The sequence below is a fragment of the Gossypium raimondii genome, chromosome 3 (genome assembly GCF_025698545.1).
Source record: "Gossypium raimondii isolate GPD5lz chromosome 3, ASM2569854v1, whole genome shotgun sequence".
Classification (NCBI taxonomy): domain Eukaryota; kingdom Viridiplantae; phylum Streptophyta; class Magnoliopsida; order Malvales; family Malvaceae; genus Gossypium; species Gossypium raimondii.
The window spans coordinates 35035086-35106909 of NC_068567.1; the positions used below are offsets into that span (position 1 = coordinate 35035086).

General features: G+C 33.7%; 5 protein-coding genes across 27 annotated transcripts; 4 read left to right on the forward strand and 1 right to left on the reverse strand.

Moving 5' to 3' along the window:
* The first annotated feature begins 6272 nt into the window (after window positions 1-6272).
* Window positions 6273-14349, forward strand: LOC105794145 (DNA repair protein RAD16). Of its 3 annotated transcripts, none has more exons than XM_052628297.1 (16): window positions 6273-6525; window positions 6785-6839; window positions 6979-8069; window positions 8363-8485; window positions 8567-8640; window positions 9923-9986; window positions 10077-10223; window positions 10359-10444; window positions 11029-11098; window positions 11991-12122; window positions 12351-12578; window positions 13196-13300; window positions 13393-13545; window positions 13788-13876; window positions 13970-14050; window positions 14132-14349. In XM_052628297.1, the coding sequence occupies exons 1-16, from the start codon at window positions 6313-6315 to the stop codon at window positions 14199-14201; spliced, it is 2781 nt and encodes a 926-aa protein (XP_052484257.1). In that variant the 5' UTR covers window positions 6273-6312; the 3' UTR covers window positions 14202-14349. The 3 variants fall into 3 exon arrangements, with proteins under 3 accessions (XP_052484257.1, XP_012478612.1, XP_012478613.1); XM_012623158.2 differs by having other exon boundaries at window positions 6343-6525; window positions 6741-6839; XM_012623159.2 differs by having other exon boundaries at window positions 6343-6525; window positions 6744-6839.
* Window positions 14350-16013: 1664 nt separating this feature from the next.
* On the forward strand, window positions 16014-19424 carry LOC105794146 (calcineurin B-like protein 6). 19 transcript variants are annotated; one of them, XM_052628300.1, is made up of 6 exons: window positions 16014-16423; window positions 17463-17525; window positions 17919-18024; window positions 18783-18865; window positions 19014-19073; window positions 19219-19424. In XM_052628300.1, exons 3-6 carry the CDS (start codon window positions 17997-17999, stop codon window positions 19384-19386), a joined length of 339 nt encoding a protein of 112 aa, XP_052484260.1. In that variant the 5' UTR covers window positions 16014-16423; window positions 17463-17525; window positions 17919-17996; the 3' UTR covers window positions 19387-19424. The 19 variants fall into 19 exon arrangements, 6 of the variants coding, with proteins under 6 accessions (XP_052484260.1, XP_052484258.1, XP_052484259.1 ...); XM_012623161.2 differs by having other exon boundaries at window positions 16016-16996; XM_052628298.1 differs by having other exon boundaries at window positions 16015-16423; window positions 16856-18024.
* Window positions 19425-55375: 35951 nt separating this feature from the next.
* Window positions 55376-61010, forward strand: LOC105794147 (sialyltransferase-like protein 1). The gene is made up of 11 exons (XM_012623166.2): window positions 55376-55747; window positions 55844-55956; window positions 56791-56877; window positions 56988-57065; window positions 57147-57238; window positions 57369-57570; window positions 57924-58014; window positions 58793-58851; window positions 59171-59319; window positions 59779-59860; window positions 59968-61010. Exons 1-11 carry the CDS (start codon window positions 55633-55635, stop codon window positions 60349-60351), a joined length of 1452 nt encoding a protein of 483 aa, XP_012478620.1. The 5' UTR covers window positions 55376-55632; the 3' UTR covers window positions 60352-61010.
* Window positions 61011-63301: 2291 nt separating this feature from the next.
* Window positions 63302-67749, forward strand: LOC105794148 (protein decapping 5). 2 transcript variants are annotated; one of them, XM_012623167.2, is made up of 8 exons: window positions 63302-63574; window positions 63881-63981; window positions 64150-64221; window positions 64294-65202; window positions 66505-66570; window positions 66857-67051; window positions 67144-67254; window positions 67342-67749. In XM_012623167.2, exons 1-8 carry the CDS (start codon window positions 63424-63426, stop codon window positions 67465-67467), a joined length of 1731 nt encoding a protein of 576 aa, XP_012478621.1. In that variant the 5' UTR covers window positions 63302-63423; the 3' UTR covers window positions 67468-67749. The 2 variants fall into 2 exon arrangements, with proteins under 2 accessions (XP_012478621.1, XP_052484261.1); XM_052628301.1 differs by lacking the exon at window positions 63302-63574 and having other exon boundaries at window positions 64150-64228.
* A 630-nt stretch (window positions 67750-68379) lies between these two features.
* On the reverse strand, window positions 68380-70654 carry LOC105794149 (uncharacterized protein At1g26090, chloroplastic). 2 transcript variants are annotated; one of them, XM_012623171.2, is made up of 7 exons: window positions 70266-70654; window positions 69978-70121; window positions 69814-69888; window positions 69530-69723; window positions 69281-69452; window positions 68802-69203; window positions 68380-68644 (listed from the first exon to the last, which is right to left on the reverse strand). In XM_012623171.2, exons 1-7 carry the CDS (start codon window positions 70479-70481, stop codon window positions 68555-68557), a joined length of 1293 nt encoding a protein of 430 aa, XP_012478625.1. In that variant the 5' UTR covers window positions 70482-70654; the 3' UTR covers window positions 68380-68554. The 2 variants fall into 2 exon arrangements, with proteins under 2 accessions (XP_012478625.1, XP_012478624.1); XM_012623170.2 differs by having other exon boundaries at window positions 68380-68639; window positions 70266-70652.
* Window positions 70655-71824: the final 1170 nt, after the last annotated feature.

The following is a 71824-nucleotide window of genomic DNA, read 5'->3' on the forward strand; positions in this document are numbered from 1 at the left end:
TTGGTAGAGACTTAATTACACATTTTAGAGATTGTAGTCGGGCATTGTGGAACTCCCGAGAATTAGTTTGATTTTGGTTGTAATTGGACTTTGGATATTAGACGTTTATTTTGGATAGTTTTATATTAATTTTGAGGCATGTTTGAGTTTAATTATTAATTGATTTACGGTGTATTGTTGCTTAATAAGACAGTGATTGATAACATGGAGTGTGAAGCATGAAATTTATACTAACGATTGTTTAAATGAAGCTTCCATAGAGTGGTTTACTAGCGACTAAGGTACGTCGCTTGTTTGATATATTCGATGTTTGATGTGCATGAAATAAATTGTTTAATTCTATTTAATTGAGGTTTAATTGATGTTAATAAATTTAATTGAAGTAGTGTGTATAGATATGTTAATTAATTGTAGTTAAATCGGGTTTAATTGGTCGTTAAAATATGAAAAATCGAGTTTTAAAACGAGTTTTTCACAAAAATAGGTGCAGTGGCTTTCACACGGACGTGTGAGGGGTTGCACACGGGCGTGCAGGTATGTGACATGGGCTTGTGGAAACTAGAGCTATCACATACAGCCGTGTACGATCTGTCAAAAAATTTTTCATGACACGTACACGGGCATTTAATGACACACGGGCTGGGGGACACGGCCATGTGAGTTTTTGGGGGTTTGAATTTTTGTCTTTTTAAATTGGCATTTTAATTTGTTAAAGTTACTATTTAGTTCTGAAAATTGATTAGTCTAATTAGAGCTCTAGATGATAAGGAAACTTGGTAAAATTTTAGGATTAATCTCGTAATGGGTAAAATTCGTTAGAAACACATTTAATTTGTAATTTGGAATAGATTCTGATAGATTGTATGTGTTACAATTTAGTCCATAATAGTAAAACTTGAATTAGACATAGCGAACGAACTCAGTTTAAGTTGATTTTTTTAGGCTTGCATAATTCTAATTAAAAGAAGGTCGGGAAACATGTAGACCTAAGATCGAGTTAGTTTTACCATAGGTTGTAAAATAACAAAAATGCCCTTAGGTTAAATTACCTAGGAAAAGTTTAAAATTGGCTCATAAGTTGCTTCCGCCTTAATAAATAACTAATATTTAGATAAGATTGAGGTGTTTTAAGGTCGGGGTGTGTCTTGGGTGGTCGTTAGTCGAAAAGTCACTTAGGTGGCTAATGTAACACTTCGAATTTGGGTCGGTCCGTCTCGATTGGGTTTGAGGTGTCACAGCCATGACAAAAGGTTGGATGGATTGCCAACACAAATGCCATGGCAATTCCAGGAAAATGCTGACGCAACAGTCAGTCCTCGTCACTCTCAGCCAGCTGGAGGTGTACTAGATAAATTCACCTAAAAAAAGGGAGAAAAGTGTGTGCTGAGAGAGGGGGACCTACCCTATAAAATAAGAAAGAGAAAAGAAAAAAGACACGAGGATTTTGGGAAGGGGATTTGGAGAATAGTTTTCTCTCTGGAGAAACTCGTGAAAAATTCTAGAGAAAAGGGAAAGGACAACAGCTTAAGAGGAGAGAAGAGAGGCACGAAAAGGGACGAACAATCATCCTTGGGTCCTACACAATTCAGCAGCGTCGAAGTGAAAGTTGGATTGGCGAAAGCTTCCTACAGTTTTACCTTTATTCTATTAATTAATTTCTGTGATTTCTAAACTGTTAATGATGATGTTGAATGTTATTCTGATTTTGGATTTTAAATCCCAACCCATGAGCTAATTTCATTTGGGTTGGAATTACTAGATTTATCTTGATATATTTAATGATCATAGTGATATTTTAAGTAGATCTACTATTTTATTCGGTATGGATTATTTTAAATATATGCATGCAAGCTCTAGACATAGATGAATGCATGGTATATCCTTAGACTTGATTTAATTCTAAAAAGGTTAAAAAGTTAGATCGTAATCGAATGATACGAGCGAGTACTCGAGTGAATACTCATAGCACTCTAGACATAAAGTTGTGATCTGTACAGAGTAAGGAAGAATATTGTTAGGTATTGTTCTTGAGACTTGTAGACATACAAAGACTTAGAATGATAACTTTAATTCTAGCTCCCGAAAGAAGCAGAATGCAGTAGTTATACTCTAAATGGTAATTTGGTCAAGATTTTGCCATGACTTTATTATATTATTAAGATATAATCCAAGTAATTCCAACCTTCCCATTCAACAGGATCAATCCTCTCAACTTTGTCTCGTAAAATTGCCACAACATTTTATTCATTATTTTATTTTTATATTTTATACATTAATACTTCACTTCAAATCATTATTATGTTTACTTTGCCATAAGCCTAATTAGTATAGTTTATAGTAGTAATAACTTAACCATATTTTTACCTATTCCGGTCACTGTGGAGACGATCTCACTTATCACTTTATTATTCAACATGCATGCTTGTACATTCACACTTCAATGAACCAAAAGCCATCTAAATCTCAAGGCATTCACAAGTGACCAAAACACGTACATATTTACATTTATAATCCAACAACAAGGCATATAAGCAAACGAACTTAAATCACATCACATTGGTAAATAACATAGAAACTCTTATTACATGCCATTTATAACTGTTAGCCAAAACTACCAATATGGCGAACGAATACTATGATTGTGCTCCTACGCGATTCCAACCAATCGAGCTTTCCAATGATCTATAGGAAAAGAAAACAACTAACGTAAGAAATAATGCTTAGTAAGCTTGTATAACTCTTAAATGTAAACTTACCGAATAGGCTCAATTTATGTAATTCATAAATAATTCCTTTGACATGCTTAAGAGATTATCCATTTCTTATTACAACACCAACATTACAAGTTAAAGAGTTCAATAATGAAAGATTTAACATTCATCCAAATCAAAGAACATGTATTGGAAGCAAATCCATATACATAACATTCATCACATCTCTAATATGTAACATTCATACCTTCAAAGATCTTATGTCAAAACTTTCCATTCCATCTATTATAATTTCATAACATTTTATATAATTGTGTTCATTCATTTAAACATTTATTACCTATTGAACCAAATGAAATAATGTCAGATACATGGGAACCATGCTCACACAAAGTGTGCCTATACATGTGACTGAAACCTTTTCTGTAATGCTCACACGAGCTGTGGGTCGGGATGTTAAGCTACACGATGTTGCTCACACGAGCTGTGGAGAATTCGCAACAAATGTAGGAACTCAGCCATTGGTAGGACATCTAAGATCAACACTCGAAACCGTAGAACCCCTAATGACATGTCATTTGTATCCTAGGTATTCACAAGGTTCAAACGGGGCACATTACATCCTTTGATTCCTTTTTCGATATAACATTTCACATACATATTCATGAAATTTACATTTTCCACATTTCTACAATTGATCACCATAATCATTTAATCTCATTAAGCATATAACACATAATAATCATTTAAGATATAACTAACATAATTATTCATTAACATTTTAAAAAATCTACAAATAATGAATTAATCATTATACGAACTTACCTTGACTACAACTGTTGTAAAAGTAAAGTCGATCATTAATCCAAGCCCTTAGCTTTTCCTCTATTCAAGTCCGGTTGATTCGTTTTTTGATCCAGATAATAATTTTCATTTAATTAAACCATTCAAATAACTTAATATAATTAATTCAACTTATAACCCTTATTAATTAAAAATTTACAAAATTACCCCTAATGTTTTACCTTTTATACAATTTAGTCCTTAAACTCAAAACTTGCAATTTAACCACTTTTAATTAAAATTCATGCTAGCTGATTTTCCCTTAGTCTTATAACAACCCATATTTTTCCTCATTTCACACAATTTACATTGAATTTTACTATTTCAACAAGTTAATCCCTAAACATCAAAATCATCAAAAATAACTTAACAAAATACTTATATTTAACTACCAACTTTAATAATCTATCAATTAAAATAAATAAAAAGCTCTAAATCATTCATGGTAAGTCCTCATAATTTTAACAATTTTACGAATTGACCCCTAAGTTAGCTAAATTTAGCTAAAACGATCACAAAAACATAAAAATCATTAAAAAATGATCAAAATCATACCATGCAAGCTAACAATGCTTGACAGAATGCCTCCTTCTTCTCTAATGGTTTTCAGTTGTGAATTTTTTTTTGAAGAAGAAGATGACAACATTTGTTTTGGTTTTGTTTATGTTATTAATTTATTTAATTATCATTTTGTCCTTTAATAACTAATAAATTTCATGAAATTTGCCATCAAAATCATCCACTACAATGCTAAATGGTACATTTTCCATTTAAGTCCCCTTATTAATCCTTACCTAGCTATTTGACACCATTATCTAATAGTAACTTATTTTTGTAACTTTTACGATTTAGTCCTTTTCGCTTAATTAACTATTTAAACATTAAAATTTCTTAACCAAAATTTTAATATGACCCTATTAATACTCCATAAATATTTTAAAAAAATATTTACGGGCTCAGTTTGTAGAAACGAGGTCCCGATACCTCATTTTCTAAAACCACTTAACTTTAGGGACATACCACTTGAACCTAATTATTCTTTCAATTAACAAAAATCATTAAATCAAATTTCAACATAATTCTATATTTGACTCGTAAATATTAAATAATAATATTTATGAACTCACTCGTCAGATTTGTGGCCCTAAAACCATCGTTTTCAACAAACTGAAAAATGAGCTGTTACAACTACCAAATATTCACTTTCTCACTTGTACTTAATTGTAACAATTTTATAATTTCAATTTATTATCAAAACTAACCTCAAATACAATTGAATCAAATCATAGTAGCACAATTTAAAACACACACACATATATATTTATTTATACTATGAACTTACCTAGTATATTCGGCTACTTAGTAGATTTGTAGGGACTAATCTGTGATTTTCTATTTTTCTCGATTATCCTTCGTATAGTTCAATTCTTGATCTATATAATGATTAAATTCACTTAATCAATTTCAAATGCACTATCAAATTCATTTCTATGCACATGACCTATAAATTTCATTTTACAATTTTTCCTAAACTTTTACACATTATTCAATTTAGTCCTTGAATCAAAACTATTAAAAACTTCACAATTAACCCCAATATATCCAAATCGAATTCAATATCATCCCAAATCAGCTTTCAAACACTTGAAAATTGTCTAAATTTACATGCTAAATTTTACTTATTTTCATATTAGTCTCTAAGCTCAAAACTAATAAAAATCTCTTTACAAAATTGTCACAAACAACAACCAAGTTCACAAATTCATCATTTAATCAAAAAAACACCTAGAATTTATTAATGGCAAGTTTCAAAGTCTTTAACAATTTTACGAAATAGTCCCTAGGTTAGCTAGATTAAACTACAACGATCTCAAAAATATAAAAATTACTAAAAAAGAATAAAAAAAATACATATCATGCAAAGCAACGAAGATGACCAAAAGCTTGAGTGTCCTTCATTGGTGTTTCGGTTTTAAAAGGTGAAGAAGAAAGTTGAAAAAATGGTCTGTGTTATAATTTTTTTAAATTTATCATTATTATTAACATATAATTAACATATAAAATTAGTTAAAATACATAACTAACTGTCCACTATATATACATTAAGCTATTATTCCTTCCACTTATTTTAATTAAGCCCTTTAATCAATAAAATTTAATAGTGATTAAGGTTTACATCTTTTACGATTTAATTTTTTCCTTAATTAACTAATCAAATATTAAAATTTTCGAACCGAACCTTAACATATAAGTATAATAGCTCCGTAAATATTTAATAAAAATATCTATGAGTTCGATTTACAAAAACGAGATCCTGAAACTTTATTTTCTAAAATCAGTTGACTTTAAGAGTAAACCACTCAAACTTAACTATTCGTTTAATTAACAAAAATATTAAATCTAACCTTCAATATAAAATTATATTTGACTCGTATGAATTAATAATACTAATTACAGACTCATTGGTATGATTTGTGGTTTCAAAACCACTGTTCCCAATACCACTAAAAATTGGTTGTTACATGAGGAGTAAATACGCGTTATACTTTTTTTTCTTAACTAAATTTTTGTCGCATTAAATTTTTCTATAAGATTTTTCATAATGTTTTTTCATACATTTTTATCTTAAGAAGGTGGAGAGTTATCAATCTCATTATTAGAACAGAAATTCAGATATTAACAAAGCAAAATTTTCATTTGCTTAACAATCGAAGTTGGGACAGAGTGAAAAGGTTACAGGCTGACTAGGTATAAGTCTATGCTGAGAACTTTCCCGCCGTTTGGGTGGCGTGTCAAGTCAACAATTACAACACCCCACATTCCCGCCGCCCAATCGCTTATTTCTTTCTCTCTCACTGATCATTCGTCTTCATTCCATCGGGAACTAAACGTCAAATTCACTCCACTTACATCCTCCCTTCCCAAATGCAGCTTCGATCGCGTAAAAGGACCTCCAACTTCTCTGCCAATGGTAAAACAATTGCGCTATCCTACTTTTCTTTTTCCTTTCTTAGGGTTATCTGCCCCTTTCCTACTTTACTCTTTTTCTTCTGTAAACGGGGGTGACCTTTAAACTTCCCTCACTTGGATTTTTTAGGGTTTCCCCGTTTATGTAACTTTCCTCTGGGTATAACTTTTTTTTTAATTTTAATTTTATTATTTGGAATTATGTTAATTTGGAAACAGAAGAACACAGCGATAGTTCTGACCAAGCCGATAATTTTATCCAGTTGGATGATCTCTCCGATTCAGAAACCTATGTCCCTTCCTCCGATTCTGATCTAGGTACTTTCCTCCCATAATCAGATTAGAGTTCTTTTTCCCCATTTTGGTTGTTTTTGCGTTGCTTTGTAATTTTGGTATACAATAAAATGAGTGTGTTTTTATGGGGGGCTAAATCAATAAAATGAGTACATGGTTGCAGGGGAAGAGGAGATTCTGGACTTAAACCATAAAGCAGTGAAACCTGCTCCTATCACCATTTCTGATTTTACTGAGCCTCCAACAAACAGAGGCAATGGTGAACAGATACTATCTGAGCAAAATGAAAGCCAGTTTGACTTTAATGTGTCAACCGCAAAGAAGAGAAACAATACAAAAAGGAAAAAGAAGGCTAGGTCTGGGCAACCGTTAATGTGGGAAGTTTGGGAACAAGAGCATGAGAAATGGATTGATGAGAATTTGACAGTAGATGTTGATCTTGATCAACAGAATGCGGTAATAACTGAGACTTCTGACGCATCATCCGACTTAATTATTCCTTTGTTGAGGTACCAAAAGGAATGGTTGGCCTGGGCTCTGAAACAGGAAGACTCAAATACCAAAGGGGGAATCCTTGCAGATGAGATGGGAATGGGGAAGACAATTCAAGCGATAGCCCTTGTCCTTGCCAAACGTCAAGTACTCCATACAATTGGTGAACCCAATGTTTCGTCACAGACTGCAGGTTCATCAACAGATTTGCCCAGGATAAGATGCACACTTGTTATTTGTCCGGTTGTTGCGGTGAGTCAGTGGGTAAGTGAGATTGATCGGTTTACTTCAAGGGGAAGCACAAAGGTGTTGGTTTACCATGGTGCCAATAGAGGGAAGAATGTGAAACAGTTCTCAGAATATGATTTTGTAATAACAACATATTCGATTGTTGAGGCTGAATATAGGAAATTCATGATGCCACCAAAGGAGAAATGCCCTTACTGTGGGAAATCATTTCACCAAAAGAAGCTCTCTGTTCACTTGAAATATTATTGTGGCCCTGATGCTATTAAAACAGAAAACCAATCTAAGCAAGAGAGAAAGAAACCAAAGTCTATGTTCAAGTCAGGCAAAAAACATGCTAGTAATTATGAAGCTGATTCCAGAAAGAGGGGTAGCAAGAAGAAAGCAAAGCATAATAGGGAAGACAAAGACAGAGACTTTGAGTTTGATGAAACTTCTGCAGGCAAAGAACATAACTTGCCTGAGGGAAAATCACTTCTACACTCTGTGAAGTGGGAGCGCATCATCTTGGATGAGGTGAATCATAGCATAATTATTATCTATTGAAAAATTAGGAATATACTCGATCTTTTACTTCATTTATTCACTAGATTTTGTTTTAACACTTTGAAAATCAAATAATGGGAGTTTCATCTCAAGATTTACTATCTACAAGAATTCCTGACATACTAGAATTTGTCTAACACTCATAATATGGGTTAAACCTTTTCCTCAACAGTTGATGTCAATTGCAGCTTCCAGTGGAGGGAAGGACTTAATTTTAGCATGTATATTGTTAATTAATTACCATTTTTTATTTTTCTACACAGGCTCATTTTGTGAAAGATAGACGTTGTAATACTGCAAAGGCTGTCCTTTCTTTGGAATCCTTATACAAATGGGCTTTGAGTGGCACTCCACTACAGAATCGTGTTGGAGAACTGTACTCTTTGGTTAGTAACATTTTATAGAAATTGAATTGCAATTCCAAGTTTCTGTTTTGTACCTTATTTGTTTTCTATTGCATTCCACAGGTTCGCTTCTTGCAAATAGTTCCATACTCCTATTACTTGTGCAAAGATTGTGACTGCAGAACTCTTGATTATAGGTATGGGTTGATATTGAATTCTGAACGCATTCTTGCCCTGCTTGATCCTGATTTAATTTCACTACAAGTCACCACATGTAGCCAATTCCCATTTGGGCCATAGAGTTTTAATTTGTAGTATTGTCCAACTTGAAAATTGTAGCATAACTAGTAACACTGTCAATGACGGCTGCCATTTCCATTTGTATCAGGTTGAAACCTTCTTTCATTTGTGTTCTTTAGTTCTCTTAACATGTTAACCTTCTCTTTTTAGAGTTCTTTATTTTATTTTAGGATTTACTTTCTTTTTTCGTCTTCCTGGTTTCATCATAGCTACTTTTAAATAAATGTTCAATACAGTAAATATTCAAAATTACGGAAAAAGAAAGAAACTACAGAAGAAAGAGAAATCAATGCAAAAGAAAAGGAGAAAGCTTTACTTCAAATTGTAGTAATAATACAATGTACATTTTATAGTGCTAAATATAAAATTTTGCTATCATTATGCAACTTTCTATAGATTGAATTGATATTAAATTTGCAATATATTTGTATATTGTAATTCATAATTTAATCATATCATTGATTGTTTAACAGAAAGATGTTAGTTAATATATTACTTCGAAGGCTTAAAAAATGATAAAACTAATTTAAATGTGTAAAATTAAGTGAATCTGCTTCAACAGAGGAGTTTGCATTGATTTATTGAGGAAGCTCTCAACATCATATTTATAATAATTATTTTATTTCTCAAATGCATCACCAAAAATTGACAAATTTTTATTTTATTAGCACCACTTGTATTAAAATTCACAAAGGAACACAAAATAAAACAAATAAACATTGTGAAGATTTTAAAATTTTAAATTAAGAAAGAAGAACCTCAACATCGCGTGGGCTTATTTCTGGTTGACTATAAGTTTGGTGACATGCTGCAAAAATCACTTGATCCTTGTCTAGCTTATAATATGGGGTGTGTTTAAATGACTGAATTGGTTATATTTAACATGGTTTTCTTTTGGACATTCTGAAATGATTAGAGTGAAGAAAATTTCGGCTAAATGTGTAGGCTTAATTATCCCTTCTATGGCATTTTACATTCACATCCAGTTTAGGTACCTTCAGAGGTAAGCTAACATAAGTGATTCTCCTGTACAACGTCTTCTTGTTGATGCATCTTGGATAGTAGTTCTGCTTTGTTTGGTTTGTATATTTTCCCTTATGCAATTGTAGCTTTGTTACTGGAACCCTTTTCTTTTGATTGTTATTTACTATTTCTGTGAATCTGATTATATTTGTACAGTTCATCAACACAATGCCCAAACTGCCCCCATAATTCTGTGAGGCATTTTTGTTGGTGGAATAAGGTGAGTTTTGCAATCCTTTAGATTTCCTTTAGTGTTGGTCCTGATAATATGTTAAAAGGCATTTTTTTCTGAATTATCTTTATATCTTAGTACGTGGCTACGCCAATACAACATTATGGAAATGGTGAGATCGGGAAAAGAGCTATGATATTGCTAAAACACAAAATTTTGAAGAACATCGTCCTAAGACGTACCAAGAAAGGCAGGGCTGCTGATCTTGCTCTTCCTCCTAGAATTGTAAGTGCTTTTGATACGTACATATTCTCAGACATGGGTTTGCACAAATGCAAACACAATCTCTAGTAAATGATGGAGTTCTGTTAATTCTTAATATACCTATGTGCTTCTGTTGCCAATGCACCCATTCTGCAGATTTCCTTGAGACGGGACACCATGGACATTAAAGAAACCGACTATTATGAATCTTTGTACAGTGAAAGTCAGGCACAATTTAACACGTAAGTTACCATATAGCTCTTTAGCTTTTGATGGTTGAATTGATTGAGCACTTACCGTGCAACTCTTGGTTGACAAAGATATTTATTCTCAGAATACTTGCATGCTGTTCAAATGAAAAGATTAAGAAATCCTAGTTAGCTAGGTATAGATTGTTAATATCTCCACTGACCACTTGGCATTGTCTACTGGTATCTCTTTCTCTTAGCAAGGTTTTGACATCCTAATTAGGATGTGTTAGCTTATTAATTTTAATGAGCTAGTAACGAGCTAGCTGGTTACTGGACCATTGTATTTTTGTTTAACATCATAGTGTACCTTATTTTTCATAGGCGTCTTTTGCTCTATGTTTGATTTCACTTGAATCTTCACTATTATGTTGTGGTACCGTCTATCCATCAAGGATATAGGCCATTCCCCATCACATCGAAATGGGGATTGTTCTTATATTTATTAGTGATATGAAAAATCTAGTTCAAGCTACGCTCGATGTTTTCTTAGATACATGATCATTAAACCATGGTTTTTCCTTTTATGGTATTAAGCTTTATTCTTTTCTTTTTTTAATTTTCTGCTCTTCTTACAGATATGTTCAAGCAGGAACTGTAATGAACAATTATGCTCACATTTTTGACCTCCTCACACGCTTGCGGCAGGTGAGTATATCTTTATTTCTTCAATGGATGAAACATTCTTCTACCCTGTATTCTTTTATTCTTTTCCTATGTGGGTTAATGAAACAGTTAGGCATATCGAATAATTTATTCTTCTACTCTGTATTAATGATGGCCTACAAGATATAATATTGGATCTGATAGTCTTACAAAATGATATGATAGGGTTATACTCGTATAGGTTCAACCTCTTTCTAATTTGCTTACATATGCAAGCACATATTTTGGAATTTGGATTCGGTAGAGCATAAATATTTTTTAATTACTAAATCTCTTGATAATAAATGGCATATCCTTGAACCGATGGCTTTTTTGTATTGTTTCAATTGATTATTGACTTATGCATGAATCCTATGTGTTTGTATTCCAAACTTCATAAGCTTTAATTCTAGTTGATATTGCCCTTTTTTTATGAATTTCAGTATGTGTAATTGTAGTCTGGATCAGAACTTTTTTTTTTTGTTATATATTTTATTATTTGTAGGTAATTTTCTAAAAGGTATTATTGAGTGAGGAAATATCCGTGAATTTTTGAAGATGATATGGTCACCCCTTCAAGGTGTGATACTACCAAAGGGATGATTATCACTTGGTGTCTGTTTGGCACAGTGGAAAGATGTGGGGATGCCTCTCACTGCCCTGGACCCCAGTGAATTGAATGGTGTCCAGGTGGAACTGGGAGGTGCTCCCCACCGCAACTACACACTGTGCCATATGGGCACATTGATAATACCCAGACGTTGATCCTTTCACTATCATCCTTATCACCCATAGCAAATACATCCAGATTAGACCTTTATCTAAGAAAATGAAATACGGTATTTGAAATTTTTATGCTGATCTGTTAAACCGGTGTTTTTGTGCAAAATTCTAGGCTGTTGATCACCCTTACCTTGTAGTATATTCGAGTACTGCTGCACAAAGAGCTGGAAACATGGTAAATGGTGATAGGAATGATGATGAACAAGTTTGTGGCATTTGCAATGATCCTGCAGAAGATCCAGTGGTGGGCTACCCTTTCTGTTTGTTCTGTTTAGTATTTTCTTCCTTTAGTTCTTCCTGGCACTATAAGCATGTAAAGGTCAAAACAGTTACACTAATCCATCCTCCCGTGGTCATATTTGAGCAAATCTTAAGAATAAGATGTCATTAAAAAGATAAGAATAAAATAATCACTACAAATGTGCAACCGTGAAAGCATTTTGTTTGAATGTCCTGATTCTGATTGTTTCAGGTTACAGCATGTGCACATGTCTTCTGCAAAGCTTGTCTGATTGATTTTTCTGCCTCCCTGGGAAATGTCTCATGCCCCTCATGCTCAAGATTACTTACTGTTGATCTGACTACGAATGCAGATGGAGGGCAATCTAGCAAAACAACACTGAAGGGGTTTAAATCCTCAAGTATTCTGAACAGAATTCAATTAAATGATTTTCAGACGAGCACTAAAATAGAGGCTTTGGTATGACTTACTGGGATTCATTAATTGCTAAAAAGTTGCTAGACTATTTTGAGAGGATAACATTTGTACTATATACACAACCATGGTTTGCATTATGTCATTAATGGCTATTATATATCTCTCCTTTATCATTATTGACATGACTTTACTGGACAGTTTAGCAGAAACTTCTTATTAATGTGGTTAGAAATTTCATCTGATAGCCTGCTTGGAGTTCCCATTTGGCTTGTTCTTCATATAGTAAATTCTTATGTAAACCTCAATGACTAGCAGTGTCTTTATGTGTAAACTATGTTTCTATCAAAGTCGCAAAACTTGGTATTTTGAACTTCAATATTGTCACGTGTAATGCTGCAGTAATTTTGTGTCACCTTTTTAATTCACAGCGGTGCTATTCATAATAGAAATTAGCAGCAGCTGCATTTCTTTGTCAATATAAGTGGATGATAACAAAGATAAATGACAGACCGTTATTGACAGAATTAGTGTTATTACTTTCACTGTTGAGTGATGATTATTATGACCTGCGGCAAATTTGCCTCTATTGCATGGCATATTCATATTGTTCACTGTTTATCTCTTCATCCTCTCTGCTAACAGAGTTTTCATAATTTTAGAGGGAAGAAATCAGATTCATGGTGGAAAGAGATGGTTCTGCGAAAGGAATTGTTTTCAGCCAATTCACATCTTTCTTGGATATCATAAAATACTCCCTTCATAAGGTTTCTAAAATGAGAAACGAAACAAATTCTGTCATGGTTTCTTTGTGCAGATAAGAAAAGATGCTATCATAATAGATTGGCCTGTTTTGCAGTCCAGCATAAAATGTGTTCAACTAGTAGGGAGCATGTCCTTGGCTGCGAGAGATGCTGCAATCAAGAGTTTTACTGAGGATCCAGATTGCAAGATATTTCTCATGAGTTTGAAAGCTGGAGGTGTTGCCCTTAATCTCACAGTTGCATCACATGTAAGCAATATCTTATTGAATGCTTGTTTGGTTTAATCTCTGATATCTTTTGGGATCCATTTGCAAAAAAAGGATTTATGGCATTACTCTCTCTTACTGGGATTACAGTTTGTTTTAAATTTTGCAATTAAACGTTTCCTTATCTAAAATGAATACAGTAGTGTTTAGGTTAAATTGGCTATTCCTTTGTGTACATTTCTTTTTCCTAAAGGCTTAAAATGGTAGACTTTGAACCTGATTAGGTTTTCTTGATGGACCCGTGGTGGAACCCAGCTGTGGAGCGCCAAGCACAAGATAGGATACACCGAATAGGGCAATGTAAACCAATAAGGTTGGGTTGTGATTGGAAGTTAATTTATAACAAAAATGTTGAGACTGGTTTGAGTTAATGAGACTAATGGCATCTTTTTTGGTGTGATGTTAGGATTGTGAGGTTTGTTATTGAGAACACAATAGAGGAGAGGATATTAAAGCTGCAAGAAAAGAAGGAATTAGTGTTTGAAGGGTAAGAGTTTATTAGTTTTTTGTTAATTTTGAAGGAGTAATTTGAAAGTTTAATGTGTTGTGGTGTTGTGGTGTTGTGTAGGACGGTGGGTGGCTCCACAGAGGCTCTAGGAAAATTGACGGAGGCAGACATGAGATTTCTATTTGTGTGAGCTGAGCTGGGTTGGGTTGGGTTGGGTTGTTGAAGCCAAGTTCTAGTGAAATGTAAAATACTTCTCTTTTCTGTTTCTGCCTTGGACATGTAATGTTTGGAACTTATAGAGTTAATGACATTATCTCTCTCAAAACTCATTGAATTTATCGCCTGGCTTTTTGAATTTTTGTTCAAATAGTTTAGTCTTTTTTTTGTAGATGATGTGGCATTTCATACCAACATTTGAATTTTTAAATATATAAAATTTTAATAAATCTAAAAAATTCAAATTTATATAAATTAAAAGTTTCTAAAAGCTATAAAAAATATTTTGAATTTTTGTTCAAATAGTTGTCTTTTTGTAGATGATGTGGCATTTCATACCAACATTTGAATTTTTTAAATATATAAAATTTTAATAAGTCTAAAAAATTCAAATATATATAAATTAAAAGTTTCTAAAAAGCCATAAAAATATTAACAATTAAAAGAAAAGTCGTAGAAGTTTATAAAACAAAACTATACAAATTGTAAGAAAATTAAAAGATAATTACGAGGATAAGAAAGTAGAATTTGGATTTCAAAATTTCAGTTAGGAATTAAAATATTAAAATTGAAAATTTTGAATTAATCCAAATTAAATGTTAGAATTAATTCTGAATTAATCCAAATTAAATGTTAGAATTAATTCTGAATTATCCAAAGTCCTGAAAATACATATAATTTTTTGAAATAAACCTGCTGGTGATTATTAATAAAAAAATAACGGTGCCATAATGGTTGTTCTGGGAAGAAGAAAAAAAACAACAAAAAACCAAAACTAGACAAATTGAAAACAAACAAAACCACAGCCTAAAACTTTGAAAGATGAAACTTCCTTTCACGAAATCTACATTCAAACACCACAGTTCATACTAGTAGCTCGGTCCAATTCAAAGGCCATAATAGAGATGGACTTAGTTTCCTCAAGGCTCAATCACGAGATCTAAATCTAAGCAATTAAAGTTAAACCTCAACTTATTCATTCAAGACTTTATCACAAAAAAAAATCGAGAAGAAGAGTTGAAGCTTCAAGACGATAGATTTTGGAGCAGTGATGAATTAGAAGGGATTAATTTTATTCATAAGTCTAAATTCTCAATCTATGATGATAAACCCACGTGGAAAATGTTAACAAGTTTAGACATTTCACTTTAAGGACCCTAATCAATCCTACAAGCTTAGGTGTTTCATATTGGGTTCGAGTTCTAGGCTTGATTTTATGATACACGAGCCCAATATTGTATTTATTATCTCTTATTATTTTATTATTATTATTATTATTTTGAATATTTTATAATTATTAAGTATTTAAAATTATTTAGGAGTTTTATGTTAACAAGAAAATTTTGTTTAAAACTACTCCTTGTTTAGATTAATTAAAGTTTTATTTGGATATACTTAGCTAGCCTATATAAACGCTTCTTCATTGTTCATTAAAGACACAATTGTGTTCATAAATAAAGTTTTCAACTCTGAGAATTTGTTTCTTTGAGCAAAATTTCTTTCTTGTGATTTTTAGAAATAGTTTTTTTCTCGATTTTCTTCAAAGAGTCATGAGAATTCATTCTTCACCCTTAAATTTGCTAAGAATTATTTATTAAAGGGTTGATTAGAGCCACTAATTAAATTTGTTGAGATTTATATCTCAAAAGATTTAATTAGATATTTATCCTTCTATCCATCATGGCTATCAGTTTATCCATCATTTATCGTTTCATCTTTCACTTTTAAATTTCGTCTATTTATTTTTTATTTATATATTATTATTTGTTCCTCGTTCTCAAATTTCATTTTTACTGTTTTTGACTTCTTTTTTACTAAATTTATTTATTTCTTCTTTTCTGATCAATTCAAATCTTTCCTTATTGAGTCAAACAACTTGAATTCAATCCTCTTCCACCTTCACTCCGTATCAGCCAGCTTGAATAATCGAGCATCTGGTCTCTCCATTCCCACTGACGATGGCATCTTGACGATTTCTCCCATCTCGCTCCTTCAAATTTGACCACCTCAGAGTCCCAAAGATAATCATTCCTCCGACGTAAAAAAACCTAATTCAAACCCTACCTTGCATGACCCTTCGATCCTTTTCTACCTCTACTTCCACCGTTCTTGGAGCTTCCTCTATCCAAAACCGAAGATCCCCGTATCTCCTTCCCTTCTCTGCTAGTGAGTGCGCTTCACGATTCCGTTGACAAGGTACGAATCTAAACTCCATTGACTCAAATTTGTCAAGCCTAAATTTAATCTCCTTCACCAGAATACTAATGGTCGATTTGTCTTCCTCAAGAGCCCTTAGTTTCTCTATAACAACCAAGGCATCCCCCTTGACCACTACCTCTTGAAACCCTAACTCCTCCATAAAAATTACAGCTCTAAGACACGCCCTTGCCTTTACTCTTGTTAAAATTGTGGTAATACAGATTCCAAACTCTTCAACTCGTGGATGTATGTCTTTACAAACACTACTATCCCTTTCACAATTCGGTTAACTCCTTCATGGTAGATACTGTTTCGATTATGGCAAACCATAGTGCCCAAAAAGTGACCACCCAAACTATGCATGTCTCCAACATACTGTTTGTGAATTCTTTAGCTAACCAATGTTTCCAATTGTTTTCATTGTTGGAGGAAAATGGCACCTTCAATTCTTGCAGAACTTGGATTGTGACTGGACACTCTCGAAACAAATGCTCAACTGAATCCTTAGCTCCACGAAAAACAGGGCAGCAACTCACCACTGCCACTCTCCAAATCACAAGATTACTTAGAGTAGGCAAAAAATTATTAGCAATTTTCCAGCATGTAATATTAATTTTACTAGCAACATTAAGGCTCCGTTTGTTTACCTGTAAAAACTTTTTCGTAAAAGCTTTTCAGCCTTTTCCTATGTTTGTTTGGTTGAAAATGATTTTCCTCTGTAAAACATTTTACAAAACACGAGAAAATGAGGTCTTTTTGGGGAAAATGTCTTCCCCTTTTTATTTCGGTAAGACATTTTCCGAAGTTTTTCCTCTTCATATCCCAGCATCAGAACTTTCTAAACGCTCTCTCATTCTCCTTCCCCTTCCCTTCATTGCGTCCCCGACCCAAGATTCATCTCTATATCAAAAACAACCAATAGTAGTTTCGTTGACAAAAAGAAAAAAGCCCTAGCCATTTTTAGTCTTTTCAGAAATGAAACTCTCAATAAATTGGTGATTTTTTCTCTTCAATTTTTTCATCTATTTCCCTTCAGCAATTTTCCACTTCAAGCGAAATCAGTCTATTCAAGTTCGAAACTCAATTGTCAAAATAGACGGTGAGACAATTAACTATGGGAAATAATGAGAAATTGATAACCGTTTTGGAATTATATGATTTGTTTGCTTGCTTCTTAGTAAAATGTAATAACATTTTTGTTTTCATATTTTCGTTTTTCCCTCTGGTTGTTCCCCAATAATAATTGAAAAGAAACCTTTTTGAATTGATATAAGATTAAAGTAGGTAGTTTTAATTAATTCCTGCACTTCAATAGATCTATTAAGTTGGCAATTTGGTTTGTTTGTATATTTTTTAAATGAATTTTATTTTTTGTGATGGGATCTTGATCAGGTTCAATTTGTGATGGAGTTAATGATTTTGTGTTTGAATTGGGCCTTTTAATGTGTTTGATTTTATGGGCATTTGATTTTGAACCACTTCTCTTTACTAGATTGTCTGTTTTATACTACAATGCTGGAATGGATGTTAGCAAAGATGGATGATTTGTGGCCACCCTTAATTTTTTAAAATGGATGAAATGGCTAATTCTTTGTTTGGTAAGATTACTTATTTTTATCCTCTCCTTTGCGTTTCTTGATTCATGATGAATAGTGTTGTATGCGTTGCCTGATTGTATTTTGTTGATCTCCCATGTATGAGAAATAGACATGGAGGAGTTAATTCTTTATGTGCTCCTCCATGCACAAAAAATAAGGAAGGGGAAACACTTATGGAATGCTTTTAAATCTGTTAGGACAAAAGAAAATTCAAATAGGTTAAAAGGTTAAGATCATGGTTTGATTTTATAAGACAGATACTGATTTCACTTTGAGTTTGAGGTCTTCGGCTTTATCAGATTCCAACTCTAATATTTGGTCTTCAGTCAACAGAATCAAGAAATGGTTAAAAGGTTAATCCTATTGTTTGCTTTTAGAATGATCGAGTGTATGGAAAGAATGACATGAATGGGATTTTTGGTCTCTTTTGGTGTTGCCTAGGTATGGAGTGTATTGATGTGAAGAGAATATCATGTTGCAGTGCATAGAAGGATTGAAGTATTTATTTACTTCAGTGCTGTAATGATGTGATAATGATTTGTACAAGCAATCAAGAGGTCTTGTCGATCCTGAACTTCTTGCAAGATAGACCGTTCGTATGTTATCATATTTTCTTTTCTTTTTAAATAATATCCTATATTGCTTATTTGATAAATTCAATGCTTTTGCTTGATTTAACTTTTGTTCAGTATTTGCCTGTGTTATTTTAGTTCTTGAGTCATTCTACTGAAATTTGTTTTTTGCTCATCTTCATGCAGTTAGTGTAAGTGAAATAGAAGCACTTTATGAGCTTTTCAAGAAGATAAGCAATGATGTTATAGATGATGGGCTGATCAACAAGGTCTTTGTTTTTTCATAGTTCCCATTTTGTTATATAATTGATATCTTTAGTTATGTTTGTCAAGTTTTTTGGCTTGATGATCACTCCTCATCTTGAGTTGGTTCTTTCCCTCTCATCTTTGTAGAATTTTTATATTACTATTTGACAGGAGGAGTTCCAATTGGCGTCATTCAAAACAAACAAAAATGAGAGTTTATTTGCTGATCGGGTATTTTTATCTAATATTAATTAATAATGTCTCTATCCTTGAAAGAATAATTCTTGTTAGCATAATATTGCTTGAGTTGTCAATATATTTTTGATTTCACTACAAATATTTGACTTGTTTGATACAAAGCATAATGGAATTCTAGGTTTCGAAGAGTTTGCTCGTGCTCTCTCTGTCTTCCATCCAAATGCGCCCACTGACGATAAGAATGATTGTATGTGTTAAATATTTTAGTTATTTGTATACTGTCTCTCTGGTTACGTCTCTTGTTGTAAGCCATAATCATGTTAACATAGTAGCTGGATGTAAATGACTGGTATGGAAATGGAATTATGGACTTTTGTGCATAAACGATCTGTCTAAACTATGTATTCTTGTGTATACATATTCTTGTGTAATCTATTTTCTTAGACTAGGAATTCTTTTGTAATTGATTTTTTCTCTTTGAATCCTTTTCTTTGGCACTAGTTCTAAATGTTTAATTTGATGTATTTATTTATAAATAAATCATTATGTAAAATATAAATTTAATAGATATAAAATAAATTCAATTAAACAATGAGAAGACAAATTCTTAAATGTATGTTTGTTCCATTTAAAATAATTTTTATAAAATATTTTCAGAAAATCTACCAAACAACAGAAAATATTTTACACAGATTCATCTAAATACAAGAAAATGTTAGCTTTTTCAAAAAAGTAGGCCATTTTCAGGAAATCATTTTTCGGAAACCATTTTCAGTCAAACAAACGGACCCTAAGATTCTATAGTTTCATGTAGAAAGCTTTCAAACTTGTATTCTGTGATAGCTTGAAATAGGGCTTAATCGGAACAGTGGTTTCGTAACCACAAATCCGAAGTGAAATAGTTTAATTTTATAAATTTTTATTAATTACCGATTGATTGAAATATTGTGTGAAAATATGGATAGGAAATTTTAATGATTTAGTGCCTAATTGAATTTTTAGGACTAAATTAAGAAAAATGCAAAGTGTGTCTAATTAGTGATTCAAGGACTTAATTGAATTATTGCATGAAATTGGAAGTGTTTATGTGGCAAGTAGACCATAAATTAATGTTATGGACACATAAGGGTAATTCTAGAAAAATATCTAAGTAAGTGGGTCAAGGGCATTTTAGTCAAAATTGAATAAAAGACAAAATAAGATGAAAACAAGTGTTCATCTTCTTCAAATTAGACCATTGCTGCCAAAATTTCATGTCACCATAGCTAGGGTTCTTGATTTTTCTAAGCTCTATTGTAAGTGATTTCCTGCCCTGTTTTTAATTATTTTCGTATTTTTATGCTTATTGAAGCTTGAATTTCATGTTCCTACCATTTATTTTAAATGAAATTAAAGTTTAAAAAATTTACCCATTCATGATATAGTTGTAATTTGATGAGTGATGGTAGATAATGAATGATTGAGGTGCTAATTACGAGTTTTACTAGATGAATTTCGATAAAAATGTTGAAAAAAGACTAAATTGTGAAAGATAGTAAAGTGTGCATAAAGTTGTGATTATGTGAAATTGAGGGCTGTTATGAGCATGAAATATGATTTAATGAGGTTTAAAATTTAAGAAATAAAGTGAATTTTATTTTTACGAGCTTTGGGGCAAAAGTGTAATTTTTGAAAAGTTATGAGAAAAAAATGTAAGTTTTCAAAAATATTGTGTATGAATTGTATCTGAATGGAATGTTGATAAAATATGTTAAATTGTGTTAATAAAGATCAAGAAAGAAGGAATAGTGAAAGTGATCGAAGAGAAGAGAAGGTTATCGACTAATTTACGAAAATAGTCGTTTTGCACCCGAGGTAAGTTACGTGTAAATAATAGCAATATATTTTTATAAATTGTGAATTATATTTGATATGTGAATTAATATTGAATGTGGAAAGAAAATTGTTCATGAATTATTCAAGTGATAAAGTGTTTAGTGTAAATTCCCGGTTGACCTTAGGAGTAGAAGTGGATACAAGTGACATGTCACTAGAGACCAGTGTTACAGTGTTACAGTGAGTCCCGGGTGCTGGGAGATCTACCATGTGTTGCAGATACTTGACAGCTTGTATGAGCAGACCCGTGGACATTTCCAGTGTTATTGATCAGTGGTAGCTTCGGCTACATTTCAGTGGTAGCTACAGCTACATATCAATGGTAGCTTCAGCTACATATCAATGGTAGCTTCGGCTACATATCAATGGTAGCTTCGGCTACATACCAATGTGGCACTTATGTGCTAATTCTCTACGTATTCGTGTATATTCTGAGTGTTCAACGGGATTAATAATGAGTTAAAGTGAATATGAAATGAGGTGTGTATGCACGTACATTTGAAAGAATAAGCATATGTGATAAAGGTTAAGTGTGTAAATGTATATGCAAGTGAATTTGGTAAGATTGTGCATATATAAGTGATTAAAATTCCTAAGAAATGTATTGATTAGTTATATGTTAAAAAATGTTAATTACTAAATGAGTGCTTATTGTTTACATGTAACTTACTAAGTTATTAGTAGCTTACTCCTTTATTCCTTTCCTTTGTTTTATAGTGTTTTGAGCTTACTCGAATTGGGGATCATCGGAGCTTCGTATCACACTATCAACAGACATCTCGGTATTATGTGATTTCAAAACGTTTAAAGCTATGGCATGTATAGAGACTTATTCATTTTGAGTATGTTCATCTGATATGGCTAAAGATTAGGTATTGAAATGGTTAGTAAAGAACACGTTTTGGTGTTATATATGTTTAAATGGTAGCTAATACAAAGAAGCAGTTTTTGGACAATAGCAGTGATGTGATTTTAAAAATAACAAAAATAGTAGAAATGGAATTAGAGAGTGAATAATATATAGAATTAAATCTTATCAATTTTATTTTGACATGAAAGAAACGGTGTAGGTAAAGGAATTTTATATTTTGAGATATTTGAATTTTAATGAGACAGGGTCAGAATAGTTTTTGAATTCCTCTCTTCTGACTTTAGAAATTCATTAAAAATTGTACAGAAATAATTATGGGTCATAATTTATATTTCTAGATTCCTTAGTGAGTCTATTTCAAAAGAATCAAACGATAACCTTATATGAATTCTTTACGATGAGATAATTGATTTTTAGTGACAAGAGGTCAGAACTATCGAGTAGTGAAAAAGGGGAGAATTTAATGAATAAACTATACTAATTGGCTAAGCCAAAAATTCTGGAAATTTTATTGTAGGAAGGTATATGAGTGTAGTTTCAAATAAAATTTACAAATCTCAATTTTGGGTTTCGTAACTCGAGTTATAATTAAATTAGTGACAGTCGCGCAGGTGGACAATTTTGTTGGGAATAGTTAAATTAATTTTAAATGTAAATTTTTGTGTTCCGAAATAGTAAGTTAAGTCAGATAAAGCCTCATGCTCGACTCTAAAAACGGTCTCGGGTTAGGCGGTGTTACATTTAGTGGTATCAGAGCTACGGTTTAGTCGATTCTTGGGCTAACGTAGCGAGTGTAATAGACTATCTATACATGCCATAATGGAATAATGATAGTGTGACGACTCCTGACATCTTAAAATGTTTTCTTTTATATAGTAATGGATCCTAATAGAGCTGCAGCTGATGATGCTCAAAGTAATGCGCCTGCTTTTGCGCAAGGGACGGGGCTAGTTGAAAGTCGACCCGAGACTCAGGGTCAAAGAGATGAGGCTTGGGAAGTCTTTCTCCATATGATGAGCAATTGGTATACTGAGTTTGTTAGAACTAATCCTAATGCTCAACCTCCTCCGCCCCCTCCTATTCCTCACGTTGTTTCCATAACTCCTTAACAAACTGAAGTGTTAAGATTGTCAAAGCCTCCAGTGGACAAAATTCGATAGTATAGAGCCGAAGAGTTCTGAGCTAATGTAAATGATGATCCTGAGATAGCAGAGTTCTGGCTTGAAAATACCATCAGAGTGTTGGATGAATTATCTTGTACTCCAGAAGAAATTCTCAAATGTGTTATCTCATTGTTGAGGGATTCGACTTATAATTGGTGGAAAACTTTAGTGTCAGTGGTGCCTAAAGAGAAAATTACATAGGATTTCTTTCAAGAGGAATTCCAGAAGAAGTACATAAGTCAACGTTTCATTTATCAAAAGAGAACAGAGTTTCTTGAATTGAAACAAGGGCGCATGACGGTAGCCGAATATGAACGAGAATTTGTCAAATTAAGCAAGTATGCCCAAGAGTGTGTATCTAACAAAGCTACATTGTGCAAGAGGTTTGAAGATGGATTGAATGAGGATATTCGATTGTTAGTGGTAATCCTTGAAATTAAAGAGTTAGTGGTACTAGTTGAAAGAGCTATCAAGGCTGAAGAATTGAGCAAAGAGAAAAGAAAGGTGGAAAGTGAAGTAAGAGATGCAAGAAAAAGATCAATGGGCTAGTCATTTCAATCTCAAGAAAAGAAGTCTAGAGAAATGAATACTCAATCGAATGTTTCTAGTGTGAATTTTCAAAGAGATCGAGGAATACAATATTCAAGTTCTAAAGCTCAAGCGACCTCTATGGCAAGTGTAGGTAGTGTTAAACCTACTAGTCCGGAATGTCAACATTGTGGAAAATGACATTTGGGAGAATATTTTTTAATCAGCCGAGCATGTTTTAAGTGTAGATCTCAAGATCATTTTGTGAAAGATTGTCTAGAAAGAAAAGAGATAGAAAAGTTTCAGAATGTGAAATCGAGCACTGTGACTACTAGAGGAAGACCACCGAGAAATGTGGGGACTGGAACTAGTGGTAAAGGTGTAACAAAAGACACCACCGTAAGATCCAAAGCGAGAGCTCCAGCGAGAGCTTATGCCATCCGAACTAGAGAGGAAGCATCTTCCCCTGATGTGATCACTGGTATATTTTCTCTTTACGACACTAATGTTCTTGCATTGATTGATCCTGGTTCTACTCACTCGTATGTATGCATGAATTTAGTGTCTGATAAGAATTTGTTTGTTGAATTGACTGAGTATGTGGTAAAGTGTCGAATCCTTTAGGCAAACATGTGATAGTTGATAAAATATGTAAAACTTGTCCTTTGATGATACAAGGTCATTGTTTCCTTGCCAACTTGATGTTGTTGTCATTTGATTAATTTGACGTTATTTTGGGAATGAATTGGTTGACATTACATAAGGCCAAGATAGATTGTAGAGAAAATTCTTGAGTTGAAGTGTAGTAGCGGTGAAGTTCTTCGGGTTCAAATAGATAAGTCAAATGTGATGCCAATTGTGATTTCTACCATGTCTGCTCAGAAATGTTTAAAAAATGGTTGTAAAGCATATCTTGCTTATGTGTTGAATACAAAAGTGTCTGAAATGAAGATGGAATCAATGTCGGTGGCATGTGAATATTTAGATGTGTTTCCGGAAGAGTTGCCAGGTTTGCCTCCGGTTAGAGAAGTGGAATTCGGTATTGAAGTAATGCCCGGTACTGCTCCAATATCGATTGCTCCCTACAGGATGACACCAACTGAACTGAAAGAGTTAAAAGTGCAATTACAAGAGTTGACTGATAAAGGATTTGTGAGACCAAGTTACTCCCCATGGGGTGCTCCCGTGCTATTTGTGAAGAAAAAAGATGGGACATTGAGATTATGTATTGATTATCGTCAACTTAACAAAGTGACAGTGAAGAATAAGTATCTATTGCCCCGAATAGATGACTTGTTTGATCAATTAAAGGATGCCACAGTGTTTTCCAAAATTGATTTGAGATTCGGATATCACCAATTGAGGGTTAAAGAGTCAGATGTGTCAAAGACTGCTTTCAGAACCCGGTATGGCCACTATGAGTTTCTTGTAATGTCTTTCGGTCTGACTAATGCTTCAACTATTTTTATGGATTTGATGAATCGGATTTTCCGGCCCTATTTAGATAAATTTGTTGTGGTGTTTATAAATGATATACTTATTTATTCCTGAAATGAAGCTGAGCATGCCGAACATTTAAGAATTGTGCTACAGACTCTGCGAGAAAAGAAATTGTTTGCTAAATTTAGCAAGAGTGAACTTTGGCTCAGTGAAGTTAGATTTTTGAGACATATTGTCTCGGGAGATGGTATCCGAGTGGATCTGAATAAAATATCGGCAATAGTTGAATGAAAGCTTCCAAGAAATGTATCTGAAGTTAGGAATTTTCTGGGCTTAGCCGGATACTATCGTCTATTCGTAGAAGGTTTTTCGATGATAGCTTCACCGATGACAAAATTGTTGCAAAAAGATGTTAAATTCAAATGGATCGAGGAGTGTCAACAAAGTTTTGAGAAATTAAAGAAGTGTTTAACTGAGGCACCAGTGTTAGTGCAACCCGAGTCAGGAAAAGAATTTGTTGTTTATAGTGAAGCGTCGTTGAATGGGCTCGGATATGTACTGATGCAAGAAGGAAAAGTGGTAGCGTATGCTTCTTGACAACTGAACCCACATGAACGAAATTATCCTACTCATGATTTAGAGTTGGCTGCTATTGTCTTTGTTTTGAAGATTTGGCGCCATTATTTATATGGTGAGAAATTTCGTGTTTATACGGATCATAAAAGTTTGAAATATGTTATGACACAAAAATATCTGAATTTACGACAACGAAGATGGTTGGAATTGTTGAAAGATTATGAACTTGTGATAGATTATAATCTGGGAAAAGTCAATATAGTTGCTTATGCTTTGAGCAGAAAGTCTCTCTTTGCTTTAAGGGCTTTGAATACAAGATTAACATTGTCTGAGGATGGATCATTGTTTGCAGAGTTAAAACCTAGATCATTATTTCTTCAAGAAATTTGTGAGGCTCAAAAAGTGGATAATGAGTTGCAAAGAAAAAAGACTCAGTGTACAGTGGATGATAATTCTGATTTTCAGATTGATTCAGATGGATGTTTAATGTTTCGTGACAGAATATGTGTGCCGAAAAATGTTGATTTCATTCAAAAATTTTTGCAAGAAGCGCATGATAGTCGTTTAGCAGTTCACCCCGATAGTGTAAAAACGTACAATGATTTGAAGAAATTATATTGGTGGCCGGATATGAAGCGGGATATCTCCGAGTATGTGACAAAGTGTTTAGTGTGCCAACGAGTAAAAGCTGAACATCAAGTACCTTCAGGGTTGCTTCAATCTATTATGGTGCCCGAGTGGAAGTGGGATAGAATTATTATGGATTTTGTTTTCGGATTGCCAATGTCATCGAAAAAGAAAGACTCAATTTGGATGATAGTTGATCGATTGACTAAGTCAGCTCATTTCATTCCCGTGTGAATGAATTTTTCACTTGACAAGTTAGCCGAATTGTATATTGATGAGATAGTCCGATTACATGGTGTGCCTATGTCTATTATATCTAATCAAGATCCACGGTTTACTTCAAGGTTTTGAAAGAAGTTACAAGAGGCATTGGGTACTAAATTGAATTTTCGTACAACATTCCATCCCCAAACCGATGGACAGTCTGAAAGAGTAATTCAAGTACTCGAAGACATGTTGAGATGTTGTGTATTTGAATTTGAAGGTAATTGGGAAAGATATCTACCTTTGCTGGAATTTGCATATAATAATAGTTATCAATTGAGCATAAAAATGGCACCTTATGAAGCGTTGTATGGACGAAAGTGTCGGACTCCATTATATTGGACTGAACTTAATGAAAATCGGTTGCATGGAGTCGATTTGGTAAAAGAAACCGAAAAAAAAGTGAAGATAATCCGTGATTGTTTGAAAGCTGCATCGGATCTACAGAAGTCGTATGCGGACATGAAAAGAAAAGAGATTGAATTTCAAGTTGGTGATAAAGCATTTTTGACAGTGCCTCCATGGAAGAAAATTTTGAGATTTGGCCGTAAAGGTAAATTAAGTCCAAGATTTATTGTTTTGTATGAAGTGATAGAAAGAATTGGTCCAGTGGCTTATTGATTGTCTTTACCACTGGAATTAGAAAGAATTCATAATGTGTTTCATGTTTTTATGTTGAGGTGATATCGATCGGACTCATCGTATGTGATTTCACCGACTGAAGTGGAAATTCGATTGGATATGACATACGAAGAAGAGCCGATTTGAATCTTAGCACGAGAAGTGAAACAGTTGAAAAACAAAAAAATTGCTTTAGTGAAAGTGCTATGGCAACGACATGGAGTGGAAGAGGCAACATGGGAAACCGAGGAGGCTATGAGGAAACAGTATCCGAATTTATTCACTGGTAAGATTTTCAGGGACGAAAATCCCTAATGAGGGAAAATTGTGATAGCCCGAAATAGGGCCTAATCGGAACAGTGGTTTTGTAACCACAAATCCGAAGTGAAATAGTTTAATTTTATAAATTTTTATTAATTACCGATTGATTGAAATATTGTGTGAAAATATGGATAGGAAATTTTAATGATTTAGTGCCTAATTGAATTTTTAAGACTAAATTGAGAAAAATACAAAGTGTGTCTAATTAGTGATTCAAGGACTTAATTGAATTATTGCATGAAATTGGAAGTGTTTATGTGGCAAGTAGACCATAAATTAATGTTATGGACACATAAGGGTAATTCTAGAAAATATCTAAGTAAGTGGGTCAAGGGCATTTTAGTCAAAATTGAATAAAAGACAAAATAAGATGAAAACAAGTGTTCATCTTCTTCAAATTAGACCCTTGCTGCCAAAATTTCATGTCACCATAGCTAGAGTTCCCGATTTTGCTAAGCTCAATTGTAAGTGATTTCCTACCCTGTTTTTAATTATTTTCGTATTTTTATGCTTATTGAAGCTTGAATTTCATGTTTCTACCATTTATTTTAAATGAAATTAAAGTTTAAAAATTTACCCATTCATGATATAGTTGTAATTTGATGAGGGATGATAGATAATGAATGATTGAGTACTAATTACTAGTTTTACTAGATGAATTTCGATAAAAAATGTTGAAAAGGACTAAATCGTGAAAGATAGTAAAGTGTGCATAAAGTTGTGATTTTGTGAAATTGAGGGATGTTATGAGCATGAAATATGACTTAGTGAGGTTTAAAATTTAAGAAATTTAGTGAATTTTATTTTTACGAGCTTTGGGGCAAAAGTGTAATTTTTGAAAAGTTATGGGAAAAAATGTAAGTTTTCAAAAATATTGTGTATGAATTGTATTTGAATGGAATGTTGATAAAATATATTAAATTGTGTTAATATAGATCAAGAAAGAAGGAATAGTGAAAGTGATCGGGGAAAAGAGAAGGTTATCGACTAATTTACGAAAATAGTCATTTTGCATCCGAGGTAAGTTACGTGTAAATACTAGCAATATATTTTTATAAATTGTGAATTATATTTGATATGTGAATTAATATTGAATGTGGAAGGAAAATTGGTCATTAATTATTCAAGTGATAAAGTGTTTAAAATAAAGTGTTACGTGTAAATTCCCGGTTGACCTTAGGAATAAAAGTGGATACAAGTGACATGTCGCTAGAGACTAGTGTTACAGTGAGTCCCAGGTTTGGGTGATCTAGCATGTGTTGTAGATACCTGACAGCTTGTATGAGCAGACCTATGGACATTTCCAGTGTTATTGATCAGTGGTAGCTACGGCTACATACCAATGGTAGCTTCAGCTACATATCATTGTGGCACTTATGTGCTAATTCTCTACGTATCCGTGTATATTCCGAGTGTTCAACGGGATTAGTAATGAGTTAAAATGAATATGAAATGAGGTGTGTATGCACGTACATTTGAAAGAATGAGTATATGTGATAAAGGTTAAGTGTGTAAATGTATATGCAAGTGAATTTGGTAAGATTGTGCATATATAAGTGATTGAAATTCCTAAGAAATGTATTGATTAGTTATATGTTAAAAAATGTTAATTACTAAATGAGTGCTTATTGTTTACATGTAACTTACTAAGCTATTAGTAGCTTACTCCTTTCTTCCTTTCCTTTGTTTTATAGTGTTTTGAGCTTACTCGAATTGGGAATCGTCAGAGCTTCGTATCACACTATCAACAGGCATCTCGGTATTATGTAATTTCAAAAATTTTAAAGTTATGGCATTTATAGAGACTTATTCATTTTTAGTATGTTCATATGATATGGCTAAAGATTAGGTATTGAAATCGTTAGTAAAAAACACGTTTTGGTGTTATATATGTTTAAATGGTAGCTAATACAAAGAATCAGTTTTTGGACAAGAGCAGTAATGTGATTTTAAAAATAACCAAAAATAGTAGAAATGGAATTAGAGAGTGAATAATATATATAATTAAATCTTATCAAGTCTATTTTTACATGAAAGAAACGGTGTAGGAAAAGAAATTTTATATTTTGAGATATTTAAATTTTAGTGAGACAAAGCAGAATGGTTTTGAAGTCCTCGAGTTCGATATTATAAATTCATTAAAATTTTACAGAAATAATTATGGGTCATAATTTATATGTATAGATTCATTAGTGAGTCTATTTTCAAAATAATCAAACTATAACATTATATGAATTTTTTACAATGATATAATTGATTTTTAGTGATAAGAGGTCAGAACTGTCGAGCAGTGAAATAGGGGAGAATTTAACAAATAAATTTTATTAACTGGCTAAGCCAAAAATTCTGGAAATTTTATTGTAGGAAGGTATATGAGTGTAGTTTCAAATAAAATTTACAAATCTCAATTTTGGGTTTCGTAACTCGAGTTATAATTAAATTAGTGACAGTCGCGCAGGTAGACAGATTTGTTGGGAATAGTGAAATTAATTTTAAAAGCAAATTTTTGTGTTCCAAACTAGAAAGTTAAGTCAGATAATGCCTCGTGCTCGACTCCGGAAACGGTCTCGGGTAATGGGTGTTACATTTTCTTATTTGTAACATCAATTTCTATTTCACCCTCATCTTTTTCCATGAGCCACTTGTATCCACTCTTAACTGAGTAGATCCCTTTGCTTTTCCCCCGCCACACAAATTTGTCAATTTGGGCTAACATCGATAGTGGAATTGAAAGAAAACTTAGAAAGTAGCCTACTTGAAACAAAAAAAATGTAGAAATTGAGTTATGCGTTAAAAGATCCAAGCTCCCATATTAGCCTACTTGAAACAAAAAACTTAGAAATTATGGTCAAGTTGTGACGATATTCAATGTTTTAAACCCCAAAATCTTAAGATTTTGGTAACTATTAGGCTAAGTTTAATGTTTACCTGGTCACTGCCAAATAGTCTGCCCAACACTTTGGACTTCAAAGTATTAGAATTTGCATCTATCAAGTCTGCCACATAAGAATAGTTAATATTGATGCACTGACCAGTCACTCTTCCTTGTCCAGGCCCCGACAACTAATTATCCTTCCAAATATTAATTGTCGTTCCATTACCCATCTTCCACCCGCCACCCTCCTCTAACATCCTTTGAGCAGACCAGATGCTCCGCCAAGTATACGGAGGGTAAGACCCTAGCCTTGAAATCATAAAGTCGCTTCCTTGATAATACATAGCTTTCATTACACATGCTAACAAACAATCTGGCTTCATCATCAATCTCCAAGCTTGTTTCGCTAGTAATGCCAAGTTAAAAGTGCCTAAATCTCGCAAGCCTAATCCACCCTCAACTTTCAGCCTACACAATAATTCCCACTGACGCTAATGTGTCCCTTTATTCATTTTACTATTACTACACCAAAACTTACTAATGATACTTTCTAGCTCATGACATAGCGTAATCAATAATAAAAAAACTTTGCATGGTATAAATTGGGATTGCTTGTAAAATAAATTTAACAAATACCTCTTTACCCCCTGATGAAAGATACCCATACTCCAACTTTTAATGTGTTTTACGAACCTTTCCTTAAACCCCATGAACACTTCCTTCTTCCTCCTACTGATAATTGATGGCAGCCTTAGATATTTTTTCAGGTTACTCGAGATTTGAACCCCAAAATATTCCCAATTCGATCATTCATCCTATTGTCAACATTTATACTGAAGTAAACCAATGATTTGTCAAAGTTGATCACTTGGCCAGAAATACCTTCATATTCTAATAAAATTTCTTTCATTGCAATCGCACCCTCCTCCCCTGCCTCACCAAATAGAATACTATCGTCTGTAAAGAATAAATGTGTCACCGCCAAACTCCACCTTCCACTCTTTCTCCTCTGATTGTGCATTCCTGTTTTGCCAAATAAAGAAAACTTGAAAGCCCCTCTTCACATATTAAAAATAAATATGAGCTTAAAGGATCCTTCTGTCTTAGACCCCTAGAAGGACAAAGCTATTCTCCCCGCCTATCATTCAAAATAATCAAGTAAGAGACTATTGTCATACACTTCATTATCAAATCAATCCAACCCGTACTAAAACCCATGCACTCCATCACCTTTGCATGTCTACACTATTATCATTATTTATCCCATATTATAATAATCTAATAATGAATCATACCGTATAATGCTAAACTTGGTCTTCCACTGTCTACACTCTTATCACTATTTATCCCCTCTTGAAAGCTAGAAGTTGGATACATAACAAGACTATTCCAATTATTAGCATCAGAGTATTGGTCCATACTTCGACTATTACTACCTTCGATCATATTATTTGAATGACCTACTTCACCTAATTCAGGATTGCTAATTCATTCCAATTCAAAGTAAAAGTTACTCTTACAGCCCCTATCACGAGTCTACGAGACCTTAAAAATAGTTTAAAAAAAGACAATGACTAATTTGAAATAATTCTAGAAGTTTAGGGTGAAATTTTAAAATGCCTAGAAACAAAGGACACACAACTATGTCCCAGCCTGTGTCTTAGCCAGTGTAATTCACTGACTTGGGTCACACGACCATGTCGCAGGCCGTGTGTCAGCCCGTGTGGAAACTACATCTATACTATTATTCCACACGTTCAAGGTATACGCTCGTGTATGTTGCCCGTGTGTGACACACGGCCATGTAACAGATTGTGTCTTAGGCTGTATACACCTAAATGTACCTTAAAACTCAACTTTACGATTTATTACTTACTTGGGCACTAAGCAACTCAATTACCAGCCATTTAACCTATTCAAAACACGACTAAACCTGCTCAAAATATACCAAAACCATCATTTATTATGCCTAACCAATATACTCACATTGGTACCACATTTTATATGTTCAAACATATCAACAAATCATCAACCAATTAAAACTTCTATTCATACCAAATTTATCATAATTGAACTAACTTTCACTTTTTAAGTTACCAAATTTTAAGCTAAACACATACCAATATTGCTTTAACTAATACCATTTATATACAAGTAACCAACATTTCACTTTAAACCAAAATAACATCACATTAACAAACCAACTATCGACTAAAGACTTCCTAGTTACATGCCATTACAAAATGAAATATCACCACACTTGAGCTCGGGGTTGAGGTTGGATGCTAAGTCGACAATAATTTGAAAAGTACCTAACCTACGCACAGAAAATAAAACCGCACGTTGAGTATAACTCTGTGGTATTTCTATAATCCGAACAATTTAAACTTGATATAAATAATTAAAGTGTAAGAATGCAACAAGGAATGCTATGTACATGTGTTTCAAATCAATTATACAAATTTGCCCATTCTTTATTCACAACTACTAGATTCCACATGTTTTGGTACATGACAATGGCACTTGAATATTTCAACTCACGCAATGGCATGATTCATGTCTTTGATCAATACTTGAATTCATTTCAAGATTCACATCTCATTTCATTATTTCATATTTCATTTCTCATCTCAATATCAAACACATTAATTTATTATTTAATTATCCCTATTAACACGACTCAGACTCAGACAGATACACGGATCCAACCAACACACCAGTTTGCACCAAGTGCCTCATTGGATAAATTCGAAGTAATAACTATGCCTAGCACTATATAAGTTGACACTCAGTGTCTCATCGGTTAAACCGAAGCAAATTGGTACTCAGTGCCTTATCAACTCAAGGTCGAAGAAATCCCTGAACTTCTCCTATCTTATGACATGTCATCTATATCCGATTTAGCCCGGAATAGTTAATAGAGTTTCCTTTCACTTTTCAATGCAACCAATGTTCCAATTTCATATATGTACATTAACACACATATAAGCATATATTAAATTTGATAGCAACCATAATTTCTCAATACACATAATTTTCAATTATGTAACATTTTCTTTTATAAACAACGATCAATTATAATATTCCAATCAAATAACAAATCTCACCTTAATGCTTACCAAGACAATTATATCAATATGCAGCAGTTTTTAGTTTAGTCCAGATAATAGAAATACAAACCGTATATTTCGAGCTGCTCGATGTCGACCTTATCTTTCCCTTTCTTACTCGAGGATTCCAGAACAACGTTTGCTACAGAATAAAGTAATTACAATTAATTAATAATACATAACTTAATTTTCATTAAATTACAAATTTTTCACCATATTTTGCTTAATCCTCAATTTAGTCCCTAAATCGAGACTAATTTTAATATCCATATGTAACCTCAAATTTTTATACTAATTTCACTCTAAGCTAAATTTAGCTCTCTATTTTCATTTCTACCCTTTAATTTTGATTTTTTTTACAATTTAGCCCCTATCACTCAAAATCAACAATTAATTCCAGAATTTAGTCATTTTCCACTTCTAACTTAAAAATCTATCCATTTAACCCTAGTACTTAAACTATTCAATAATGACAACATCTAAAATCTTAAACAATACAAAAAATTATAACATGGGTAGGGTAGCTCTAAGTACCAGGGTTCCAAAAACATAAAAATTATAAGAAAATGGACTAAATTGACTAACCAATTCAAATTTGAACCCCTAAAATTTCTTATACTCGTGCGTGCTCCTCTCCAATTCATTTTGCATGTGAAATAAAATAAAGGAATGGGTTTCGTTTTGTTTTAATGACTATCTACCTATGTATCTATGTATCTATGTATCTATGTATCTATGTATCTATGTATCTATCTATGTATCTATCTATCAATATAATAATAATAATAATAATAATAATAATATATTATTATTATTATTATTATTATTATTATTATTATTATTATTATTATTATTATAACTTATATATATATTAAGTTAACATAATATATCTTATATATACATACCATAAATGTTTTATTATGATCGTCCATCACCCAACTGGTATAATTCTTACCTTAGTTCCTTTTATTTATTTCAATCTATAAATCAACTTTCAACACCTACGCGATTTAGTCCCTGTACCTTAATAATTCCTAATTTCATGAAAATTACTTACCTAAAATTTAATTAACTACATAAAATAAATATTTACGAGTTCGTTTTACAGAAACAGAGTCCTAAGCTTTACTTTTTGACACTCCTGATTATCGGGTTGTTACAATACTTCTCTCCCATCTGTATTGCCTCCCTAAATTTTCCTCCTTTAACCACTTATTAACCACTAATGACTCTCTTCTTGGTGCTGCCCTTAGCGAGATATCCCACCCAAATTCCACTACTTGTGTCCCCAACGTAACCTAAATCGAACAAAAAGCCTCCTTATGACCAAGCTTTCCATACAAGAAACAAAACAATGTGAGTTTATCATACTAAAAATGGGTATAAACCAAACAGTCCTAATCCAAAATAATTCTCTTATTTTGCTTCAACGGGATCCGAACATCTATCTTCACTTGGATCCTCATGTACCTGCTGACTCCCCTTGCAATCAAAGAGGCGTCATACTCTAAGAAATTACCAAATTGGCGTGCCATACCCTTTAACATAAATCCCAATGGAAGATTGTGAAAATGAACCCAAAATATCGAATAAATAAAAGGCACTTGTAAAAGATCCTCCCCTTATTCCAACTTATGGAAAATGATCAAGTGTTTGTTGAGAAGTCCACAATATACCCTCACATAACCTCTTTAAATCCACTTCATAATAAAATCTGAACAGAATCCTCTTATCCCCAATAATGAGATAGTCACCCCACCCAACGGATGCCACAAATATGCAAGAGTATTTTGCAACGATGGGAAATTCAGCACACTATCCATAAGCCCTTTCCCCACTAAGTAGAACCGATAGTCCTCCTCTACCACATTTACATTAGCTTGGCCTCAAAACGATTCTTCTTCTTCCTAAAAAAGTATTCAAATTTACTAGATCTTCCCCTATACCCCCTTCGAAGAGCCCTACCATGTGAAAACACTACCAGGATGATGACCCAAACCCTAAAACAAAATACTCAAGGGAAACGTGCTAAACAATAGACGGAGAAACGTGCTAAATAGCATACTTATTTTTCTCTGTTTAAAAAAAATCATTTGGGAAGATTTTGAGTGGTTGTTTAAATCAGAACAGATCAGTTGGTCGAATCAAGAACCAACCAAGGTATCGGTCTGGAGAAAAACATTAGACTGATTGATGTAGAACTGGTACAGACCTGTTAAATTGGACAAAAGCCAATTGATCAAGCGATTCAATGAAAAAAATTAATATATTTTTTATTTTTTATAATTTTTTAATGATTTATTTTATGGAGTCTGCTAGACCAGTCCAACCAGTGACTTAACCAATTCAACTACCAGTTCGGTTCTAAAAACCTTGATTTTGAATGAAAAGAAAATGTTTTTTTTTTCCACTTTAGTATCAACAATTTAAAATAAAATTGATTGTTTCTATATATTTTTCGATGATATTTTATTTTAAATTATGCCTTAAACAATAGAATGTAACTTTCCATTTTATATTTTTATAATTTTGTAGGTTAAAATAAAAAAACATTTAACTTTTCATATTATTTTTATAAGTCATTTATCCTTTATTTGCACCTGATTAAAAACATATAATTTGATTTGTACTAACATAAGTGAACTTACTTAGGTAAAAATAAAAGTCGGGGTTTATAAATTAAAATTGTGAAAATTTGAATATTTATATAGTATTAAATCAAATGCTTGAAGTTTTGTCACTATTTTCAAAATTAAATCGGATCGAAATAGCCAATCATATCAATTGTGTTGAGAATCGATTGAGATTTGGAGTGAATAAAACTCAGTTCTCTTCGAAAAAATTAAAAAATTTTGTATTTCAAGTTTATTTAATCGAGTTATTCAGTTTTTTTAGTCAACTTGAATAACTAATTTGGTTTTTCGAGTTCAAGTCGAATTGAATTTTACAATTCAAATAACCCGAATAATTGATTGGTGTAAATACTCTTTTGTCCTGTCAATTTTGAAAATGAGCAAATTAATCCCTTTCAACAAAATTACAAAATAATTTTCAAAATTTAAAATATTTATAAAATTTCCAAATTTTCATAATTTTTAAAAATATATAAAAATTTAAAATTCTAAAAAAATTTTAAAGAATATATAAAGATTTTTTAAAATTCCAAAATAACAATTTTGAGGATCTAAACAAGTAAATTATCAATTCAAATTTATCATACTAAAGGATCTTTGTTTTTCCTCTTATTTTGCGTTGAAAGAGTTTTTAAATATATATGATTTCAAATTTATGAGCTCTAACATAGAGATGTTCATGGGTCGGGCCGGGCTGGGTTCGAGCCGAGCCCATAAAAAAATTTCGGCCCGAGTCCTAGGCCCAGGCCCGGCCCGAAATATGGGCCTAAAATTTTGTCCAGGCCCGGCCCGGGGAAAAAATCTAAGCCCGGGCCCGGCTCGGCCCAGCCCATTTTTTTAATAAACACCAAAAAAAGTTTAGAAAATTAAAAAAAGTCTTTTAAAAATAAAAAAAGTATTTTAAAATATTTTTAAAAATAAAAAATAACAAAAAATATATATTTATTATATTCGGGCCCGGGCCCGGGCCAAAAAAGTAGTGCCCGAGGCCCGGCCCATTTTCTAAACGGGCCTCATTTTTTGCCCAAGCCTATATTTTGGGCCTATATTTTTACCCAAACCCTCCCATATTTCGAGCGAGCCGCCCGGCCCATGAACACCTCTACTCTAACATGACATTAGCTATATTGTAACAAGATTTAATTTAGCATGTTTTTCTTTTTAAATTTAACTCGAACAATTTTACTCGATTCGAAAAATTTTTCAATCAAGTTAGGATGATAAAATAGAACTCGCCAATGTGACTAACTCTAAATTTTCTCACTTGATTCAATCGAATGCTCACCCCTAGCCAAGGTATCAGTCGGGGATAAAGGGCCAGACTGGTTAACCTGTGAACTACTTAAACCAGTTGGACCGATCAATCGAACTGGGCAAACTAGTTGATTGAACTAGTCGAATCAACAATCAAATTGACCGAACTAGTTTTTTTTCAATAATTTATTTAATCGAACCAGTCGGATCGATCCTACCGATTGAATTAGGAATAGGTGGTCGGACATGTTAACTCACTGGTTCGATTTTGAAAACCTTGAGCTTTGTTGATGATATATTATAAGTAAGATTATTTATTTATTGCTTAGGTTTTGAAGGTAGTGTGAAAGAAGAGAACAAAAAAGTTCCCATGTTTTTCTAATCAATCTTTGAATTTGAAAATTCCACGTTATAAAATGTATTTTAAAATGCAAAATTTAACTCTTATGAAATTTGACTTAGATTTGACCAAACTCAAATCTAATTTTTAATTTGTTATCTAAACAAAGAATTTGGATTTTCAAATCCAAATCCAAGTTTTTTTTTACACAAATCATGGTTTCCACACCGACCATAAATAAATTCATCAAACATTTTTTCTCTTTCACCAAACCCTTATTCAAGTCTATCTCAATGCCTCTCTTCTTTTGAATTTTTAACTAGTGTTATGGGCCACGCACAATAGCCCGCAACTGATGCGCACATTTCAAACCCTTCATGTTCACTTGGGGTTATTCGGCCCGACAGGATTGACTCATTACTTGAAAAAGACTCAAAGCCCATTTACTTGGATCCTAGTTAAAATGTAAACATTCTAGTAACTTGTATTTTTACTAGGATAATTGTTGCAAATCCTAAAGGATAAGAATGCATAGAGTTTAAATCACTTAGAACTCTCACTTTGCATATAAGAACTAATCTCAGCCATTGATGTAACTTAATCTGTACCGTTGGATTCAGGAGAGCTCGACCATAAATAGAGTTCTCCCCCTTCATTTGTAATCACTTCATTCTTGAGTTAAAAAATATATTTTAAAGCATTTACTCAAACACTTGGTGTGCATTGCTTTCTTGTGGCTTTTCAGTTCTTTTGTTGCTCATTCACTTTTGAGTTTGCTTTCACTTTATTTCGGTGCTTTAGAGAATTTCCTTTGTGAATTCTCCTTTTTGAGAGTAAGAATGACTTAGCATATTTGAAGCAAAGAAGTCTCCTTCCTGAATTCTACCCTCGTAACACTAGCACCTATATATATTGAAAGTAAAGGCCTAAATGGGTTATATATCATAAATCAAGTTAAAACATCATCTAGCACAAGCTAGTGGATGATATCCGGATAATCCAAACCAAAAGAAAGATAAATGATCTCATCCATTGACCAATGAGCCAATCTATGCGCAATACCATTGGTTGATCAATGAACAAAATGAAAATAAACATAGTCAAACCAATTACAAAATCTATGGGCCTCAATAAAATGGCCATGAAAAGACAAATCCAAACTATTACAGTTGAGTTTGTTAACAATAGCTAGGCAACCAAGTTCAACTTCAATGTGATGAAGATCAAGATCCCTAGCTATCTGGAGGACTCCAATAATAACGATGGTCTTGGTTGAAAGAGTACCAAAGGCACCCTCAAGATATTGTGTGCAGCCCGTACAAATCATTTCTTTAGAATCACGAACTACAGCTTCATGGGTCGCCAAACGCTTCCTTGCAATCCAAGCGACGTCAACATTGATTTTGAGCATCTCTCCAAACGGGGCTTCCCAATGCTCAACTCTCAGTCTTCTAGGCAACATGGGTACATATAATAAGTTAAGGACTAAGTTCCTTTTTCCTCTCATTTTTCTCCTCTTGCCACTTGTTGCAACTCCCTTCTCCCCATCTTCCAATCTTCTCATCTCTCTCTTCCTTTGTTTCCTTGTTTCTCTCTTTTCCACCATCTATCTCTTTCACCACCATCCTTTCCCTTATCCCCACTTGTTGGGATCTAGTGCCATTACTGTAATATTTTCATTTATATTTACTTGTATTTTTTGAACAAATTGGTTTAATAAAATAACTATCAGTTACATTAATATTCTTTGTCACACTATAAACGTCACAAGTGAATAAATCCATAAATAAATCTAGGATTTGTTCTACTTGGGTCATGTTAATTTTTCAATTAATTTGCTAATGATTAGACTAAGAAAATGTTTATATTATCTACTAATATAAACTGTCTTTATGTATTATGACCTGACCATGTAATACCGCTTAGTATTAGTTTAAACATTAAATAATCAGTGAGCCAATATTTGCTTCCATTTTGTTTTGTGTGAAAAAACCATTAAAGACAATATACGAGTGACTCGTATACTTTGATGTAAATGAAAGTTTGAGTTCAAATAGATAATGAACGAAAAGTTGGTACGTTGAATATACGACTTTTACAGTATGTAGCATCATTCCATAACAGTGGAATTCTTAGCCTAACAAAAGGGTAAATGATATTCTCTCATCGATATTAGACGAATAGATGAAAAGTAAAAATGACCATGGATCATTTGTTTTTATGATAAATTATTTAATTACTATTTGATAGTAATTGACTTTTCATGAAAGAAGATGCAATGGTTACCATGAATCAAATAAGATCACAATGGGAAAATGGATTTATCTTAAAGAGATTAATGATATCCCATGAGGGTAACACATTTATGATAAGGTCATTGGACTATCACTTATTAAGTAGCTTTTCTAATGATATATAATAAGGAGAGCTCGTAACGATACTTAAGTGGAATGACTTCATGACTAAATAATGTTATAATTAATAGACAAAAAGTCGAAACTTAATTATAAATTATTTGAGCCCTAATTATATATGTTCAATTAGTCCCTTCACTAGTTTGAGATAATCATAAATGATTTGCATATAGAACCAAAGAATAGAAATAATGGAAACGATGAAATAAGAGAAATAAATTGCATGTATCACAATAAATGCGCTTTCTCGCTAAGTACAAAAATGACTAGAGAATTAATTTAAGGTTATTCAATTATTATTTAATTAATTATAATTAAATAATTGAAGTTCAAGATAAAATTATATTAATTAGTCATTATGAGATTTGTTGAATAAGGAAATTGAATATATTTCCTCATAGGTTCTATAATGGTAAAGTTGTTATAACTTTAATTGTATTAGAATTGAGTTGAGAAAATTAATTAATTGAGAAATTAATTTAGTTAATTAAATTAATTGATTAAATAATATTTATTTTGGGTAATAGAAAATAAATATTAGATTGGATTAAATTATAAAGTGTTGGGTGCCTAGGAAACGCACATAATTGGACCCAACATCTAAAATGCCCAATTAGCCCTTATATGTACATTAGGGGCGACAACCCTAGTAAAAAATACAAGGGTGTGCTGCCCCCCAATCTAGTTAGAGTAAGATTGTATTTTCTATTTAAATAATATTATTTAGTCAGTACTTATTCAACCAGAACTCTTGTGCTTTTTCCTATAAATAGAGAGCACCGGTTGGGCTATTTACACACAACATTCATACATCGTTATTCTGCCAGAAAATAGTGGTAATTTATTTACATAATAAATTCTATTTTCTGAGAGTTACGAGTTTTACCACTTTATAGAGAGAACTTATTTTTCTACTAAAAATAAGTAAATGGTTTCTTTTTTGTGATTTTGTTTGTGTTACTCGAGCCCACTCTCAACGCAATTTGAGGTTCGAGAATAGCGGAGAAGGTTGTTCTATTGAAAGCTAAGATCGACTTAATTTCGCCTCACACAAAGCACATGTACAATTTTGGTCTAGGTTTATTGCTATAAATATCACAATGACTCAAATTTAAGAAAATTTTTAAACTTCTATTGTAACTAAATAATTATTTTCTTAAACTAGATTTTTCCAACACCACCACCTTTGTTCCCTTCGTCATCCACCTTTTTTTTTTTTTTTTTTGCAAGTGATTGCTTGGAACAATAATTAGGTCAAAGACTTTTCCCTTGGTTCCTCTGTTGAATGAGGTTTTTCGAGTCAACAATGATTTTTTTTTCTTAGGTCCATGATGACTCACCTTTCTCGAGTCAATAGGGACTTGGGTGACTTTTTTTTGTCTAGGTTTAACTAGAAGGAATCAACATTTTCTAAAACCTTATACTGAATTTCAAGAAGGACAAGATCGTTGATGGCAGTTACAACGTATCATTTCATGTGTCCTGCCATGGTATCCATGAAGGTGATGTTCTTTTTGGCATTTTCTCCTTGGTTTAGACGTTTTATCGGTATGGCTTGACTCTGTCAAGGGTTCATATTGCTTTTTTTATGCTTAATTGAGTAACAGTCTGAGGTACCTAAACCTTTTTTTGTCGAATCGTGTACCTAAATTATAGTTTTGTAACCATTATGGGCCTAACCGTTATCTCCATTAAAAAACCCACTTCAACCAATAAAAATGTGCCACATGTCATTTTTATCCACATAATCATTTGCTTCAAATTAAATATATATTTAAATTACAATAAATGGTTTTTCATTTTCATGGTCTCTCTCCACCCGAGATAAATACCAAAATTTTATATGAACTTCGTACAATTTGCAATGTTATACATAAACTTTAATTTTAGTCCAATTTTCATATTTTACTAACCATGTATCTATGTGACACAATTCCTATTAAGTCATGTGTAAATTACTAAAATGATATTTTATTACGTTAAAAAAATAAAATAAAATAAAATTATTTCCACTTAAATTTTAGAAAAATCCTTAAATTTTAGTAAAATTTGAAAGTGGGAGTTAAAGGGCATGAGAGAGGAGCTGTCAGCAACAGCAAAGGAGAAGGCTACTGATGGGTTCTGTTTCCTTTTAAATAAAAACCCAAGTGAGCATTTGAAGCCCAAATTGAAATCCATTTCCTTAAATCATAATTAATGTCTAAAATACTTTTAGGTACCAAATTATTCTTTTGTGCACAATAATTAATTATTAATTAACTCAAATTCCATAATTCTCATTTAATATTTAATACACATCATTATGTATTGAAAATCATACTTTTACCTTTTTTCAGCAAAATTAATAAACTTACAATTCAATCCCTATATTATAAAATCTTTCTAATTTGGTCTCAAAAGTGATTGTCATCTCACTAATGCATATTCCAATTTATTCTCATGTCAAGTAGTTAATAAAATTCTTATTCCTCCTTTGGTCAAATTGCATTTAGTCCTCCAACTTTTTAAAACTACAATTTAATCCTTTTGTCATATTCTCATATCCACCATACTTATTTTTTATTTCCATATTCACTATCAAATTCCTTTTAAATTTTTTTATCGATTAATTTTCCAAATTTTCTTGCAATCTTCATTTTATCCACTACGATATAATTAAAAAATTGTGTGTTACACTAGAAGAACTTTCTTGAAAAACTTGATAAAAATTGTAAAACATGATTGTAAATCATAAAACCTAGAACATCCAAAAGAAAAAAGGATTGTAGATGAAGCGTTTTATTGAAAAAACAGAGATATCATTTTTTAATGGAACAATAAAAAGATAACCAACATTTTATATTTAAAATTAAAATTAGGGTAAATTATATCAACAGACACTCAACTTTGGTGTAGCTGACAAAACAATCACTCAACTCTCAAAAAATAACAAATCAATCCTATTAACCATTTTCCGTTACAAACATAATGGAAAAGTGACATGGCATCCTACTAAGTAAACAACCCTAATTTAAAACCCTAGCTGGGATAGGCAATAAAAGAAAAATAAGAAGCAAAGAAGAAGAAAAAGTAAAAAAGAAGAGGAAGAGGAGAAGAAGAAGAGAAAAATTCTAGAGTGGTTTAACAGCAACATGAGGTTGTGGAAGAATCATGCTCCTAAGGTGCCAGAAAACGAGTTCTCATTGAGTTCAACGACTTCTAACCAACTTAACCCGTCGAAAGTTGATTTCAAGATATACCCAGATAAAGATTTTACTTTTAAAACAAGTTCCAATAAGTTAAACGGCTGTTTCGGTAGAAACCCAATGAGTTTGTTGTAACTCAAATCGAGTCTCTTTAAACTCGTAAGCGAGTTAAGCGATTTTGGTAATTTCTCAGACAAAGAATTATGAGAAAAGTCTAAGGTTTCAAGTTATTTGAGAGCCGTGACTAAGTCAAGAATCGAGAAAAGAAGAAAAAAGGTTGTGGATTGTGGCGACAACGGTGAGGCAAGCTTCACAAAGAACAATTTCTGTGACGAAAATGGTCAAGAGCTTTTCCTCACCGTATCCAACCAAATGCACCATCTCATCTCTATTTCTTCTTCTTCTTCGTACCAGATACTTTGGACTTAGAATTTGCTATGGTTTAGGGATAAAACGGTGTGATTGTTGTTATTTCCATTTTCCTTTCCTGTATGGGGTTTTTGTTTTCTTTATTACCTTTTGTCTTAAAATTTTTTTATTAGTTTACTACCATGGTGATGTTTAGTGGGTATCTAATTCTAAGTGTTTTGTTGGGTATATATGGTTTGTAAATGGAAACTTATTTTTCAGTTAATGCATCTTGTTGGTTATATCCATGTGAGGTTTAGATCCACAATAGTTAATGGATGATGATGATGTTTAAAGTTGACCATCATCTTTCTTTCATGGAAAGTGGAAACTACAATTTTTTTTTAAAGTTTGCATATCTGTGTTAGTGAAGAAGAAGAATGTGACACCCCAAACCTGATCGGAACGGGCCAACCCGAATCCGAAGCAACACATTAGCCACCGAAGTGACTCTCCAGCACAAAACCACACCAAAACACATGCCAATCTTGTAACACCTCAATTCTAACTAATAATTGTCTAATTTTATTGCGGAAGCGATTTGTGAACCATTTTAAAACTATTTTTAAGGAATTAACCCTAAGGGTATTTTAGTAATTTTACCACTTAAAACTAAACGATCACGATTTTAATTCTAAATGATTACCAACTTCCTTTTAATCAATTTTGGGAAACCCCTAAAATTCATTTTAATTAACCATTTTCCTTAATCCATTTACTTAATTAAGGCTATATTAGCTAAGTTTTATTACTTCAATCATATATCTACAATTTTAATTAATCTAATTACAACTAATAAACAACTTGTATTCATAATTTAAATATTCAAAATCATGCTTAAAAATAACAATTAAATCATACAATGGACTTACCTTAGCCACAAAGCTATCCACTTCTTAACAAGCTACAATTAAAATGTATTAGTGAAAAATTCATCCTTTAATCACCATGTTTTCAATCACCATGATATCACTTAGCAACATACCATAATCCACACAACATTTAACCATAAAATCAATCATTAAAAAATATATGTATAACATCTCCAAATTAAAATCCAAATAAAAGTCTCAAATGTCCATTAAAAGTATATCAAATTATCCCAATTGGGTGCCACAATGCCCTCTAATGTTTCTAAAGAAGAGTCCTTAATCTATACTACCAAATAGCCTTAAACTTGGACCAGCCTTGCCCTTGCTCCTCAATTCCCCAAAGCAGGAAAAGAAAACTCTGCACAAAGCTGTAAGGGTGTGAGTTGAAAAAGCTCAGTGAGTGGCCATGAATTCAATAAGTAAATCACACAAAAAACATACTTAAACCAAGGCAAATCATGTATCAAATTTTGAGTATATGAATCATAGTTTCAATTTTATTTTCATGCTCAATTATAGCATTCAATTGATTGAAATTTCCAACAACAATGCAACACCATAACATCATAATTACATATGTTATTCCATGAGTAAAAATCACATTTATTATGGCATCTGGAAACATAATTTAATTAACAAACAAACACTTATATTGGCAATTGACATCCATGGAAAAATATAAACATGTGATCATGCATTGGATAAATGGATCTTCGATCTCCCAAATATCGAATACAATACTCCGATTGAGTGGGGTGTAGCCACACACTCCCTTATATCGCCTCAAAATCACCAATAATTGAGTGGAGAAAAAGGCTCAACACTCCCTTATCCACTCCAGCAAAATCAATACTCCTAGAGCCATATGCTCACAAATAACACATATAGTGGTGAGTACTCACTAATCTTATAGCATGCCATCTATATCCAATGGATCCACATGCAATGTTGCCAATATAACCAATCATACAGGGCATAAAAACTGATATTTAAGCACTTAATCCATGATATAAAAATTCAATTTAAACCATGTCACTTAGTAATTTTAGTACCAACATAGATAAGCACAATAAGTGTCTTTGTCCATAGATCTAAAACAAATAATAAAACCATCATCAAGTGCTCTAATATATAGTAATCCATGCTCCAATTATTATTCAATACAATCCAAATAAATCATACCAAACACACAATTCACAATTTCCATAAATAATTTACAAATATGCTTATATAAAATTAAAATCAATTTAAATAATCTAAACCATTTGAGATACAATTGAATTATTAGAAATACAATTCAAAACCTCGATTTAGAAAGTAAATAGGCATGTTTACCAATTGCCTTTAAAAACCACCTACTTCACACTTTAATTCTCAAGCCAAAATGTATCAAGTAGCTTTGTTTGGACCTCGATTCTTATTAACAATGGCCTCTCCTTGTTGTGGAGCTTAAACAGAGATAAAATACAAGTTACAAGCTATCATTAACAACAAGAAAATTGAAAAAAATCATGAACTACATGGATCTAAAATGGCTCTCTAATCTACATTACCGAAAACTTACGATATAGCCAAAACACAAACTTCAGCCCTTAAATGACTTTCTTTGCACCAAAAACCATTTCTAAACATCATTTCTAATCTATCAACACAAAACATAAGCATCAATTTCATCAAACAAACCGTTTCATAATTTTCTGGAAAATCAACTCAAGTTCTTAGTTAAAAACATATTTGTTAAAATTGATCAATCAAACGAGTTTAATCTTTTGTTTTCTAATAAAAAACCTCTTAATAAACATGATTTGAGCTTAGATATCCAATTAAAATTGGATTCCAACTCAAAACCATGAATTCACCATTGATGAATGTAACACCCCTAACCCGTATCCAACACCGAAACAGGGTTACGGAGCGTTACCGAACTTATAAAATCAAACAATCATACATTTCATATTCATTTCTCATTCAAATTAAAAACCATTCAAATTTATTCATATAGTCCCTAATATGAGATCTCGAGGCCCCAAATACACATTAAAAGTGGTTCAGGGCTAAACCGAGTACTCAAGAAATTTTTAGAAAAACATTAAAAATTTTCAAAATGCAAGGGACACATACCCATGTGGCCAGGCCGTGTGGGCATTCAAAATGGGGACACACGGCAGTTTCTTTCCCTGTCCGAGCCTATGTAATTCACTGACTTGGGTCACACGGCCAACCACACGCCCATGTACCAGGCCGTGTACCCTTCGAAATGGCTTCACGCGCCCATGTGTCAGGCCGTATGCTAGGCTGTGTGAAAATTGGAGGGTATACTGACTTGTGCCACAGGGCCAAGCCACACGCCCATGTGCTAGGCCGTGTGAAGTTACTAACTTGATTTCTATAGAAGTATTAAGGGACACACGGCCGTGTCACCTAGCCGTGTGTCACACACAGCTAAGACACGCGTCCATGTGGTCAAAAATAGGTCATTTTCACAACCATATTCCTCACCAATTTGGTACCAACCTAAGCTTAATAATGTTTATACAACCATGGCATAAGTAGGCATTCAAAACTAACCAATATCAAGTTTATAACATGTTATAATATCACACACAATCATGATACTCTTAGGTACCTTAAAAGACCAATTATAACATGCCAAAATATACTTCCAAAATATACCTAAATGGTCAACACATATGTGAGACATTGTGCCTAAATTCAACATGCATACCACATCTCAATTTCAACCATTTGGTACCCAATCTACCAATTCACAAACAAGGTATTCACATAGCAACTATACAACACATACCATAAGGCCATTTATACATATTTACATAACCAAACATATACCATTTTCAAGCCAAATTAAATGACCAAAACACAACAAGACATATAAGCTACATTAGCCAAAACACCTATACATGCCCATTTAACTCAAATTATAAAGTCCAAAGTACCAAAATAAGAGTTTGATAGTGTGACGCGATCTCCGACAACTTCCAAACCGAGCGAGCTTCCGAATCACTATAAAACACAGAAATTAAAACGGAGTAAGCAATTAAGCTTAGTAAGTTCGTATGACTAATAAATACAACTTACCAAATCATCCACAATTTAGGTAAACAAAAATAAAAGCATAGATGCAACTTAATTTGGCCCAAAGCCTATCACACAATCACAATCATGTTAGCCATGTATTTATATATCAAATATAAATTACTTCTCGTATTTCACAAAAATACCTGTAGTAGTTCGAATCGAACTCATGCAAACCTCAAATCGTCACTATGCCCGTTAAACCATTTGGAATACTATCGGATACTCGGGTATCTCCCACACTAAGTGCCAATACGTGATCGAAACCACCTCTATCTCATATCACATATAGATGCTCACTCTCGAGCCATCATTGGGTCTGCACACACAAGCTGTCAGTCAAGACGTAGCTACACGGTGCTGCTCACACAAGCTGTAAAGTAACCGCAACACATGCCCGAAACTTAGCCACCGGTAGGACATATGAGACCAGCACCCAAAACACGGTAACCCCTAATGACATGTCATTCGTATCATATCTATTCCTAAGGTTCAACCGGGATTCTATACGATGTCGAAACTTCGTCGAATGTTTTCGTAAAGTCATATCATTACAATTATAATAAATAAGCATTTAAAACATATATAATTTAATACTTATTAACATACGAACTTACCTCGAATTACTACGGAGATAATAGCTCGATTAATCCACTACTTTGTCTTTTCCCCGATTTAATTCCGAGTGTTGCTTTTCTTGATCTATATAATAAAATTTAACTAATTTAATATTTATTCTATTCAATTCAATCCAATTTCATGTTATGGAAAAATTACCATTTTACCTCTAAACATTTGACTTCTTTACAATTTGGTCCTTAGGCTCGTAAAAATGAAATTCATGCAATTTCACTACACCCAAGCCTAGACGAATTTTATATGTGCTCATAGTAGCCCATATATTCCACAATTTCACACATTTACCACACAATTTTCACATTTCACAATTTAACCCCTAAATGGAAATTTCATTAAAAATCTCTTAACAAAAATTGTTTAACTAGCAACAAAGATTTATTTTCTTCCATTAAACTTCAACACCCTAGCATTTTCATCAATGGAAAATCTCAAACTACTTAGTAGTTTTGTAAATTAATCCCCTAGTTAGCTAGGTTAAGCTACAACGATCCTGAAAACATAAAAATCAACAAAAACGGGACAAGAAATCACTTACATACAAAAAATTCTCTTGGCTGAATTTTTAAGCTTCAAAAACCTATTTCTTCTTGGTATTTTCGGTGGGGATGATGAACAATAAAGATGATATCTTTATTTACTTTTGTTTATTTTATCTTTAATTGTCTTTTTACCAAATTACCCTTACCTAACTTTAAAAATTACTCAATAATTAATGGTCTAATTACCATATAAGGACCTCCATTTTAAAGTTCTATAGCTATTTAACACCTTTAGCTATTAGATCACAACTTTCACACTTTATGGGATTTAGTCATTTTTCACAAATTGAGCATACAAACGGTAAAATTTCTTAACAAAATTTTTATACCATAATTATAACATCCTGTAGACCATAAAATAATATTAAAATAAATTTTATGACATCAAATTTATGGTCCCAAAACTATTGTTCTGATTTCACTGAAAACGGGCCGTTACAATGAATTTCATGTTCAAGAAAGAAAAGATCAAGATTGGAAAAACCATTTTAATCAATTTAAATAAAAAAATAGTGATTAAAAACAACTTTAAAATGAATTTAGAGTTGAGAAATCACCTTCAATCGATCTAGAATCATCAATATTGAAGATTGGATCAAGATATTTGAAAAACTCAAATGAGTTTTTTTCCCAACTTTGAAAATCTTTTCTGGAGAATTTTGAGAGAATTTGGAAAAAAAATAAAAGATGAGATCTAATATGTGATATGTGAACTTCGAAAATGATAAAAAAAGAAGAAGAGAGAAAACACTTAGAAATCGGGTAAAAATTGTGTGTGAAGTGAGGGGGTTGCAGTGTTTTTGAGCTAAAGAAGAACCCCACCTGATTTTCAAAAATTGGGGAAATTGCCATCAAGCCACTTCCACAATTCTCTTGTTTTACAAAGTAATCATTTCCCTCCAAAATTCAAAAAATATGGGTAATTTTCCATAAAACCACTCAAATATTTCCCTTGTTTTGCAAAATGGTCCTATATAATTAATATTTTAAATTCTCTCAATTAAACCCCATTTTAATTTATTTTTCAATTCTAATTTGACCAAAAATTATTTATATACCCAAAGTTATTTAAAATTATAAAATTAATTTTTCTAAAAATATTTTTATTTTCCGAATATAATTTTCTGATTTTTTAAATGTAATTAAGCTAACTAAACTAAGATAAAAATTATTAATAACCTCTATTAACTCCTAATTTTTTCACTTGAAACCCTATAAACTTACACGAAATTACTAGACCTATTTTTAGGGACATACAAAAAAGTAGTATATCACCATATTTAAAAACAAAGATTGTTGGGATGGAGAAGAAGAAGTATAAACATGTTGGGCCATTTAAGTAAAAAGTAAAAATATTGGGCCATTTATTAAAAATAAAAAAGGAGGACGAAAAAAATAGTCACTCAATTTTGCCTCGTCCAACGTGACAGGTTAACTGGCCACATTAGCAGTCCCGTTAAGCCTATGACGGAAAATGTTAATGGGTGACTAATTTGTCACTTTTCGATAACGTTAGAGACTGATTTTTTATTTTTTGATAGTTGAGTGACTGAACTGAAATCAGAGTGACTGTTTTGTCAGCTACATCAAAATTAAGTGACTGGTGGTATATTTTACCTTTAAAATTAACCCAATAGTTGACTTTTTTTGTGTGTTGGTACACTTTTAACACTTAGCTCATTGTCCCATCATCCAAATCCACCTAATTTTACAAATAATTAGTATGATTCGCGCTGAAATAATTATGAAAATTTAAAAATTTAAAAATACTCTAATGCTATTTTTATTTTTGACTATTTACTTTTTAAATTTAAAATTTTAGATTTAATTATTGTCACGGTTTAAATTTATTTTATTAAATTTATTGGTACCATAGCTGCGGGAAGCCGTATTTACTTGGAGCGCAATCGACTGTTATCCCCCTACGTGCAGCAAGTTTGGGGATCGGACGCAGCGAGCGCGCTGGATGTGGAGCCGATGGCATATTATTCTCCGCAATAGGCAGAGCCCGAGCAGGACCCCCAGCCAGACCCCGGACAATCACAGTTAAATATAGATTCACATGGTTATCGTCCGGATTCGGTGGGCGGTGAATATTATCCGAGCTTCGCACAGGGCGAATACGCCTACGACTTTGAACTGTTTGGATCCCCCCGGCCGCAGTACGGCATGCCCGGCCCGTCCGACACGTATCCGCAGCATTATAGGACTCATGATGGTTCAAGTTCGTCGGTGGCAAACGAGCAACAGGACCTTTCCTATACGTTTTCCACGCCCCCACCTGTGGACGATTAGGATGTTAGTCGTCACCCAGGCCGTGAGCGTCGACCTCCGTGTAGGTATACCCCCCAGACAACACCATCGAACCATCAAATTTAGGGGTTTAATGCACTTTTTCCATAAACGGCATATTTGTATTTTAGTTATTGCTTACTTCTGAATTTTATGTGTAAATATCCATTGCCACGACTTTTTTCATTATATTAAAGCTCAATCAAATGATGAATGCCTCTATTTTCGATATAGTCTTAATAATTCCACAACGCTCACATGGTTTTTTTTAACATTTAAATGGTAATGTTACAATTTGGATACAATTTAAGCGTAAGCATAAGCCGAATAAAAAAAATCGATATAATCTTAAAATTACCTTTTATAACAATATACATAAATATTTTATAACTTTAGCTCAATTTCGCCCCGGTCCCGACGACTGCCCGACATGAAAGTTTAGGTTAGGGCATTTATTCCGGCTATGACGACTTAACCTACATATTCCACAACGCTTTCCGTCAGATTTCTCCCTAATGTCCATCTCATTACGGATTCTGCTTGATTGCGGACGACCCCTTGGATTCCTCCGTAGCCCTGCGTCTGGGAGAAGCTCGAAAGTGATCAGCGGCACCTCCCACGTAGATAGGTCCGGCAGGACGGGGAACTCATTCTCCCAGACACGCAATGTGCGCTCCAGCGTGTACACATCATCGACATATTGTTCAGCATCAAGGTTGACTTTAGCACACGCTGCCACGACATGCGCACAGGGATAATGAAGTGTTTCGAACTTCCTTCACTCGCACCGTCTGTTCCGGAGATCAACTCCGTATGACCTAGTTCGACGACCGATGTTCTCAGTAACTCGAAAAGTTTCCAGTCGTCGTGAATATATTTCCACGTTCATTGACCTCGCCAACCGACGGTTTACGACCATTGCATCCCTCACATGTTCGACAAACACATGCCCCGCCTAAATCTGGTCGACTTGCTGCCCCCCCATTCTTGGCATCAACGTAGCCAACCTGTAGAAAGTAGCAGAAAATACCGATGCAATCGGAAGATGACGTGTTTTCAATAAGACAGCGTTGATCCCCTCGATTAAGTTTGTGGTCATGTGGCCATAACGAAAGCCCTCATCAAAACTTTGAGCCCACTGCCACGGCTCCATTGTGCGCAACCATTGCCGGAAAGATATGTTTGTCTGCCCCTCCATGTCACTCTCAAGTCGGTTTATTCTTTGCCGGAAAATATGTGGCTCTAACTCGTACGCTGCATACGTATTCCCGAAAAATAAGTTCTAGTAAGTCGATAACATCAAACATTACAACTTAGATTGCAAAGATAAGGTTATCTTTTACCCATTGCCACGACTTGTCTCTTCCAGTCTGCATTCTTGTAATCTTTATGGAAGTTTGACGAACGTGATTTAATGCAAGAACGGATCTCCATGGCACACCATAACGCCTAATAGCTGCAATTAAACCCTTCCCTCTATCGGAGATGATGCAAATGTTATCGTTCCTAATAACATACCTCCGCAGATTTGTGAGGAAGAATTCCTAAGACTCCATGTTCTCTTTATCTACGATAGCAAATGCTATCGGAGCACGCGTTCATATCAGTCTTGCAAGAATCGCAAGAAGCGATTCGTGTATATTTTCCATACAACCAGGTCCCATCCACCTGCACAAGTGGCTTGCAGTGGGGAAATGCCCGCACACATGGATCGAACATTCAGAACATCCGATGGAAAATCTTTTTTGCCTGTTGTAACTGCACATCCGGGCCGTAATATGGACTTGTCTGCAGCTATCCAACCTTGAAGCTCGTTATACGACGAATCGTAATCCCAATACAGTTGCTCCATCTCCATCTGTTTAGCTACCCATGCCTTTCGATATGAGACTTGATACTGGAATCGTGCTTGCATTTCCGCAATGAGTACCGAAATTTTAATGGTCGGCATATCCTTCACCATTGGCATGATACACGTACAAATAGTTTTCGAATCAAGTTTTCCATGATCTTCTGTCATACGTGTTGATGTGCATATATGAGGACCAACAAATTTTCGTATCTCCCACATCTGAGAACTTCTAATGAATGTAGCTCGTACGCGCCAATTGCAGCCTTCCGCTGCCTTCCAACACTCCCCAACATATATTGTCGAAGTAGAGACGGAGACTTTGTAATCCACCGATATCTTCATGCTGTACCGTTTAATGGCATATACGCATTCTTCTTTACAAATGAATCTCCGCCTATGAATAACTCATCATCATCGATGTTACGGCCACCGTGAGAATGAACTATTTCAGGGTACTCCGGAAACTCAAATACATACGCTGCGTCGGGGTCTATGAGCGACATGTGTGGCCCAGATTATTGTGTATCACAATCGCGCATCCGCTCCCCGACCGAAGAAGCGTTAATGCCTTCATCGTTGTTGACATCTTCAGCGTCAATATCATCAGGTACATCGTCCACATCGGGATCAGCGTCACTATCGACCTCTTCATCCCAATGATCGCCACCACCTTCTTCTTCGACGGCACCTTCTTCTTCACCACCAACCATGTCAACATCGGGTGTAATATTCAGGTCGATACCGATCCCACCCATAGTTGATTCACTATCAACGTATGATATTGGAGCCACCATCCGCGGTTCTTCAGCCCCGTCTTCTTCATCAGATGCATTTTGCTCCATACCGACTAACTCAGCAAATAAGTGAATCGGTGCATTCTTCTCACTCCCATTCCCACAGTAGAGATCGACCATTGTCTCCACGTCTTCGTCGTCTACAAGTTCCATTTCGACGAATTTGACCAGATTTGTCGAAACTGGAAACTTGTAGAAAATTTTTGATATCCTTCTCCCACAACGTCTATGGATTTTTGCATTAATCCTTGCCTTCATTTCATCGAACGATACATTTCTATTAAATCTCATTGCTATTTGTTGCCGACATTCAAATACACATCCAACACTTGTTGTCAATATGACTCCATCGAAATAAACGCATACAAGAAACTTAGCATCCATCTTCAATATTTAATCTTCAAAAAAAAACAAAATCTCATAAAAATCTCGAACAGAATCAATTACTTAAAAAATTTATACTCAAAATAATACACAAAATAATACACACTAAAATTATTAATTTTATACTACGAATATTATTAATAATTTTATACTCAAAATAATACTGACTAAAATTATTAATTTTACTAAAATAATAACTAACTAACTAACTATAATAATAATACTAGTTTTTACTAACTAGTTTATTTTCAGAATAAAATAATAAGTAACATAATAATAATACAAGTTTTCTACTAACAATAATATTACTAAGTTACATCTTAATACATTAATAACATCTTAATACTAACAACAACAACAACAACAACAACAACAACAATAATAATAACTAATACTTTTATCTTGAGTTTTATTAATCTTAATAACTAAACTAAAACAAAAATATTACAAAATATACAAAATAATAACAACAATATAATCAATTATTTTTAAAAAAATACCTCATTTTTCTCCTCATTTTCTCTCTTTTTCTCTTCTTTTCCGCGCCAACTCTTATTCTTCTTCTTTTTTCTTTTGATTTTTCTCTCTTGATTTGATGAGGTCGATTTTATATACAGTGGTGCCACCAATGGCATTGGCACCATTGGTGCCGCCAATGGTTTTGGCACCTTTGGTGCCGCCAATTCCATTGGCGTGACCAGTTAATTGTCACATCGATCTGACTTTTTTTTGTAGATTTTTTTTTGGTTTTTTTTGATATATTTTGGTAAATAAAAAATTATATATTTTGGTAAATAAAAAAGTAATAATATTTTGGTAAATTTTATTTTTTATAATATTATTGTAAAAACCCGTTATATTTCCTTTCATTTTAAAGGTATCTATCGAGCGAGTCTATTAATTAATTTTTCGTATTTTTAGGCTTATTAAGAGATAGATATTGACCACAAATTTTAAAGTTGCTCCATACTTAGAATGAAGATCAATTCTCAATCACTAGTTAAGATAAGAAAAACCTTTGAAATATTGAAAAAATGATTAACTAAGGTTCTACTTGGTTTGTGAAATAAATATTTATTTTCAATAATAAAAACATGAAAACATTTGTGGTATATATAATTTTTATAATAGAAATATAAAAAATAAAATAAAATAAATTTCAATCAGGGTAGATTTTATATTTAAAAAATTGTTTTAAAAAAAATATTTTTGTATTTAAAAAAAGAAAAGAAAAGAAAAGAAAAGGAAACAGAGCCTAATTGTTTAGGGCTTCGGCTTTGCTTCTCTATATAAACTTGGGCTGGATTTAGAGTCCAGAAAAATGTGGAACTCCCAGTATCAGTCTTAGCATACAACACGAAAGCTCATAGTCCATTTTTCTGATTTGGTCTTGATTTATCATCCCAGAATAGAATTGTGGCTCTCAGTTCCAAACATTTCTGCTTCTTTGGCGTCATCCTTTTAACAAGATTTCGAAACTAATCCACCCAGAAATCAAAATTAGCATCAATTGATTACTTTCAGTGATATATAAATCCAATCTGCTACTCTAATAACAGTGCAGAAGCAGGTGTAGGGGCTCCTAATTCACATCATAAACCCCGATTGTAAGTGGAGAAACAATGAGATCTCGGTCTCAGTTTCAGTCTCACAAGAAATCCACGCTTCTCCCTCTGGTTTGCGCTGCTGCATTCTTTTCTCTTCTTCTTTTCGGAATCCAATCTTCTTTCTTCTCAGGTTCTTTATTTCTTTCTGAAGCTCTATTTCTGAACTATTGAAGTTTCCTTTTATTGCTTATTTCTGAATATGCTTAATTTTATTCTTGGTTTTCAGGTCGTATTAACAGAAAAATAGATCTCGGTAAAGAAAAAATGCAGGTATCAGATCTAAGCCCTCAGGAACTCAGGAGTTTAGCCGAGTTTCAAACCAGAGTTCAACAATGCGTGGTCAGTTCTTTTCTATATTAGTTTAAAGTTTTTTATTTTATTTTATTATAGTTTCTGTTTGCCATAAAATAAAATATACATGACAAAATATTCAACCTCCCTTACAACGCTTTTGACCTCTTTCTTTGCTGGCTTATATTTGTCAAAGCAATCTGTATCCACGGTATTTCCTAAGTTTATATAGAAAATTCGTTTGTTCTTAATAGTTGTATTTCTTCGTTCCACCATGATGCATCCTTATATGGCGGCATTATATCCTTTGATTCACCAAGTTACTCAGTCACCTCTTTAGCACAATAAACCATTTTTTTCGATATCATACTAGGTATGAAATCGTCTTCTCAATTAGCCTCTCAGGTTACTCTTTTACTTAAAAGTGCTTGCGTGCCCCTGTTCAACCTCCACCATTTAATCCTAGGATCTAGAATAGGTCTAGCTTTTTTATACATCTTTAGAAAATGAACATCTAAATTGGAAGCTGATGTTGTGTAGCTGTACTTGCCTCCTGTATCACCTTATAGTCTATGGAACAACTCCCTCCCTTCTGGTTAGAAACAATCTATTTTGCTGGCATTCCCTTAGGTGATTAGATGGAAGTCACTTTTCCTAAACACGTGTTTGCTTAAATCAGGTCTTAAGATAAAAAAAAACACAAAAAAACTCAGATGATGTTCTTGTTTCCATTCCATGTTTCATTAAACAATAATAAGAAAACTTGGATTAGTTTAGTTCAATCTAAAGGCTGATTTTTCCTAGAATTGGATGAGTTTGTGAGCTGATGGTGATTGTATTTCATTTGTGGAAGTCTGCATTTACTGACATGAATGGATGTAGGCGAATAGAGGACTTGGACTCACTGCACATCTTGTCGATCTTTGCAAATTGACTCTTAAGTTTCCTGAAGGCACAAACAGCACTTGGGTCTGGTTTTCTTTCCTTCCTCTTAATAATGCATCCCCCCTCCCCATTTTTGCTCTTCAATTATTTTTAAATGCATTTGTCTGCTGATTGTTATGTCCTGGTGTTTGCAGTATAATGAGCAGTTTAAGGTTTTTGAACCATTGGAGTACCATTATGATATTTGTGATGCCATTCTATTGTGGGAACAGGTTAATGTTCAATCCTTTTCCTTGTTATATTTGCCCACTGAGGAGTCATTTGTCCTCCTAATAATGCCTTTATAAATGCAGTACCGTAACATGACAACAGTGTTAACTAGAGAATATCTAGATGCCCGGCCAGATGGATGGTTGGACTATGCAGCAAAAAGGATTGCACAATTGTATGATTTTCTTGACACATACACTGGTTTATCTTTTCCGGTTTTCTGATTTGACTTTAAGCATATTTGCTGCAATAATTGTTTGTCAGAATTAAGTAAACTTGTAAACTTTTTTCGTCGTGGTTTGCAGGGGAGCTGATAAATGCTACAATCGAACACTTTGTGAAGAACATCTTAATGTGCTTCTACCAGCAAAGCCCCCATTCCACCCACGGCAGTTTCGCACATGTGCGGTTGTTGGGAACTCAGGTGATCTATTAAAGACAGAATTTGGGAAAGAAATTGATAGTCATGACGCTGTTATACGAGACAATGAGGCACCTGTCAATGAGGTAAATTGAAAATACGCATGCCAAATGAGTTATCCAATTCTCTGAAAACTTTCAATGTTATTTCTTTGCATTGACTCAGTTTTCTTTTCTATCATTTCAAGGCAATTGATTATCAATAATTTCTCTTAGAAGCAATTAATTCTGCATTTATTTGTGTGTGTGCATTCATGCTCTACTAAGATTTTAGACTTTCATTTACTTTCTTTAACTTATCCGAATTAGTAGCAAATTCCACTCTGTTTTTTCATCTGTCTTTTTCATGAGGTTGCATGGCCTTTGGTTCATTGTTCTTCTGGCTTATGTTGGTATTTAGTCGATGTGAATGCTTATCTCCCTTATCACTCGCTTAACAGAAATATGCCAAATACGTTGGTCTTAAGAGGGATTTCCGCCTTGTGGTACGGGGTGCTGCTCGAAACATGATTAAGATTCTCAAAGGATCCAGTGAGTGCCTGTCTATATTGATGTTGCTAATAAAGTTCTGGAATGCTTGTTTTGGATGCTCTTATGGTGTGTTTGGGTCTGGTATTTGGAAGAGAATTTCATTTCAATCCAGGTTTCAAATATGAATTTAATTGTTTGGGTTAAAGTATTGGGAGAATTACAAAATTTATGAGGATTTTCAACATGAGATTTAGCATTTCAATTTCCCTATTGAAATTCCTCCTAAAAGAGGTGGTTTTTCAAAATACTTGAAGATTTCCTTTCACTTTTATCTCACATGGATCACTATAAAATATATACCTTAAAAAATTAAATATCATATAAAATGACCCTGATAAATATATTTTTATTGTTACCTTTATATTATTAATAATATCTCTACATTTTCACAAATCTAATGGTACTCGTATTGCATATTGTCATTATTTCTTTTAACATCATTATTCATTGTTTATATTTTTTCCATCTTATGGAAGTTCAATGGCCTAAATTTCATTTGAAGAAATGTTTATCCTAACAATAAAAATTACAAATGCTAGCATTTCAAACATGAGTTGGCTTCATTTCAAAGTTCTTTCAAGATTTTAAAATTCCCCCTCCAAACTCTCTTATTTCATTTTACTTCTACATTTGCGGGGAAAAGAAGGCTTTCCCCTCTCTCTATCTGTTTTATGTACATATAATCTATTTCTTGTTAGCAAATGTGTGCCATTCATGCATGTATTGATGTCTCAATATGATGTTAAAACATAGTGACATAGTCAGTTTTCCCATGCAGATGATGAGGTACTTATAATCAAGAGTGTCACCCATAAGGACTTCAGTGATATGATCAAGGTGAGAATCATATATCAGGAAATAAACAATGTTATTTGTCAGTAGCTGGTTGAGTGGTTAAGAAACAGAATTTAAAGTTGGCTGCTATGATAGCTTATTTGATTTTGGAGTGCTAGATATCAATTCTGTGATCAAAGTCAAACTCCAGCAACCCTTAGAGTTCGGTGTTTATTTATTCTTGTTTGCTGTTGGTACTCTTTCTTGCTAGGTACCTTTTAGGAATTCTATTGTTTCTTGGGATGGTTGTGAGAACTTATACTTGATTTATATAGTTCTTTTGCCATGCCAAATTAAAATATTTTATTGTTTTCTATCACAGAGCATTCCGAATCCTGTTTATCTCTTTCAAGGAATTGTTCTACGTAGGGGTGCCAAAGGAACTGGAATGAAATCTATAGAGCTAGCACTTTCTATGTGTGATATTGTTGATATATATGGTTTCACTGTTGATCCAGGCTATACTGAATGGTCAGTTAATTCTTCAATTATCCTTTACTCATCTCTGTGGTTTTTCATTCTTTTGAATCTAGTTCCCCTCATTTAGATTTTCATATAAGATTACTTTTCTTTTTTATCAGTTTCCTTACAATTGGTTTCAGGTTTGAGGCTTAAATGTATTAAAGATAGTATTGTACACACTTTTGTTCTTAATTTTGTCAGTTAAAGAGAAGAGTGCTTCTAATAGTTTCTAGTTTGCATTTTGAATAATAGAAGTCAAGTGATTTAGCCTTGGTTTCAATAATTTGTTTTTACTGATTGATTGTTGAAGATGAAAGTTGACAATTTACAAATTACAAGTATGTGGTAGAGTAGATGTATTGTCCAACACCTTTTCAACTGAATCTGAGATGTTTTTCTTGTGCAAATGGTCTGCCTTTTGCATTCATCCCAATTTCTTGCTTATAGTTTCACAATGATTTTTTGTAGGACAAGGTACTTCTCGACACCAAGGAAAGGGCATAATCCACTTCAAGGAAGAGCATACTATCAACTGCTAGAGTGCCTTGGTGTATGATATTTGCACCCTGCAAAAGACTAGTAGCTTTTAATTCCAATTTTGTCACATGTCAAATGAAATCCTACAGATTCACATTCATGGTTTTTGCTTCTTTGCAGGTTATTAGAATTCATTCTCCTATGAGAGCCAAGAGGAAGCAAGACTGGTCCGATGTACCAAGTAGAGAAATGATAAACAGAGCTCATGCTGCTGCCTTGCACTTTAAAAGGGGTCCAGATGGTCAATTGGGACAGTTTGGTAGTTGCAAGGTTTGGGGTAATGTGGACCCAGACAACAGTGGGCCCATTTCAGGATCTTCAGACATGAGTGATGTGAGGAAACACTCAAATTACAGCAAATGGGAAACCATGCCTTTTAAGAGCATAAGAAAGGAAGCGCAAGATCATTTTAAGCAAATGGAAGGTGTTTCTATGTACAAAATAGATGGTAACAAATTGGACGATCTAGTGTGCGTGAGACATTCTGTAAACTCCAAGGGCTAAGAAATATTACAGGTTGATGCCCTTCTGTATTCTCTTTGGTGGTATGAGTGGGAGAAACCGTTCCTTATCACCAACAAATCAGCAATGAGATGATGAGTGGCCGTTTGGGAATAGCAATCTGTCATTTTGAGTTTGGTGAAATGTTGTATGGTACTTCTGAATGCTGTCCTGTGTGTGAAGCATTGCCCATGCTTCCAATGTGGAAAAAGCCATAGAAGACATTTTGCTCTGTGGTCGCAAACTATGATTACTTGCTACAGGGTTTCTCTCTCCCTCTTTCTGGCTTTTCTGTTTTCTGATTTGAAGATTGTAATTGAATGGTGGTGAGGTGTCAGAATATCTCAATAGAGGGCAGGACAGTTGCTGTTTATGTCGAGGATGGAGGTGGACTGGATAATCTGGGATGTTTGAAATTCAAATCTAAAATCTACTTAATTTAGGACATATCCGGGTTTTTTTTTTGTTTTTTTTTTGCATGCTTGTGCTGTCTATCGTTGCGAGTTTTCCCTTCATATCTACAAACTGTGGTTTTGTTGTTAGTTCGTTTGTGACATGTTTCAGTGATGAGGCTGGAACCGGACAAAATCCGTGATTCTAAGCATGGGTACATGCTCTAGACATATTGAACTGTGATTCATCCAACCCCTTTTTCTTCGACACAGATATGTTTTCTGTATCTTCAAGATTGATTTCTTGTGGCAGGATGAGAAACTCATAAGCTTAATCGTACTAGTCTTTTGAAGTGATGTTCTTACATGAATTGGGCTGGCCGCCATCACCATTCATAACACAGTTTAGACTAACTAAATAACAAGAGTTGCGAACCAGGACCAGATGCTGATATGCGGATCAAAGCATATCCACTTCCTTCTATTTTGTTTTGGGTTTTGAATCCCTTTCTCATAAATCTTTCTGCAGACTAATAAATTTAATAATCAGAAAAGAAGCAAAGCTATGTTACCCCAAACAATAACCTTTTACTGGTTGGTTTATTTTTCTTGAAGATAACTTGGGTTCAAGTCACCTTTTTTATTTATGTTACAAAGCCTTTTATTTTAGCTTGAGAATTGGCATTGACTTTTAGGTACAACAAAATAAGTAAGATTTCTATTTATTTTTCCATTAATAATATCATGGTCTAAGTTTTTGTTTTTTTGGAATATTTTCTCATAGAATTCTTAAGGAGGAGGAGAAGAGAGGGTTTAGAGGGTAACAAATAAGGGAATTTATAACCAGATGATAGGTTGGCGTTGATAAGAAAAGTGAGACGACAAACATAGTCTACATACATGCATTTGGCATGTTGAATCAAGATATACGCAAAGCAAGAGTAATAAAATATGGTTTCAATGGTAAGTTATTGTTTTCATTTGATGTGAATGAATACAATCTTGAAAATCCGATTCTGTTTGCATTCCCGTCTCGTAGTTGTTAAATCTCTAGTTTTAGTTTATTGTTGTTTAATGCATGGGTTTAGTTATTCATGTTTAATTGATACGCAGAGACAAAAGCTTGGTTCTTAGGGGTCTGTTCTTTCATTCAAGTATTTCTCTACTCATAACCTTCCTTTCTCTGCGCAGGGGTGTTGCCATGTTATCAATTTTCCTTATATTTTTTTCTTTTTATCTTACTTTATACTTTATTCACGCATTCAAAACCACTTCCCTTTTAAGTTAAATTTTGTTATTTCCAAAATCTTATATATGTGTAGTATCATCTCTCTTCTTATTTTCGCATAATCATAATTTTATTTAATATAATATTTAAAAAGTATTTTATTTTGCATGATAGATTGACTCATATTTCAAAATTCAAAAAATCTAAAACTGAACTATAAAGATAATTGCAGAATTTGATCTAATGAATTTAATTACTACTATTTTGTATCAGATTAAAATTTTAAATTTTGGAAAATTCTATAATTAAAAATAACTATAAAAATTAAATCAAGAATTCAACGGAACAAAAGACAAAGCATTGTGCTAATTGTGCTTACCGTTGCCAATGGGAAAAAACTGCAAGTGTCTGTCTATTTATCTAGTTGTATAATCCCTTTTTCTCAAATTAAGTATGTCATTAGCTATCAATTTAATTCAGTTGTTGGTTTAATAGTAATTAAAAAATTATAAACTAATGCAACTGTTATTTTTGACCCTTATATTAACTAATTCTGGATCCAATCAATCTAACAACATTAATATAATCTATTTATACAAATAAAAGGCTTAATATCTCTTTTGGCCCTTATAGCTAAATTATCACTTTATTACTTTTACCATTTTTTATCAGTTTGACCCTTGTACTATTATTTTATATACCGCTAAAAACCTCCATATCCAACCAAATGTTGCCACCAAGAAAACTCAATTTTCCTTAAAATTCACCCAAAAGAAAAATCTATAATTTTCTAAAACAGCCAAAATTCCGAATTTTTAAAATTTTATGAATATGTTTTGCATGGTTATAATTTTGAATCTCAGCCACTTTATCTACATGAACATCCTTCATTTTCTTTAAAATGAACTAATATTTGATGTATTCTAAGCTACAAATTTAATTAATATTTAGATTTAGTCCCTTAACTATATTCATCATTTCTATTTTCTTTATTTTTGAAATGTGTATTTCCTTTAATTTAACCTAATATTTTGTCGTAATTTATTTTCATAATTAAAACTATATTTTATCATTTTTAAAAATAGATTATTTTATTTTTCATAATTTTTAAGTTTTAAGATTTTTTAAATGTCTGGATTTAAAAAAAAATCAAGTTTAGCATGCCATTGGTTATAATGATAGTAACGGAAAATTTAACAGTTTTTGAAATAGAAATTTGGATTGGGTAAAACTTATACGGATACCAAAATGGTAATTTAGCTATAGTGCAGGGCCAAAAGAGATATTAACCCAAAAATAAAACACATGAATTTTATCTGCGATACTATCTCAAATAAACAGAGGCGTCGTCCACCCAGTTCACAATCTGAAACCCTAATCTCTATCTTTTGAGTTTACTTTCTCTCTCTATAAAATCCTCATGTCATAGCAAGGAAGAAGAAAAGAGATCGGTTAATGGAGACGGACAGTTCGAGTACGAAGTCGGGTTCAACGGCCGATTCCTACATAGGAAGCGTAATAAGCTTAACTTCCAAGAGTGAGATCAGATACGAGGGCGTTCTTTACAACATCAACCCTGACGAGTCCAGTATTGGATTAAAAAACGGTACCCTCTTCTCTTCACTTCTCTTCCATTAACAACTATTTTGCGTGGGCTCTTTATTGACTTCAAGTCGTGCACCTTGATTTTGCTGGGATTTGTTGTTTTTACCCGCAAATTCAACTCAATTACTATATGGGCATCCGTCAACTCATTCTTTAGCAAATTCAAGTGTTTTTTATTGGTTTCTCTGCTCTGCTCTAATTTGTTTACTTTCTCGAAATCCGTCACTACTAGTCTTTTATGCAGTTTTATGGTGTGTTCCTTTTGAATTCATTGTATGTACTTGTGCTTTTATTTCTGTTTCGGCAGTGCGATCATTTGGAACTGAAGGAAGGAAAAAAGATGGTCCGCAAGTACCCCCAAGTGACAAAGTTTATGAGTACATATTATTCCGCGGAAGTGACATTAAGGTATTATTATGCTTACCTGCTTTCACAAAATTCATTTGCCCCCAATCTTAATTTGCTCGTTGTGGAGGTTTGTTCCTGTGCTTCTTCACTTCCCAAGTAATCAACTTGACCAAGATGTTACTGTATTTTATAGTCACTAATGAAATTTCTTTTGGCTTGGTTTTGCAGGATTTACAAGTTAAATCTTCACCACCTGCACAGCCTACCCCACCCATAAATGATGATCCTGCAATTATCCAGGTTAAGAGTAAGAAATGAAACATTAATTTAAGTCTGACTTATTAAATCCTGAAGATTTTCCAATCATTGCAGTCTCAGTTTCCGCACCCAGTTTCCACAACTACAAGCGCGCCTTCTGCTGCTACCCGACCTTTGACCGATCCTACTACACATGCTGCTCAAATGGGACTACCAGGGTCTAATTATCAAGCAGCCCTACCTTTATATCTACCTGGAGGGAACTTAGGTTCATGGGGGGCATCGCCTCCACCTCCAACTGCTAATGGTAATGGGCTTCCTATGCCAATGTATTGGGAAGGATACTATGGTCCCCCAAACCGGCCTCCACATTTGCACCATCAATCTTTGCTTAGGCCCTCTCCAGGACAATCAATGCCACCTTTCATGCAGCAACCGATGCAATATCCAAATTTTAATGCCCCTTTTCTTATTGGACTTGGCAACTTACAGAGTTCAAGTTTGCCTGAAGCTCCTCCTCCTTTATTTCCTCCCAGTACAGGTTCCCCTAATGTAACTTCTACTTTGTCATCTGATTTGCCTCCTGCACCCTCTGCTTCACTAGCTTCAGAAGCCTTGCTTAATAAAGCTCCAAGTCCTACAATTTCTCCAGCTGCTCTTGGTGCTAGCTTACCTGCAATTTCTCCTTTGACTACTGGTCCAGAATTAAGTCCTATTGTACCACCAATTGCCCACAAGCCAAGTACTAATCCTACCGTTTTGCATCAAACTACTTCTCAGGCTGCATCCTCTATAATTGGGGTTTCGAATTCCGTTTCCATGGAAACACCTACACCATCAATGGTGACCCCTGGTCAGCTCTTAGAGTCGGGAACAACTGTTGTTCCTTCACCACAGCCTGATGCAACTGTTCATAAAGATGTAGAAGTGGTTCAAGTGTTCTCATCACCAACTGAACCATCAGCATCTGTTGTCTCAGAAGCTCAGCCTCCAATATTGCCATTACCTAGTGCTGCCCATAAGGTACTTGGCATCTTCCATTTTCATTTCTGTTGTTAAACTAGTGAAACTTGGTAATGGTTCTTTCTTTTGGGAGGTATAGCTGTAATTTTTTTGTAAGTATTGTTTAATGCATCTCATAACTGCCTCAGGACTGGTTATTGACTTATTCTGTCGAGTGTAACAGTAATTTTGGTAAGGGAATTGTTCAGGTGCTAATAGTGTTGTCAAGACACTAAAGAGCATCACAGATAAAGTTTCTGCACACCTTTATGCGCCTTTGATGAGGGTACATGCCTTCTGCATCTTGGTGCACCTTTGTTAAGGTGAAAGGCACATAAAAAGCACCCTTGACTTTGTCCTCTGTTTCTTTAGTTTTTGGATTTTGTTTACCAGATACAATATTAGCTCTCTTTACCAGAACATTAAGTAAACGTTGAGCATTTCGTAGCGCTTAAAGTGCATGTTGTGCCTTCTGGCTTTGATTAGTAATATATTGTACAGAAATTAACTTTATGCCTATGGGCTTTGTCAAAATTGATTGCAGTTGAATGATAAGAATAGTGAGGGTGTTAAAATTTGCCGACAGTCCTTTTTTTTCATAATAATGTAATTTTTTCCTGAAGCTACTTGTTTAAGATGGTGGACACATCATATAGATAATACTCTTGTGCTTTGACTGTTGCAGCATGAAAGCTTTGGGGTCTTTTTCTCTCCTTTTTGTTGCTATGTTATGTGGGTGCATATTTTCTATGTTTTCTGTTGATTTTTTGTTGACCATGGGCTGCTTGAGAAGATATGAATTTGGTTAGAATTTCAGCAATTGGAAATATAACTGATTTGGAAGATTCAACTGAATAGTGATTCTTAGAGTGTTAATATCTGGCCAAGTGAATTGAAGTGTTATCCTTGTGATTTGCTCTTACCGAAAGTCTATTTCCTTTTGTAAGTATTTCTTTTGTAGATTTTGATTACTTAGTACAGGTAGGCATTTTTAATGCAGAAGGGTGATTTTTGGCATTAACACTTTACAAGAACCAAAACTCTTGATCAATGGAGGAACAGTATCACCATTTTTGTTCAATAAGATGCAAAGTGGGTGATTGACACATTCCATACTAGAAATCATCGCAGGAATTCTTTTGATAACATGAATTCCTATTTAGCTGTGACTGCATATTGAAATGTAAAAGTTGCTTTGTTGGTGTATGGTGAATACCTTTGTTGAATTGAAGTTTGTATATTAGTTTCATTTACACTAATTTGTTTAATTGAATACTGTTAGGGGCCTGATGAATGCCTTTCTTTTTTCTTTTGTTTCTCTAGCCAAATGGAGCTTCCTTCCAACCTCGTCATGGTTATAGAGGACGTGGACAAGGAAGAGGAACTTGGGTAAACATTATTTACATTTGCAGTCCAAAATTTTAAGAATTCACAAATATGACAAGATGCAGCAAACTGAATATATTTTTTGAAGCCTTGTGATTAAAGAGTAAACTATTTCATTTGAGTAGGTAATTGATTGAGGAAAAATATGGATTGGATTAGTTTGTAAATGTTTTAGAGATGCACTTTTGGCAGATTCTGTTTCTGTATGATGAATTTTAGTACATTTTTCTGTGGTTAGAGCTATTCATAAAGACTTTGACATGATATTATGAAAATCTCTTTTTGGTAGAATTCACGTCCAGTTACAAAATTTACTGAGGACTTCGATTTCATGGCAATGAATGAGAAATTCAAGAAAGAAGAAGTATGGGGTCATCTTGGTAAGAGTAGCAAATCAAATTCTAAGGATAAAGAAGGGGATGCCAGTGATAAAGATGGTTATCAAGATGAAGATGATGCCGAAACATCTAAGATTCAAGCCAAGGTCACATTGCGACCTTTTATTTGACTTTCGTACCAGTTTGATTTCTGTTAAAGGCTCCCTGTCCACTCTTTGAGTTTGGTTTTGTATTGTAGCCTGTTTACAATAAGGATGATTTTTTTGATGCTCTCTCCTGCAACGCCCTTGATAAAGACACACAAAATGGAAGGCCAAGATTCTCTGAGCAGATGAAATTGGACACAGAGGTCATGATGCATTTCATGTTTTTCTTCCTGTTTGCTCTCCGAAATATGCAGACCTTGTTTGATGTCATTTTGGTTTTGGTGGTGCAGACATTTGGTGTTTTTTCAAGACATCGAGGTGGACGTGGTGGTCGCTTTCGGGGTGGTTATCATGGAAGAGGGTATGGGCATGTGGGGAGGGGTAGCGGGCGAGCTATGTCTATGCGAGCTACATAGGTGTGCTTGATATTTCAAAATGTTTATAGCCGCTGGCAGGCCATGTTAAGGTGTTCTCTTTTGTTTGAAATGTTACAGCGATACACATTGAAGGCCTAGCTACCCAGCAAAGGTAAAGACTGATGTAGGGTTATGCTCAGAATTTTTTTTTCTTTATTAATTCTCCAGAAATAAAAGTAGGCATTATGCTTTGGATTATCAGTATGACCTATTTTGATTCTCGTTGTCCATAGTTATTTCATGGATCTACTCTAATGAAAAGTCGCATTCAGTTTTAATTAAGATGAGCTTGTTTTGCCACTTAGCATAATTTCTATATGGTGGTTGATTTGCCATATATGTATTTTGGGGAACTGTATGTGTATATGAAAAGCAAAATTATTTGGAGGGAACTGCTTTACTTACCGTGGATTAGATGGGTGACGGGGATCTGAAGAACTCCCATCATACAGCAGGTGTACAGACCCAATTATGGCATCATCTCTATTATCTACGATAACCAATCTTTAACACTGCATGTGGAAGTTGAACAATGCTCTATTGGAGTAATCAAATCACATGATTGTGAATTGTATACTTTCAAGTACCGATATGTTATAAGAGTAATATCTTTCTCTACTAGAGCATGAAGTGACTGAACTTATTTAACTTCTTGCGTGATGCTATTAGAGTTGTACCTGGTTGGATTTATATGATGATTTTGTTTTGAACTTTTCATACGTAATGTTTAAAGGGATTAATTTATGTAGTCTATATAAGCACATTATTTTCCATTGAACAGGAATATCATATTCAAAAGGTTATTGATAGTATTTGCATTTAAGGAATCATAATGGTTTGAGACGAGGATAAATGAAGCTTGTGTAAAGGAGGTGGAGGCAAGGGACAAAATCAAGGGGCTTTAAAGGCAGATTGGTTCATCTTGCTACCTGTGGCTTATTAACGAGTCCAATTTGAAGGGATACCCATCACAATAAAATTTGATCACTATCGTTTCAAGATGACACACTCAAATGTGGAAAAAAGTGATCACAAAGCATTTATCGAATAGTGATTACAAGACTTCTTTCAATGAACTTGGCGCCTCCTACCTTACCTTGCATTTGTGGTGGGAGAGAAATGACTCGTCTTTGGTCCCCCGCTTCCACCAACAACTCTGATCCTCCTCTATACTGCACTTGTCATGCAATGAACACTCATCAGCATAATTCACCAAATCAAAATTTTTACAAGTGATGACATGGGAGGAGCAATGAGAACTTAAAAACGACTTTTGAACCTTCAAAACTATCACACAACTTGAAAAGAATTGAGGGATTCAGAACTGAACATACTTGATATAGCTTGATCTCTGACTTCTCGAAACCTGGCATGAGAAGGGTTGCTGTTTTCTTTGCTGTGTCAAAAATTACCGATGAAACCTTCTGGCTTGCTGGCAAAGAAAGAAGACCCCTTGCACCCTCAACGCTATTGTTCATCATGATGGCATTCCAATCTTGAGGGGAATCCACTGCAAGATTCGGAATACAAGCAAAAGGCAAGGGATACAAATTCTTCTTCAGATTTTCCACTGATTCAACATCCAAATGGGGGGTAGGAATGGCAAATGCACCACCCACCTGCGTATCAGCTTGGATTGCACAACCCCAGTAACGTAATGCTGAACTGATTGATATTGGAATGTTTGGATTCATCACAAGAAAGCACCCAAATTGATAAGATCCTGAAGATCCTCTCTGCACAACTTACAGCCTTTCAATCTCCTATAGCAAAAACTTGGTGAATGATAAAATGAAATCCATTCCGTGGTTACCTCAAGAATTCGTTCCAGACTGTCCCATATTTCAGCACTGATTGTTCCAGTGAGTTGGGATGGGTTACCACTTATGCCCATAGCTTCATCTACCAGTCTCAGGAGTGAAGGACCAGCCAATCTCCCAAGGTCAGTTTTCTCAGCCATGCTCCGCAGGTACTTCAAGTAGAGTCTGTGCAGAGTTAGAGGGGCTTGTGTACGTACTTCATTTTAGGCAAGAAAGATAAATTGTTTTGTCTATTTCCAAACCTTGCTTTACTGCTTGCACCTATCATTCTTAGGGTTTCTTCGGTGCTGATACCATCATATATGATAATGTCAAATTTATCGTTTTGATGGTTCTTCCGAGCCCGTTTCCCGAATAAACCCAGAAGCCTCACAAGTGCAAGTAGTGAAAAGATAGAATCCATCCCGGGAAGCACCCCAAGCTCTTCTCCAACAACCTAGTAGACTAATACATGTCAAAATCAACATTCATAGTGTGAAGTGCAAACACCTAAGGTAAAAAGGATGATGAGATATTACATACACACCCCTTCCAGAACTCCTTGTGTCAAATTAAGACGGCCATCTGCTTTCTTCAGCTCATTTAGAGGTTCAAGAAGCATCTGCAGTTTAACGAATAATCCATTCTCAGCGTAATTATAATAAACCCATTTGAAATAGATAGATGATGAAGCATGGAAAAGGAACATACTTTAGTGGTTTCCAGCCTAACAACAGAAAGGTTGCGGTTGCATAGGGTAGGAGAGGAGTCGATCTTACAATTGAGAAGACAGTCAGCAGTGCGATCTTGTCCTTGTAACACTAAGCATGTGCTGAGTCCAGCCATTGCATAATGCTAAGCAGCAGCAAAGAAAGGCATGAAACAAAGAGATTAGATGATGATATTTGGAAAAAGGGGCCATTTCTAATTAACCCTATCTATGAGCTTCAGCTTTCCTTTTCCGTTAATTGGTGACAAAGTGTAACTAGGAAGTAGTACCTGGGCAGCGAAAACAGAGGAGATGGTCTTGCCGGAGCCGCCTTTGCCTAAGAAGGTGATCAATCTTGGAGTGTTTGAAGAAGAATCAATGATGTCATCACCATTGTTGACAGAAAGTTGAGAGATTGTTCTTCGAGAGGGACTCCAAAGACTGGATTTGGACTTGGAATTGGAGAGAGGGAAGATAACAGGGGAAGACACAAGCACAGAGGACATTTTTGTTTTTCAATTTTTAGACATACAACAAGCCTATGGCTTGGATTAATTAGCCGATCAAACAAAGTGTTCTTATGCCAGGCCGTGTTGGCCCAATCTGACAGATCCCATTCCCAGCACCGGCTAGATTACACCATACTTTTTCTCTACTAAATGCTATTCATATATTCATATTTTAGTATTTAGAATAACAAACAAAAATATAGAAGGTATATTATGACATAAGTTCTCTAACCATCAAAGTATATCGAGATAAACTTCATTTTACTCCTACTAAAATTTGCTCAAAATTAATTCTTGTACTAAAAGTTATTCAAATAATGGCATCGCTATAATTTTCTGTTGAATTACTGATAATTTAAATAAAACATATCATGCCCGACTAATTTATCCATGCTCATACAATTCTCAAATTATTCTAAAGAATTCACGCTTTTTGGAACTATTGTGTGGCTGAAAAATTATTCGTTCAATTTTGTACTTTTTAACTTAACACTTCAGCTTTCTTTACCATTTCATTAAACCATTTAGAAATGGTTTCTTTTAAATCCCAAATATTCTCTTCACTTGTCTGTCAAAAATTTGCATGACGTGAGGATATTGGCTTCCAACAATGGTGAGACCACGCTCCAATATTCTTTCCTTTATTTTACTTCACCCAATTATACTCTGTTTTAGTTACCCGATTTTAAATCCTTTAACTTAGATGCTAACATTTGAATTCACTCCTGTTTTGGTAATTTGTCTTTAAATTAATAACGGAATTTTTTTAATTGATATTATTGAGTATGACTCATATTTCAGTCAAATTTGAGAGGTAATCTCTCAGTTGAACTCTGTCTATTTGTTTCAGTGGATCTCTGATTAGTCTAGATTATTTTATTATTATTTGATCTACGAATTTATCCTATAAATAAGCTCTTTTACAACCTTAAAAAAGACACCCATTAAAAGAATTTTGCAGAATTTTGTATTTTGAGGGTTCTTTATTTTCGGGTTTCGGAGTTTAGTTTTTATCTCCATCTTTTATACTCTTCATTTTTTCCATTATAGTAAAATTATCTTTGTCTGTGTTTTTTATCCTCTTTGGAGGGTTTTTCCACGTTAAATTTATGTGTTCGATTTCTCAATTTCTTTCGTTATTTTTTACTTGTTCATTGATTAATCGGGTCGATCTCCAACAAATGGTATTAGAACTAGTTCAATTTTTATAGATCAGCCTGTTTAGAGATGACAACAACAAGGTTTAACATTGAGAAGTTCGATGGTGTCACAAATTTCAATATGTGGCAAGTTCGGATGATGACAATTCTAGTTTAGACTGGTCTAAAAGGTCGTTACTG

Bases quoted from the DNA above. Each gene is read 5' to 3' on its own strand.
- LOC105794149 (XM_012623170.2), bottom strand. From the start codon at position 70,481: ATGTCCTCTGTGCTTGTGTCTTCCCCTGTTATCTTCCCTCTCTCCAAT. The intron at 69,889-69,977 runs GTATGTTCCTTT...GTTAAACTGCAG, and splicing joins TTAGGCTGGAAACCACTAAA to ATGCTTCTTGAACCTCTAAA. The intron at 69,724-69,813 runs GTGTGTATGTAA...TTAGTCTACTAG, and splicing joins CACAAGGAGTTCTGGAAGGG to GTTGTTGGAGAAGAGCTTGG.
- LOC105794145 (XM_052628297.1), top strand. From the start codon at position 6,313: ATGCTGAGAACTTTCCCGCCGTTTGGGTGGCGTGTCAAGTCAACAATT. The intron at 8,641-9,922 runs GTATGGGTTGAT...ATATTTGTACAG, and splicing joins TGCAGAACTCTTGATTATAG to TTCATCAACACAATGCCCAA. The intron at 13,877-13,969 runs GTTGGGTTGTGA...GTGTGATGTTAG, and splicing joins GGGCAATGTAAACCAATAAG to GATTGTGAGGTTTGTTATTG.
- LOC105794147 (XM_012623166.2), top strand. From the start codon at position 55,633: ATGAGATCTCGGTCTCAGTTTCAGTCTCACAAGAAATCCACGCTTCTC. The intron at 55,748-55,843 runs GTTCTTTATTTC...CTTGGTTTTCAG, and splicing joins CCAATCTTCTTTCTTCTCAG to GTCGTATTAACAGAAAAATA. The intron at 57,239-57,368 runs GTATGATTTTCT...CGTGGTTTGCAG, and splicing joins GCAAAAAGGATTGCACAATT to GGGAGCTGATAAATGCTACA.
- LOC105794146 (XM_052628300.1), top strand. From the start codon at position 17,997: ATGGATGAAATGGCTAATTCTTTGTTTG. The intron at 18,025-18,782 runs GTAAGATTACTT...ATCTTCATGCAG, and splicing joins AATGGCTAATTCTTTGTTTG to TTAGTGTAAGTGAAATAGAA. The intron at 18,866-19,013 runs GTCTTTGTTTTT...ACTATTTGACAG, and splicing joins ATGATGGGCTGATCAACAAG to GAGGAGTTCCAATTGGCGTC.
- LOC105794148 (XM_012623167.2), top strand. From the start codon at position 63,424: ATGGAGACGGACAGTTCGAGTACGAAGTCGGGTTCAACGGCCGATTCC. The intron at 63,982-64,149 runs GTATTATTATGC...TTGGTTTTGCAG, and splicing joins TCCGCGGAAGTGACATTAAG to GATTTACAAGTTAAATCTTC. The intron at 66,571-66,856 runs GTAAACATTATT...TCTTTTTGGTAG, and splicing joins GACAAGGAAGAGGAACTTGG to AATTCACGTCCAGTTACAAA.